This window comes from Mesoplodon densirostris, chromosome 14 (assembly GCF_025265405.1).
Source record: "Mesoplodon densirostris isolate mMesDen1 chromosome 14, mMesDen1 primary haplotype, whole genome shotgun sequence".
Classification (NCBI taxonomy): domain Eukaryota; kingdom Metazoa; phylum Chordata; class Mammalia; order Artiodactyla; family Ziphiidae; genus Mesoplodon; species Mesoplodon densirostris.
In genome coordinates, this window is record NC_082674.1 from 83,618,738 (window position 1) to 83,690,826 (window position 72,089).

Genomic DNA, 72,089 nt, shown 5'->3' on the forward strand with positions numbered 1-72,089 from the left:
AGAGACTAATGGCAGGGATATTTAGTAGGAGACAATGATAATGTGTTGTCAGTGAAAAGGTAATTAAAAATAATGATATGAGCTGGAGGGGATAAGATTCACCTTGCAATGTGGGAAAAATAAATAGGACTTGGGAGGTAGAGGGAAATGAGGTGACACATGATTCTTAGGTTAACTGTGATAGGAAGAATTTTAGTTCTTAGAAAAATTTAAAATAAGTTAAAAATGTTAAATGAGGACATATATCAGTTGAGAGGATGAGGACATTTGTGAAATTGTTTAGTTTTAAAGTCATTCAATTTAATTCACTGAAGAGCCAGTGTTTATATTAAAGTTTAAATGTAGAACAGTGTATGCAGTGTCAGGTGAGGCCACTGACATTATTCCAGTGATAGTGTATAAAGGGAGCTAAAATAGAACTTATATGAGTATATATATGAACTCCCTTTTATCTTCATTGATCTTCTAAGAGTAACTTCCTTTTCATCTAATATTAACAAATACTTTTTATCTTGAAATAACTAAAACAATGAAGGTAGTCATTTTTTGTGTGTCCAATATCACTGTAATATAGTTTTATCTTTTGACATGATGCTCATTCTCCATTGTTTAAAAGCATCATTTATTGAGTACTTACTATTTCCAGACATTTGCTCTATGGTATGCATGCAATGTCTTATTTTAAATATGAGAAAAGTGTTGGGGAGTGGGTCATAATACTCTCCTAAATGTACACAGCAGAATTCTGAATCTACATTAGGTTATGTGGCTGAACTGAGTTCTAACAACTCTTAAGTGGCAGAGTCAGATTTATACATCCTGTATGGCTTAAGGGAATACAGTCAGCCCTTTGTATCCATGGGTCTGCACTGATGGATTCAACTAACCAAGGACAGAAAATATTTGGAAAAATGTTCCAGAAAGTTCCAAAAAGCAAACTTGAATTTGCCACACTCTAGCAACTATTTGTGTAGTGTTTGCATCATATTATGTATTGCAAGTCTAGAGATGATTAAAGTGTATGGGATGTTGTATATAAGTAGGTTATAAGCAAATAGCATATTTGGATTTTGGTATGAGGTCGGGAGGGAGATCCTGGACCAACCCCCAGATACCAAGGGATGACTTTATATACATAAGAAACAGACAGCACTGCTTCATTATTCATTGATTCTTTGGACTTTCTTTAACATCATTCAAATGCAATGACAGGCAAAATGTGGCTCCCTCAATGTCCCTGCTTTTAGTTATTGTAGTTATTAAGTATACAAAGAATAGACTGCTTTCTCTCTTAGCCATGGAGTGGCTTGCCATCTCACTCTGAATATTCCCTATTCTTTTTCTTTTATATATAAATTTATTTATTTATTTAATTTTGGCTGTGTTGGGTCTTTGTTGCTGTGCGGACTTTCTCCAGTCAAGGCGAGCGGGGGCTACTCTTCAGTGCGGTGCAATGGCTTCTCTTTGTTGCGGAACACAGGTTTTAGGTGCACAGGTTTCAGTAGTTGTGGCTCGCGGGTTCTAGAGTACAGGCTCAGTAGTTGGGGTGCATGGGCTTAGTTGCTCCATGGCATGAATATTCTCTATTCTTATTTCTATGTTGAATCTATGATCTCTGCTGACCTTGTGGCAATGTGGAAGGTTTCTTGTACTAATTTTGGAGGAAATTATTAAACTCCCTCTTTGACCAAAGGCCCAGGAGTCTATACCAAAGTTTGTATTTTAGTAACCTGGACAATACAAAGATGTGGGGGCCAAATTTAGACACAGGCTACATATTGCTGAAAAAAGTGGAATCCAAAACTTACCTTGATGACAACTGGTGAAAAAACTGGAGGAAGGTTTGAGAGATTCTAGATGGGAGCTTAAGTAGATTTCAATGGCCACTTTAAAGATTATTATATAGCATTGAAGCCCAAGCTGATGTTAGAGAGCATAAATGATTAACAGAACAATTCAACACTCTTTTATGATTGTCTGCAGCAGTCCTTCAAATAGAATGAGGGAAAAGGAAACAAACGTTGGCAAGTTACCAAAGTATCAGAGTGGCTATATGAGTACAAGTGAACACCAACCATTGAAGTGCATGGGAAAGGCACTAGTGAGGTACTGCTGATATAACAGACTGGGAAATGTCTCTGTTTAATGGAAGAGGCAAATGAAGTTAGTGTGGGTTCATGTGGAGGAACTGGAAGCCAAAATATGGGTCAAGAGCAGCTTCAGTAAGAGCAGGGAAACCAGAACTAATGACACTGTCATAGGAAGAATTTCAGAATTACTATGAATGTCCATTTATATAAATGAGTGGCCATTCTTGTGGGTAACAGAGTGAAGTAAATATTAACATTATCAGAGTAGAGAAGTTTGAGGAGCTAAGACATTGTAATAATGTTAGGAAATTGAAAAGAAGGGAAATATTGATAACCAAAGTTAAAAGATTGTTGAAAAATTTGGAATGCAATGATAATAAAACAAAAGTATCATTCTCTTTGCTCCTCAATTATCCTTCTCAGTAATTTCCTCTAATAGAGTATTCAGCATTTTAAGCTCTAATTGTTTATGTGTCTGTTCCCACAAAAGAATGTGAGCTTTATAGGAATAGAAAATATATTTTATTTTCCTTCTGGTCTGGCAGTACCTAATACACCTTTGTGGGATGAATGGATAGATGGATGAATAGAAAGATGAAAGGATGAGTGGATGAATAAATTAGTAAGTGTATACTTTATGACAAAAGTATGGATCCTAAAGAAAAAAATACTGACATATAGGGGGGTATAATGGTGGAAAAATATCATTGGAAAGTCCAGTGAGTAGAATGTTTTCATTAATTCATGAGTTAGAAAAATGTGAAAATGAATATCTTCCATTGAGAAGAGGTTATTTTCCCAGGAAAAGGGGGCTAACTGAGGAAAGTTACAAGTTCAGAACAGTGTTGGTATAAAAGATAGAAAGTCATTATGGATGAAAACATTACCATATGATAAGGAATGTGGTTGAGCTATATTGAAACACCTTTGTGTGTGAACATAAGAGAAAGATGCAACTAATGTGCAAGAGAGTTTGTGTGGACAAGTGAAATGAAAGAGGCAGGCACCTGAGCAGTACACTTCAAAACTAAAGCACAGCAAATGGAGAAAAGTGTAGATACATTTAGTGTTTGTTTCATATCACAGATTGACAAACCTGCTCTAAAACAGGTCAGATAATAAGTATTTTAGGATTTGTGGGCCATACTCAGCTTTGCTGTTATAGTGTGAAAGCAGTCATAAACAATTCATAACTCAATAAGCAGGCTATGTTCCAATAAAACTTTATTTTGTGGATACCGGTATTTGAATTTCCTATCATTTTAATGTTAATGTTATTTTGATTTTTGTTCAACAGTTTATACATGTAAAAAAACACTTGTAACTTGTAAAAAATCAGAAAGAAAACAAGTGATGTAACATTGAATTTGACCCATGTGCCTTGACAGATATATGCATGTATATGTTTTGATATAATTTATTAACTCCTATATACTTCATACGTACACATCTCTCTGTAAAGATGCATTACAATTTGTAAGAAAAAGGTAACTTAGTAGTAATCTAAGAGTTTAATTATTAGATTGATTAAAAGGGAAAAATTCTGCCCTAATGGTTATAAATGACACTTATCCAGGGTTTTCCTAAGTGGCTGAATGAAAGGTGATCGTTCAGAGATGGCAGTGTAACTTCAACTGAACAATTAGAATAAAAGGGGAAATAAAATGTTCAAGCTTAAATATACTAGAGAACTAGTAAAATAATTTCAAATATGAGCCTCAAGATATTTATTTCCTTATCCTAAAATAAATTTCACGTAAATGTATGTTGACTTTGACTTATTTATTTTTTTGCAGTGGAATAGGATAAGATCTTTCTATAAATTCTATTAGAATACACCATCTATGTAAATAGTACTTATCAGTAACTGTAATTTTCTTTTTTTGTGTGTGGTGTGCAGGCTTCTCACTGCTGTAGCCTCTCCCGTTGCGGAGCACAGGCTGCGGACGCGCAGGCTCAGCAGCCATGGCTCACGGGCTCAGCCGCTCCTCGGCATGTGGGCTCTTCCTGGACCGGGACACTAACCCATGTCCCCTGCATCGGCAGGCGGACTCTCAACCACTGCGCCACCAGGGAAGCCCCAGTAACTGTATTTAAATATATAAATTGTTATATCCCCAACCTCCTCCCAATCAAAGTGAAATATCTTTGATAATTCTATAATTTATACACTCTAAAGTTTTAGGCTCTTGGGTTATGCACCATGTCCTCACAGAATGTCGCTGAGAGACAGAAATTTCAATAGGTCATGGGTCTGAAAAAACATAGACTCGGGCTTCCCTGGTGTCACAGTGGTTGGGAGTCTGCCTGCACATGTGTGGGACGGGGGTTGGTTCCCCGATCCGGGAAGATCCCACATGCCACAGAGTGGCTGCGCCTGTGAGCCATGGCCTCTGAGCCTGCGTGTCTGGAGCCTGTGCTCTGCAACAGGAGAGGCCACGACAGTGAGAGGCCCACGTACCACACACAAAAAAAAGTAAATAAATAAAACAAAACAAAACAAAAGAAACACATAGACTCAAATTCTGTGGTCTCAAATAAGGACTTGGACTTGTTGAGACAATAGGATGAAATAACACAAATTTAGGGCACAATTCAGAATAAGGTATTAATGCCAACTTATTTGAGATCAAACAAAAGCAACCACAACAACCAATGTGCTAGACATGAAGCAAAAGGCTTTTACACAATGATCCTAAAGATAAGTGTTATTACCCTCCATTTTACAGATAGTGAATAGCAGAGCTGGAATTTGAAACACACTTTGGAGCTATGTAATATGTCTAAAGCCCCTGAACTTCAGGTAAACAAGAGTGCTGGTTTCTGAAGGAGAAAGAAATCTGCATCATTGAAAGGGCAGTGCTAAATGGAGTTAGGATTATGGATTTGGGTATTTAAGTCAGTCAAACTCAGCCCCAAGTTTTAGTGGTGTGGGCTTAGGGAGAAGTTACTTAGTTTATCTCTATGTAATGGAGATAAAATTACCTGAGGTGAAAGGTGGTTATGAGCATTTATTTTAAAACTGTATAAAAAGCACCTAAAACATTGTCAAATGTTTTGTATGTTCTCAATAAAGGAAAGCTATTATTTGGCTTCAGATCAGACAAAACTAGGACCATAGGCTGCCTTACTGGCCAGGAGAAAAGAGCTTTGCAAATCACACCCTGTTATACCAGCAAAATTTTCTTTACCTGTTGTGTTTTACTCTAAATACCTCCCTTCAGAATCTAAATATAGCATGTTGTAATCTTACATGTTTTTGAATATATAGGTATTTGCTCCTGTAACTTACCTTGTTCATTGTTAGTGATGACCATGAATTGTGTAATCAACTTAATTGAAGTATGAAGATAGAAAAACCCACAGGTTGTACCTTTTTCCAGAATTCATTTTTTTAATTACATCACATCAGTCTTGAAAATAAGCTCTTAACTAGTGAACTTTAGGGCTGTAGGCAATTTATGTCTGTCAGGTAAGCATATCCCTTCTAATTCTTGCATCCCCATCTTATCAGCACACTTCATTTAGCCACATCTAGATGGTGAAAGAGGCTATTACTCCAGCCCTAGTGAACCACAATCCAAAAATGAATACTGTTTACCTTACAATAAAATCATCAATTGGTTACAATATAGGTTGTTTCTCTCAATACAGGAACGCCAGCCTGGGTTTAGCAAATGGGGGGTGTAGAGGAGGACAGAAGTACAGAAGAGTAGTATCACTCACAATGGCCAATGGCATGTGTGAGGCTGCGAAGAAAAGGTAAATCTGTGATTCGGGAAGATATTGGGATGAAACCCCAGGAGTAAAGGAAGAAAAGAGTTCCTGAATATCAGAGGGATTTAAGATTTGACAGATATTTGTGGAACACATCATTTTGGAGAAGTAGAGGAACAATTAGATTCAATAATCTAAGTTTTGTGAAAATGTAGATCAGAAGAAACTTATGCAGCTATGTCACGTGTTCCTTATTTTATCCTTCACTGTTTTCCATACATTTTTCTCTCTATTCTTTTTTCACCCTTACCTTACTTTCCTTATCACCTTTGATTATTTTATTCTTCCACTCTCTTTTTTATGAAATTTCTCTCTTTTTGCTAGGTCATTTGATTATAGCTAAAGATATATCCTGGGGGCTTTATTTCCAGTTCTATGGCTAGTTTATCTTATAACCTGGAACAAACTTCAACACGTCATAGACGTGCTTGAGTATCAGAGCTGAAAGGAAACTTCAAGATCATTTCCTCTAATATTTTCTCATTTTACCAAATGAGACAAGATGAAATTAAAGCTTAGAGAGGTGAAGAGAATTGCCAGGTGTCGAGATGTTTGTCAATAGCAAAACCAAACTTAAGTTAGACATCCCAACTCATTTCAGAACTCATAACACTCAGTCTTTCAGCTCCAAGTGACATGAAAACCAATGGGAAAGTATTTGTTTTTTTCTTTCTTTAAAGGAGTATGTTTTAGTATTAAAAATTAATACTAAATTAGTATAGGCAGACCCATGTGGGAAACCAATTCATAATCAAATATTTGTGTGTCAATAATATTATTAGATGAAAGGGGTTAAATACATTCAAATGCTAAATAAGTTCAGGTTACACCCTTATCAATACAATAAAGAAAACAACCAAATAATATAAATATAAATATAAATATAAATATAAATATAAATATATATATATATATATATATATATATATATATGCTGCCATAGTGTGAAACAGCTCACAGAGACATTAAATTTTAAAAATTAAATGTGATTAAAATGGGTGAGGGAATTTTCCAGTGTGAGAGTAGAAAGACATATGTTATTCACCTCTTCACCATCCAAATATAATAAAAGAAAAGGGGATGGATTTGTAAATGACAATAGTAACTAAGATTAGTGCTCAATCGTCTCCTAGGCATTGGGAGAATTTTGACTAATCAAAATTAGAATAAAGCCCTAAATCAACATGTGAGTTATGTTTTGTCCAAATAACCCCTGTGTGTCTCCAACAGAAAAAAGTGGGTTCTTCACTAATAATGGGGTCATCCTTCCACTCCCAGCATGGGAACACTCTTCCCAGGCTGAGAACCCCTCTTCTCTCTTTTCATCAATCATCACAATCCACTTGTTTTTCACTGCAGTTTCAGGACTACAGTTATTAAAAAGGTAATTTTACAAATGTGTAAAAAGGATAGAGGGAAGCCCTTTAAACTTGATGGTACAAAGTTAAGCACAATCATAATTAAGAAAGAATCCTTTCTCTCATGGACACCTCAATTTAAAAAAAAAAGATAAGCTTTTCAATCAGAACTTAATATTAAAGTGGAATTGTTACACATAACAAAAAAGGTAAAGAGGTTAATTATAGTAATTCTGTACATTAGCAGAGCCAAGATACATATCCAATGATAAGTAAACAGAAAGATTGAAAATCACAACATGGAGGTATTGAAAAGAGCCTGTATCTTAAAGATAAAACAAAGGATTTAACATGTAAAGGTATAGTATGTGTGGGTGGGTGTGTGCCTGTGCTCTCAAAAGAAAATTCAGAGAGATTAATGTGATATGAATATTTTATTAAGTGAGAAACAAACTTGTCATGAACAGGGATTCTTCAAACGCCAAACTGGTATGAAGTTCATAGGCATGATCTTATGGGATAGCTTATAACTTAAAAATGAAGAAGTTGTTATCTTTTGGGTGGGGGGATGACTTAAGTTTCACTTATGATTATCAGAAGAATTTACAAGAGTAACCTAAGTTTTGCTTATGTTTATGAAATAAACTAGACTAAATTTTGCCTAACGTGGCTTAAATGGTTCTGCATGGGGGATCTTCAGGATTGGTCTCTATTTTATTCTATTTTAATAGTGTTACATATGTGCAACATACATAAAGAAAACTATAAAAAGGTAAACTGTGACAAAGCGAAAGAGAGGCATGGACATATATACAGTACCAAACGTAAGGTAGATATATAGTGGGTAGCAGCCGCATAGCACAGGGAGATCAGCTCGGTGCTTTGTGACCGCCTGGAGGGGTGGGATAGGGCGGGTGGGAGGGAGGGAGATGCAAGAGGGAAGGGGTGTGGGAACAGATGTGTATGTATGACTGATTCACTTTGTTATAAAGCAGAAACTAATAAAAAAAGTCCAAAAAAACCACATATCTATGGATCATAAAGTATTTTTAAAATGTGAACAAACTCCTCTAAAAACCACTCATATAAAAAAATAAATATTACCAAATGATCTAGTCAGTGTTTATATATACCTACTCATTTACCCCCTTATATTAGTTTTTATTCCTTCTCAGATTTCTGTGATTTTCTATCTAGGATTATTTACTTATTTTTCTTTCTAAAGAAATCATTAGAATACTTCTTTCAGTGTTGCTTGTCTGGCCATAAATTCTCTCTCTCTTTTTTGTCTACAAATAGTTTTAATTCATATTTACTTTTGAGGACATTTTTTTCTGTATTATAGGTTTTCAAATTGCAGTTATTCTTTTTTCTGGACTTTAAGGCTACCATTTCATTTTCTTCACATTTAAAAATTTTCTAGTGAGATGTCAGTTGTAAGTCAAAGTGTTTCTTTTAAAGGCAATGGCTTTTTTACTCAGAGAGCATTGAACATAGTCCCTTTGATATCAGTTTTTGGTAGTTTTTTTAGTGTGCTTAGGTATGTTTGTGTATGTAGTAGGTGGTATTGTATGCCACCCAGATTTTCCCACCAGGACTGAAGCACTCATTCTCCCAGGTTCTGAGACTGTTGACAATCAGTTAGATTCATTTGAGTCTATCTTTAAGACTCTCTTTAGAAGACATGAACCTTATTCAAGGTCACACTCCCTTCCTAAGGGCTACTCACATTCAATGCCTGGTTGATGTATGCACACAAAGTCCTTGCCCCCATCCTCCAATTCAGAACAACTCTAAAAGTCAACCCTGACTCTAGAGATACACATGGGATTAGTTGAAGGCTTTAAAATTCCATTGCAGCTCAACTTTTCCTTCTGACCAGTTTTGCTTACTCCAGTCTGCAACAGATGATCCCTAGAGCATTCCCTAATAAACGTTCTGTATGCAAATAGCCTTTCTGAGATGCATGGAAGCTCAAATAAAATATTGAATGACAGAAACCAGACACACAGGTATGAAAATCAGATGCTTCCATTTAAAAAAAATTAAGAAAATCTATAGCTGTAGAAATAAAGAAACTAAGTTTTAGGAGGATAGAGAATTAAAATGAAAGAGAGGCATAAGAAGGGCTAATGGAGTGTTGGCAGAAGTATATTTATTGATTTGTATGTTGGTTATGAGGGTGTTTGTGTTGTAATTATGAATTGAACTACACATATTTTTTGCTCTTTTATGTATTTCCATTTAATCAGAACATTTATTAAAGACAAAGGTAAAGATAAAAAGCAACAAGTCATATAAATGCAGAAATTGGCTCACTTATATATAGAAAGTTAATTAATGACAGATCAGGCATTTTAGACGAATAGGTTTAGGAAGACTCATTTAGTGAATTTTACTGGTTGTCCCACTTCACTCCATACACCAAATTTAATTTAAGATTGATTAAAGATTTAAATATCAAATGAAACAGAACATAAGGTTGATAGACTTGATCATCAAAAAAATCAAAATGGGAATAAATTCAAAAGAAAAGATATTATATTAAATCCTCACTATGTGGATGTTCCTTTTTTCCTGCTTTCTTACTACATTGTTTTACACTAATTTTTAACTTATGCTATATTTCGTTTTAGCCATTTTTATGCTACATCTAAGTTTTATTTTTTAACATCTTTATTGGAGTATAATAATTTTAGCCATTTTTAAAAGAGAGAGATTAGTACATTAGAAATGGATATAACAATTCTGATATATTTGCTGTGAAGAGGGACAGAGAGGCAGAGCTGCCATTGAAAAGAAATATTGGTACAAACAGGTTCCATTGTTTCTGTTGTTATTTTTTATAGAAGCTATTCTATCATGTTTGAGTGACATTAGAAATGATCTAGTAGAAAGGGGCATAGGAGAGAAAGTTGTCATTTCAACTGAAGAAACAGAGTAGGTGAGAGATGATGAGTTTCAGAGGATATTGAGAAGATAATTTACTTACCCAAGGTTTCCAGCTAGTAAGTGGCAAAATCAAGATAATAGCTTTCCCTTTTCTGGAGGTCTGCTTTAGGTGGCTGCATCTATCTCCACTATCTGCTTACTTCTGGCTTAAAAATTAATAGTAGTAGTTACCTCTTTAGCCTTTCTATTACTCTGTAATATCAAGAGATTTTAAGTAGCATTTTCCATCACAGGGCTCTAAGCCTTTGGATGCTTTCAGATCTCTGTGCCATGTAGCTCTGTATTCTTGAATCAAATTAGATGTACCTTCTGTGCTAATGACTATAGTTATGTCCTCAACCATAATTAGAGAATGAGTAATACAGTAGTTAAGATTTGGGCCTTTCCAGTCAGACTTACCTGAGTCTGAATCTGATCCTGTCACTTCCTATATGATCATAAGCAAGTTAATTTTCAAAAGCCTCACTTTCTTTACCTGTAAAGTGAAAGCAACAACTCATAAAGTGCTGTGAGAACTAATAAGCACCTGTCTCGTGAGATGTTTTGAAGAAATACCATTATGCATGTAGTGCTTCAAACAGTGGTACATACTAAGCTCATAATAAATCTTAGTAATTATTTCATAAAGCTCTAGTTTTCCACTGAGCTTAATGAGAATAAGATATCTGTCAGTCCTGGGTTTTAGTTAAAATGAAGAATAAACATTTGTGTCACCTTGGCCAATCCACTTACTATCTCTAGACACCAATTCTTGACTGTCAAAAGAGGAGATGGGTCTGCAAGATCAGAGTATTTTGAAATTTAGTAAAGGCACGCCTGGACATTTAAACAGAATATTTACTAACTCAATGAGATTACTTTTAATGATTGGATAACAAATAATATAGTTTATTGGCCCTAGACTTGTCTCTTTACCATGTAAATCTAGCAAGAAAACCTATGGGTTTTGACAAGTTTAAATTATAAACATATGGTTGAACTTTTTTTAGCCTTCTCCTTAATTTTCATTGCTGGCATTACTTTAGTTTCGGCTGAAAGCTATTGGAAACTCTCCCCAAATGGAGAGGGGAAGGATAGGTACTTTGTAAATAATTTCAACTGATTTATTGTATCCCAATCATGTTCAGGGACCTCTTCACATGTCAGTGAACACATCATTAAGTATTCCTCTGTCCATTTTCCTTTTTTTATTCCTATTTTTTTTCTTGTGGCAAAATACAAATAAAATCTGCTATTGTAAACATTTTAAACTGTACAGTTCAGTGGTATTAAGTACATTCATAATGTAGAGCAACCATTACCATCCTCCATCCCCAGAACTCTTTATTTATTTATTTTTTAAAACATCTTTATTGGAGTATAATTGCTTTACAATGGTGTGTTAGTTTCTGCTTTATAACAAAGTGAATCAGTTATACATATACATATGTCCCCATTTATCTTCCCTCTTGCACCTCCCTCCTTCCCACCCTCCCTATCCCACCCCTCTAGGTGGTCACAAAGCACTGAACTGAACTGATCTCCCTGTGCTATGTGGCTGTTTCCCTCTAGCTATGTATTTTATGTTTGGTAGTGTATATATGTCCATGCCACACTCTCACTTTGTCCCAGGTTACCCTTCCCCCTCCCCGTATCCTCAAGTCGATTCTCTAGTAGGTCTGTGTCTTTATTCCGGTCTTGCCCCTAGGTTCTTCATGATCACTTTTTTTTTTTTTTTAAGATTCCATATATATGTGTTAGCATACTGTATTTGTTTTTCTCTTCCCAGAACTCTTTTTATTTTGCAAAACATAAGCTCTGTACCCATTAAACAGTAACTTCCCATGACACCCCTCCCCAAGCACTTTATAACCACAATTCTAATTTCTTTCCAATTAAAAAAAAACTCACTTTTTTTCCCCATGCACAGCATCTGGTAACCACTATTCTACTCTCTGTTATTATGATTTTTTCTTATTTTTTAAAGGTAATACTTATAAGTAAGATTATGCACAATTAGTCTTTCTGTATCTGGATTATTTAACTTAGCATAATGTCTTCCAGGTTCTTTCATGTTGTCACAAATTGAAAGGTTTCCTTTTTTATAAAGGGCTGAATACTCTACCAGTGTGTGTGTGTGTGTGTGTGTGTGTGTGTGTGTGTGTGTGTGTATCTCACATATTCTTTATCCATTTATCCATCATCAGACACAATGTCCTTCATAATGACTTTATCAATTTACATTCCACCAACAGTGTACAAGGATTTGCTTTTCTGTTACATCCTCACCAACACCTGTTCATCTTTTGTTTTTCATAATAGCCATCCCAACAGGTGTGAAGTGATATTTCAGTGTTGTTTTGAATGCATTTCATTTGCGATTAGTGAGGTTGAACATGTTTTCATATACCTGTTGGCCATTTGCATGTATTTTTAGGGAAAAAATGTTTATTCTGTTACTTTGTCCATTTTTTTAATTGGGATTTTTGTTTTGTTTTATTTTGCTGTTGAGTTGTAAGAGTTGAGACATATTTTGGATATTAATTCCTTAAGAGATAAAAGTTTTGCAAATATTTTGTCCCATTCCAAAGGCTGCCTTTCATTATGTTGATTGTTTCCTTGGCTATGCAAAACCATTTTAATTTGATGTACTTGCACTTATATATATTTGTTTTTGTTGTCTATGATTTTAGTGCCACCTCCAAAAAGCATTATCAAAACCAATGTCAAGGAACTTTTCCTCTGTGTTTCTTCTAGGGGGTTTATAGCTTCTGGCCTTATGCTTAAGTCTTTGGTGTATTTTATAAATATATATTTTATACATATAAAACAACAATATAAATCATGAAGTGGTTTTCCCAAATGTTTCAATGCTTCTTTGTTATCATCATCTGTTATGTTTTTGAATCATTATCCATTTCCTATGGGCAGAATTTAGAAGGAAGAAATGAAAGAGACTTAGTGGCAATGTTCATGGGTTCCTCATCTCTGTGCCAAGTTCATCTCCTCCTGGAATTTGTTTTCATGAATAAGGCCAAGGTAGGAATATCCTGTGAACCAGGAAAAGGGTACTCAACTAGAGTAAAGAAAAGAATGTGCTATATGAGTCAAAGTAGTAAGTATCTATATGGGTTTGTGTAAATGGGCTCAAGAGCAGGAATATGGCCCAAGGCCTAGAAGAGACCTGAGAGAGTTAGGGTGAAGCAGTTGTCTTGGAAAGTCTGCTTTTGTTTTAATATCTTGGTTTCTGGCATGGTACACACCATAGGTCATAATTCATCTCAATACTTTTAGGAACAATGCCTTTGGGATGCATATTGGAAGGTAGAGTGTCTGTCAGTAGGTTTCTAATCCACATTGTTTTATATATTTTCATGGAACATGATTTCATAAGCATAAAGTCCATTCTTTCCTGAGCTGTTTCTTTAAGAGTTAAGGGTTCCATCTCTAAACTTTTGATGGGAAAAAAAGCATTTTGTGTGCCAAAGCACTGAATCAAAGAATGAAAAAGAGGATGGATAAATGTTTTCCCAATAATCTTGTGATAAATCATGCATCTGAAATGCTTTATGATTTTGTTATGGAATTGATTAACTACTAAATGGATTGAGAGGTGCCTTATATTGCTCTTTCTATTTCCTTACTTTGCACATACATAAAGGTCCCATTATAATTGATGGGAATTTACTCAATGTTGACATGAATGTGTTTTGTTATTATTTATTTATTTATTTATTTATTTATTTATGGCTGCGTTGGGTCTTTGTTGTTGCATGTGGGCTTTCTCTAGTTGCAGCGAGCAGGGGTTCCTCTTCCTTGCGGTGTGCAGCCTTCTCATTGTAGTGGCTTCTTTTGTTGTGGAGCATGGGCTCTAGGCGCACAAGCTTCAGTAGTTGTGGCTCACAGGCTTTAGAGTGCAGGCTCAGCAGTTGTGGCTTACAGGCTTAGTTGCTCCTTGGCATGTGAGATCGTCCCAGACCAGGGGTCAAACCCATGTCCCCTGCATTGGCAGGCAGATTCTTAACCACTGTGGCACCAGGGAAGTCCTATGAATGTGTTTTTAATGAAAACTGTTGATATAGTTTTGTCAGTACTTACAATTATTTTTCCCCTTAGTCACTGGGAGGGAAAATAAAAGGTCATTATGTTAGGCAGAAATCCTAGGACCCTTTCTCCTACAAGATATTTTTGCCTTTGGATACTTTTCTCTGTCATTTTTGACATGCTAACAACCCAAGGACTGCTACAAAGTTGAGAGAAGTGAGATTATACTAATAAGCATGGAAATTGATTTCTGTCAGTCACCTCAAGACTGTTTTCAGAAGGAAAATAATTATTTTTTTTAAATTGGAAATCCATCTTAATTACTACGTAGGTCCATGGAACTTTATTCCTTCTTAAAAATGCAGAGGAAATATGCTTAATATGAACTGAGTGAAACATAATGAATTGAAAGCAGAAATGCATTTCCTATTTCCCTGCAGGTTTCACTATGACGACAGTAAAGTGTAAAAGATATAAACCAATGAGGATTGAGAAAAAGAGTTTAGGAAATATGACAACACAGTCCTAGAAGGTGAAAATGGACAGTGGAGGATTATTAACTGAATTATCTGATAAAGGGAGGCTTACATTGAGCAGACCAGAATGAGACTCTACAGAAAAGAATGACAATGAGAAGCAAGGTTAACCAGATAGACTTTGAAAAATTTTGAGTTTGATGGCGTAGGCTTCACAGGAAAATGATAGTGAGGCTTCAAGTTAAAACAAGAGAGATTAGTTACAATCCTGACATTAGAGTTGTGATGACCATGGGGATCTCCTTTATCCATTTGCCTCACCCTCAGTCTCATAGACATGGAAGTAATCACTTCCAGCTTGTCCAAAGATACTGTTTTCTAAAATTATTTTATTTGAGAGCCTCTGGATTTCTGGATACAGTGGCAGGGGATGGAGAACATAGAAAACTAAGGTGAAAAAAATAAAAACATAAATAAACTGGTAGCTGAAAGCTGAATGGTTACTTTTTCAGACATCTGCATCACCCTACAGTAATTCTATATCCTCCCCAAGCTGGATTTTCTTTTTTCAAGACATTGAGTTTCTTCAAAACCTGTCTTAAAAAAATAATATCTGATATGTGGTATAATTCTTCAAAAAATCTACCTCTCCACCAAATCACCTTATGTTCAAGTCCTCTACTCAGCATGTCCCATCCTTTAACTTGAGCTTGTGGTCAGGTTTCCAGTGTCTTATTATTAAAAATAGAGTCAATGATTACAAGAATGATGATTACCAGATGTTTAAAAGAGCTTACATGAGTGGGAGGGACATTAAAAAAATGAAGTTGAATAAAACAAACAATACAGGAAGCAGGTGAAAAAAATACATATATGTAGGTATGTATAGATAGATAGATATAGACACAAATATATACACAAGCTTCAAAATCATAAAATAAGATATCACATTACAAAAAGGAGAACACTACTAAAATATCTGAGGCAAAAAAAAATCATATGTAGTTTTAAAATAAGATTTAAAGTACCCAAACAATAGTAATGGGGTTTGAATATAAATTAGAATAAAAATGACAAAGAAATGAACAAGAGGATCAATCCAAGGAGGACAGACTATCAGAGATGATAAGAATATTAGAAAAATAATTGGAGGAAGCAGATGTAGAGAATTTCAAAGAAATAATAATACTATATGATAAAGTACATAATAAAAATAAATTTTCCTAAACTGAATTATATGTATTTTCTAAACAGTATACTAACAAGTCGCAAATACATTTAATGATAAAAAGCCCACAGCAAATCAAATCTTCATAAAATTGCAAAGTGTAAAGAATAAAGAGAAAGACCCAAAAGCATGCAGATGGTCAAGAGAAAAATTATATACAAAAGAAGTGAGCATAAAAAGAACTTTATTTTCCTTAGTAATCACCCAAGATTTGGGAATTGGAATAATGACTTCAAAATCTGAGGGCAGTTTATTGCATCCAAGAATTCAATATACTGGCAATGATGAAAAATATAATACAGATTAAGTAATACATTTTAAAGCCTTTGGAGAATAAGTATTTGTGTACAATATGATAGTACAACACAAGTTTCCCAGGACTAAATAGAGCAGGAAGAGAGAGGGACAGAAAGAGAGGTTTCCAGAAATATAAAGGAAGTGATAGGAGTCTTTGTTCCTATGCGGCACAATTGGGAAGAAATATAATATTAATATGTCTATAGCAGATATATTTGTAAAGATTATATAAGAGAAACAAGTTATCAATAAAAATATTTGCAGAATTATTATCATATAAATAAAAACTACTTGTATAAAAATTGGACAAAATTAGCTGAAAGATGGTGCATTGGAAGCTACGTGGAGATCCTGGAAAACTCAGTTTTCAACAACCATGAATGTCAGTAGCTGAACACTTATATGAACAAAAAAAAATCAATTATAAAAATTATTTAGAAATATAAAGACAAAACATTGGAGAACTTAAGTAAGAACTGAATATGGGGCCTCTGGATATCAGAAGAGTTGTCTGGGGGCAGTTGAAGAGAGGACTGTTGTATTTTGTAGTATATATCTTAGTGTTATTTGTAAATAATGTGTAAAAAGGATAACTGATAAAAACTAAAAAGTAATAAAAATATTGAAAGCACTCTTGAGGTTATATTTGGGTTTGAAACCAGCAAATAATTCATGGATAGGTCTCTAGCAAATATACTGCTCTCCAGTATGAATCATGTATTTCTAGCTTTGTTTGAAGTCGTCAGTGATCATGAATAAATGACTATGTATATTAATTACTTTAATATATTTAAATATCCCTATAGCTTACTGGTTGGAATCAGAACTCTAACATACTACCATGTTGCTGAGGGTCTACCCTTATCTGAAGAATATGAAGAGTACCTCTCTGACTTATTCAGACATGAAACTTGACTATTGTTTCTGGTACTATGTGATTTTGCTCTAACTTTTTGCTCCTGGAGACAGTGTCTCCTGTCAAGCTTGAAGGTCAGGGTGGGTTGATGATGCTCCCTTCATTTGGAGAAGTGAAATCAGCTAAGTAGCTATGTATTTTAAAAATCTATGTATGCATTACATTACTCTGTAAACTAGGAAACTGTTCAAAATTGTTATTCTGTAGCAATAGTTTATCAGCGTGAATCATCAGGATAAAATTTATGCACATTTATTTATTTCAGTTTACCCTTGATCTCAAAACAGAAAAAATGTGGCTTCACCCCTCCCCTTGTTTCTTCCAGAAAGCATAAAGATGTAGCCATAAGTTCTGAAAACTGTATTCCACTGAGTTATACACTGCTGTGGAAGGCAACAGAAAGGGAGATGACACCAATTTTATCAGTCCCCTTAGAAAGGACTGGATAGACTTGGTTTAAAAAAACTAAATTGTAGGGCTTCCCTGTTGGCGCAGTGGTTGAGAGTCCGCCTGCCAATGCAGGGGACACGGGTTCATGCCCCGGTCTGGGAAAATCCCACATGCTGTGGAATGGCTGGTCCCGTGAGCCATGGACACTGAGCCTGGGCGTCCAGAGCCTGTGCTCCACAACGGGAGAGGCCACAAAGGTGAAAGGCCTGCGTACTGCAAAAAAAATAAATAAATAAAAATAAAAATAATAATAATAATAATAATAATAATAAAGGCTTCTGAGCTACTCTGTTCTGTTATCAGTCAGTAACTATGAGAAAGGGCCTGTGTGACAAAGGTTATGAAGCAGAATTTAAAAGCCCTATTTGGTATGTTAAGGAGCACTTACTCAAATTTTTATAAAAGAGACAAATTAATTGCCAGTGTTGGTGTGGGTGGTAATGTGTAAAGCTGTTGATGTTGATTATCTCAATCTTCAATACAGCCCTGTGAGTTAGAGAGTACTAATTCTCTAACTCATGATGAGAGTTCCCTTTTTCTCATTGAAAGATGAAAAACAGCAATGTTTTCTTAAATTGTCCAGAGCCCTAAAGTTAGCAAATAACACAACCATGATTTGGACCTAGCCAATGTGGCTCCAGAGTCTGCTCTTTTAAAAACTGTATTTGGGGCTTCCCTGGTGGCGCAGTGGTTGAGAGTCCGCCTGCCGATGCAGGGGATACGGGTTCGTGCCCCAGTCTGGGAAGATCCCACATGCCGCGGAGCAGCTGGGCCCGTGAGCCATGGCCGCTGAGCCTGCGCTTCCGGAGCCTGTGCTTCGCAATGGGGGAGGCCACAACAGTGAGAGGCCCGCGTACCACAAAAAAAAATAAATAAATAAAAATAAAAAATAAAAACTGTATTTGAATTCTTTTCTGGATAAATGGAAGTGTTTAGATAAGAGATCAAGAGAAAGCTACCACCCCCCCAAAAAAAAAGATGCTGATTAAAATAACACTTAGCATTATGAGAAGGTGAATTTGGAAGCGTTAGCTCAGAATTCACTGGGCACCATCATGAAAATGCCAGTGCTGCTTGAATAGGGCACACGTAGGTTCCAGAGCTATGAAACTCTCATTGAGAAAGAGTAATGAGAGGTATGGGAGGACTTGGAGAAGACAGGAGCAGCAGGTGTATTTAACAGACCGTCTGGCTCTCTGTCTAGTGAGCAGGATTTGGGTTCTTAACATCATTTAGGTGGTTAATAAGGAAGCAAGTTGCTAGTAGTAACAACCAATTTCTCTGCATTTAATTTTACACAAATAAAACCCAAGCACACACAGTGCTGCATTTCAGTAGAGTTGCAGTGCATCTTTCTGTCTCTTTAACTCATTTGTAATTGAACCATCTCTGGGAGAGCAAAGTGTATTTGTCAAGATTGTAGGTTAAGCTGAGGTAAAAAGGGGAAAACAAACTTAGTGCTTGAATACAGCAAAAATGTATTTCTTCCACACATACACACCCAACTGTGGATTTTTCTCATCATAGTTACTCTAGAATCTAGGAAATCAGAGGCTTTATCTTAAAGTATATTTCCAAAATTATTGAAAGAGGAGGAAAGAATTTGGAGAATTGCATACTAGCTTCTAAAGCTTCCACTTAAGGGTAAGATACACCACCACTTCTATTGGCCAAAGCAGTCATGTAGTCAGTCATGCTTACCTTAAAAGAGAGCAGAGAAATGAACTCTTATAATACCTGGAAATACATGTCAATGAACATAAGTGACTGTGACACACAGAAGAAGTATGACACAAAATCCTAGGAAATTTTATGGTCTTTCCTCAAGCAACCAGCTGTAGGAAATGGGTCAGAAATTAAGAGTAGTATAATGATGCTTTCCTTCAGAAATAACATGCTGTAACGTACTGAGGATCTTCAGTCACTCAATTCAAATGAATGATAAAGGTTTTTGCCCTGGAATAATAAGAATTCTTATTTTTTTAAACTTTTTTAGTTCTTTTTTTTTTTTTTACTTTGTTCAGACAGTAAAGAATATTAATCATTTGATTCACCAGTTTTTATTGAACTATCTGACAGTGGCCCTTTGATGGAAGAAAGCAGGAGTGAGAAGAAATCAAACTTACAACATCTGCCAGAACCAGTGATCTACAGGGCCCTAAAATCTGAGCAACCTTTTTGATAGCTCAGTCAGGCATGTGCAGGAACAGTTTAGGGCAGTGAGCTGTTCAGGTATTGATATATTAGAGTTGGCACCTATGGAGTGATACCTGAGGTGAGAAATAAGATGCAATTTCAAATACATAAATAAGTTCTGCCTGCAAGGTTTTTTCTCAGAGAAGAACATAAAAAATAACCTTATGAAGCAATATTCCTTTCCCTTGTTAAATTGCTTTAGTTATCCAAAAATAGTCATAATATTTTCTTTTTATAAAATAGCTTAAAATTTTAACTCAGGTCTCTTTTAATTACTTCAATAAATAATGATTGGATTAGAGCATGTAAATAAATTAAATATTCCATTTTTACTTAATTGAAGTAAGTATAATATACAATTAGGAAGAAATTATTATGATTCTTTAGGACAATCATTCAAATGGATAGAAAATTTTAGTAAGTTAAGATATTGTTATTCTTCAAGTTAAAAAATCCCTGATGGGGCCTCCCTGGTGGCGCAAGTGGTTGAGAGTCCGCCTGCCGATGCAGGGGATACGGGTTCGTGCCCCGGTCTGGGAGGATCCCATATGCCGCGGAGCGGCTGGGCCCGTGAGCCATGGCCGCTGAGCCTGCGCGTCCGGAGCCTGCGCGTCCGGAGCCTGTGCTCCGCAACGGGGGAGGCCACAACAGTGAGAGGCCCGCATACCGCAAAAAAAAAAAAAAAAAAAAAAAAAAAAATCCCTGATGTCTACAAGCAAGGAGTTTGAAGCAAGTCACATCATATATATTTTTCTGCATATTTTTTGGAGACATTCTTAGTATAAACTGAAATAAAATTACTTTGGTTATATAGACAATAAATCTGAATTTATGCAGCTCAAATACATAACCATCCAATTCGACAAGGAAAATATCTTTCAAAAATCTTAAATATATCCTTTTATTTTAAAGAAGGAAAGTATTGAGTTTTGGTCTTAAAGAAGTAACCAAAAAAATTAAAAACAAGCTTAAGTGATTATTCCTTAAACATACATTTCCCAGATTCAGATTTAGGCGACCTGAGTTTGAATCCCAAATCTGCGACTTACTTTCTATGCTCTTTTGTCAAGTTGCTTAATACTTCAGAGACTCACATTGAACACAGTATTTTGTTAATACCTAACATATTATTTATACTAACTTATACTATGAGCTGAGACCACAGCCCTAGATGAGAGAAACCCTAGAGTACCCTATCATTGTTATGGATAATATACTTGTATTTGACACCATAGAAAGTATTTAGTGCCATATGAAATACCCAATTGCAAAGTCATAGGGGAAAACTATAGTAAAAATGAAGAAACTAAAATTTCTAGATGCACTGTAGGCTCTATTTATCAGTAGCTGGTTTTAAATATTGATTTCATTAGTGACAGACAAACATGATTTTTTTTTAAATGGTGGTTTCCAAGAATGAATAAAGAGGCCCTCCCACTTTTTTCTTTTGTAACCAGAGGTTGACCACACACACACACACACACACACACACACATGCACTCTGAAACTACCACTTTTTCATTTGTTGGTTAGCAGTATATTGATTTCTAGCTGTATTGACCTTGTATTAGAAAACCTAGGAAACTTGATTTTGAGAACACTGCCAAAGAAACTACTTTGTTCATTTTCTAATTTGTTCAGAGTGTCCAGACTAGAGGAGGATTAACAGTCTTTGTATCTGACATGCAATGAGTAACTTTTAATTTCATGGGAAATGCCATGAAATTATAGCCACGCTTAAACTGAGACTGAGGATCATGAGGCTATCTTCTTTATTTCAAAATAAATTTGAGGTTACTGTGGAAGATAAATTTCATTTTATTCACGTGAGGGCCTTGGTTACCTTTTAGTAGTATAATATATGCCTTCATCTTTCACCTTGAGTCTGAGCAAATGTAAAATTAGTGATCTACGTGCATCTCTCTCACAGAGAATACATTGTTCATTGATAGTGTTTTCTTCTGTTTCTGAGCACAGAAATATACTTCTGCCCCAGCTTCAAATTGGGTGTAGTCATATGCCTTTCTTCAACCAATGAATGTGAATGGAAATGTGAGTGTGTTACGTCCAGCATTTAGTGGAAAGGCCGCTGGGATTAAGGAAGTATGTGCTGATGTGGAGGTGGGCTGCTGTACCTTCCCCTGAAGGGCAGCCTCCCTGGATGCACAGTGGTGAAAGCATGAACAAAAAATAAGCTGTTGGTTTTTGAGTCACCATAATTTTGAAGGTGACTGTTTCCATGTACAGGAAAACTAAGCCTGACTTATGTAATCACTTTCTCCAGCAGCTTCCAGAGTTATGCTCCCCCTACCTATCAGGCTTTCTTCAAAAAAGGTGATCAATGACTCATCCTTTCCTTAAGCCTTTCAAACTAAGTGGATCTGGTTGTTCTTTTTCCTTGTATATTCCACTGTTCTAAAAGAGCTGGTTCATAAAAACATAAACAAACAAACAAACAAACAAAAACAGGATTATTGTTAAAAACACAGAATGGGAGTTTAATTTAATATCATTTTGCCAGAAAATTACTTAACTGAAGCCTCAGATTTCCTTAGTTAGAATTCGGTTTGTAATTCATAATATGGATCTACCATGCTCTTTCCCTAAATTTTGGTGTATATTCTCCTCAATGTATTGATAAGTCCTATTAGGTATCACCACATACCAAATGATTTTATGGGTGATTTCTACAGCATTCTATGAGATGGTGTTGCTAATCTCTCATCTCTGTCTCCAGCATTTGTAACATTACTATCCATTTCTATCGCTTTTCAGTTTACAAAAAGCAGAGGTTCTACATTTGCTCCTCTAATGATAAATTATTCAACAATTTATTGAATTCTTAATAAGTGTCAGACCTGGGATTAGGCTTCAATTTGAGAAGGGATTTGGGGTTACTGTGCTGATTTTAAAAAGATGTAGCTCTTCCCCTCAATAGTTTGCAACCTAGTAGGAAAGCAAAGCTATAAAACCTCCTTCTTAGAAAACAAAACAACAGTAATTGATATATGCTAATGTGTCCAACCAATAATGTTGCTAAATGAGGAACAGCATGGAATGGTGTTTCTCTGAACAGACAATTAAATCTTCAATGCAGTAGATAAATGACTTACCCTCTCTTGGAGTCTCAGTTTTCCATATTTGTAAAATGAAGAGATTGAACCAAATAATATCCAAGGTTCCCACAAACTCTGGGAAACTGTAATTCAGAATTAGAAAATGCATTCAGGTAATGACATTTCTGTCTTTAGAGTTTGTTCAAACTATCCACGGGATGCTGTTTTCCAGTCTCAATTTCTCCATTGTGACATGCAGAATATCCTCGTTTTAACTCTAAGTCTGCATTGATTCAGCATTTGGTTTTGCACATTGAAGGTAAATTTATTTTCACTCAGAGAATTTGGATGTGGAGAAACTTATGTAAAGTGACTTATTATGCTTAGCGGCACAGGAGATAGCATAAAGTCTACACAATAAAGTCTACACAGATGATGAAGAAGTGATTCACAGAATACAATGGAGTGTGAAAAATTAAAGAAAGAAAGCTCTTTGATCTTAAAATCAAAGAGCCCAAGATATAAATCACCAAAATGCTACTCTTTCTCACTGATAGCTCTGGACTGCTCCTGAGAATTAGCCTTTTTCATCCTGTTTTAATGATTTATAATTAAAATATTTCAACCAAAAAAGACCACCTCTAATAGATGGTCTGAAGTTCTTTTTAAAATTCATTAATAATTTTTGCCTGAATCATCCTATCTTCCCATACTAAGTATGTTACTTTGTTCCCAATTCTCTAACTCACATTTTAAATGCCCAAATATTCAGTTGAAGGGATATTTATATTGAATTTTAGCAAAACAGAAAAGATTATACACAGATTCTTAGTTTTTGGAACTTGCCAGAAAATATATTTGTTAGCCATGGGTTCTGTTAGAGTTTAATGAGTGAATTATTTGATTTGTTATTTCATCTGTGGAAATATTTAATTTTTGAATAGCTCTTTTACGGTTTGCTGGGTAAATCATGATGGATTTTTAAAAGCTAATAAAGCAAATAGAATGTGATTAAACATTTTTTAATGAATCAATAAAAGGTAAGAAGGAGAAAAAACAACAAGTAAACAATAAAAAATATAATGTAAAAATGAGCAAAAGAAAATAGTTGGGGAATTTAATTAAAATATAATAATAGCAAACAATTATATAGTGCCAATTATATTCCAGACAGTACTGGAAAGTATTTACAAATACTAACTCATTTAATTTTTACAAAAGCCCCATGAGAGAATTGCTGGTATAAATCTAAATTAACAAATAATTAGGAGGTACAGAACATTTTAATGACTTGCCCGGGGTTGTGCATATCTAATGACAGATTCAGAATTCAAACAGAGAGGTCTGCCTCCAGTGTTCATTTTCATTACCACTATATTGTGACTGTATTTATTAAGTAGTAATATAAATGGACTAAAATTGCAGCACTGTTGACAATAGCCAAGACATAGAAATGACTTAAATGTCCATCAGCAGAGGCATGGATAAAGAAAATGTGGTACATATATACAATGGAACATTAGTCATTAAAAAGAATGAAATAATGCCATCTGCAGCAACATGGGTGGACCTAGTGATTGACAGACTGAGTGAAGTCAGACAGAGAAAGTGCAATATCATTTGATATCATTTATAGGCAGAAACTAAAAAAAAAAAAGAAAGATACAAATGAAGTTATTTACAAAACAGAAACAGAATCACAGACTTAGAGAATGAATTTATGGTTACCAGAGGGAAGGTTGGGGGGAAGGGGCAGTTAGGGAGTTTGGGATTGACATATACACACTACTATATCTAAAATGGATAACCAACAAGGACCTATTGTATAGCACAGGGAATTCTGCTCAATATTATATAATAACCTAAATGGGAAAATAATTTGAAAACGAATATATACATGTAAATAAAATAAAATAAAATCTTAATTTAAAAGACAAAAAGAGCAGACTATATTCTAAAATTTAAATTGAATTTTATGCTGTCAACTGGAAGTCACCTAAGATAGAAAGACAGAGGGCCTCCCTGGTGGCGCAAGTGGTTGAGAGTCCGCCTGCCGATGCAGGGGATACGGGTTCGTGCCCCGGTCTGGGAGGATCCCATATGCCGCGGAGTGGCTGGGCCCGTGAGCCATGGCCGCTGAGCCTGCGCATCCGGAGCCTGTGCTCCGCAACGGGGGAGGCCACAACAGTGAGAGGCCCGCATACCGCAAAAAAAAAAAAAAAAAAAAAAAAAAAAAAAAAAAGAAAGACAGAGATAGAAATGATAACATATAAGAAAGGAAACAGAAAAAAAATATATCAGGCAAGTACTAACATAAATGAAGTTGGTGTGGGTGTACTAATAGTTCTTAGTGGCAAATAACATAGACTTTAAACTAACTAAACAATAAAGATGAAGATAATTACATCAATATGTTAAAAACTTCAATTTGACAGGTTGATTAAAAAACAGTAAACAAATCTTAACTTTATACTCCTGAAAATATAATCTTGAAATATCTTGAACACAAACTGACAGAACATAAAGGAGGAAGTAACAAATCTTTTACTTCATTTTGTATTTAGTAAATTCTCCAAGTAAAAATACAAAGAGAGATTTAGAAGAATAAAAATATTCACTCCACTAACTTGATCTAGTGGATGGATGTGAAAATTACACCAACTGAAGAATACATGAAACTTCTTAAATCTACAATGTCCTGAACTGTAACCAAGTCTCACAAATTTCAAAAGTTTGGAACTCTACAAATCAGGACTTCAACCACAATGAAATTAGTAATTATAGAAGTCATGGTTAAAAATTTTAAAAAATAATAAACTTCTTATAAATTAAAAAATCATAATGCATATGAAAAATATTTTAAATATTTAACATTTAAAGGATAAGAAAAATGCTATATATAAAACTTAGAAATAATACTGAGGTAGCAATAAAATAAAACATACAGCCTTAAGTATTTATATTCAAAATGATGAGATCTAAAATGATTGAATGAAGCAACAAATTTTAAATGTTAAAAAAGGAGATAGTTTAGAATTATTTCAAAAAGCAAAAGAAGGATAATGTTTATAGAAGCTATTAAAATAGAAATCAAACAGGGAATGAACACAGTCAAGAATCTCCTTTTTAAAAAAAATAATAACATTGATCGCAGTTGGCTAGATTAATTTAGACAAATAATATTAGCAATTAAAAAGAAGAACCAAGCAAACTATCAAAACTTTATCCTAATTCATTTGAAAACTTAGATAAAATGAATACATACTGAGAAGAATAAAAGTTGCTACTACTGACATAATAAAAAATGCACTCAGAAAAAGAAAATATTTCTACAGAGTAACTATCAAAACTGGTTGATTGATAGTTAAATACATATTATGATGCTCATAAAAATGACACTAAAATCAAGCATGTACAAGGAAAAATAAATTTATGTATATGGAAGTAAAATTTATCAAATTGTATGTAGCAATATATAAAAGAGATAATGCATCATTTTTTTTTATTTCTGTAAGGCATATGTGATAAACATAAAATAAAAATAATTACTTTAAATTATTTATTAAAATATTTCTAATACCAATGTTAGCTCCTCGGGTTTAATTCCTCTGGCGGCATGAATAAAATGAACTGCTCTAGATGAGGCATGCAGGGAGCTACTATTGCAATAAATTTCCTATTTCTTATGATAGGTGAGGAGTACATTAATGTTTTTTTTTCATTGCTATATATCAATCTAGTCATAGGCATTTACTACTCAATTGTGTAAAGCTAATTGGGAACAACATTGGAAGAGTCATGGACTGAGAGTCAGGAAACCAGATTAACAGACTGTGACCTTAATAGCTATGAGAATGTACTTCAATCATTCAGCAAGTTTTTCTAGGACAGAAACATATTTTATTTTGGAGTTACCAAAGGAAATTATGATATTGGGTGGAGAGGTTATCAAGAGAGAAAGAGGAATCCATTTCAGGGTACCTAAAATATTTTTGCTGCTTTTGTGAAAAGGAAAATTTAAGATCTTTTTCTGCATTGTTGCTTTATAACTGCTGTTTTTACTATGGGGAGTGAGGTGACATTGTAAAAATGTCATTTCATCCTTTCACTAGCCAGATTCAAAATATTTCCTTAACTCCCATTGTTAAAGGATAAGGTCCTCACACTCCTGAATTGAATGAAGTCTTGATAATGTTGTTCTAAGCCATTTTTCAGGTCTCTCCCTTTAATCTCCTCTATGAATCCTGCTCCTTTCAGATTGACTTAGTGTTTCTCTAATGATTATTTTATTTTCCTTCCTCCTAGTATTTTGCTGATACATTTGCAACACAGAGGCATTTTGCTCATCTCCATGCATTGAAACACCACAAATTCCTCAGGATCCAACTGAAATCACTGTTTGGATTGCAGGGATCCTCTCACTGAAACTTTTCTGGAATGTATTTCTACCTTTTCTAAACTACTGGATAGTGGCAAGGCATGCATACAAGGTAATCAAGTGGACTTCGTGAAATGGGGAAAAAAACTTCTATTATAGTTAGAATCCAACAAAACCAGAAACATCTAATGTGTGCATTAATTACAGTGGCATAAGTATGCAATTTATAAACATACTAATTTGTGAGTATGTTTTTAAATTATAGGGTACTAAGATTAATGTATAAGACTCAAGACTTATCCTTATCACTATTTTTTAACTAAGGTGTATCTTATTTCAAAAGTAGTAATGTTAGAGCCTACTTTACAGGGTTAATGTGAAGAGTAAATGAATAATATAATATAAATTTTAGGTATATGTAAAATTATTAAAAGAGTGTCTGACCTATAGTTCTCTGTGTGCTAGTTACTTTTAGCTATGCCATTTTTAAAAAAAAAATAAAGGTCTATTTTAATAGAAAACAGTCCACCTCCACTTCAGTTATTAATTCTTATAGCCAAGCCTTTACTCCCTAAAATATATATATATGTCAAATAAATAGTGAGAAGACAAAGTAAAACAAAATAAAACAAAGCATTTGCCTGACTTTCCAATGTCCATACTCATTTCTTATTCCTCCTTCTTATTTATGTTCTTTATTATTCACAGGATCACAAAATTTTATGTGTTTTTGTTCACAGCTGTATCACCAATGCCTATGATAGAGCCTAGCACATTAAAAAATACTAAAGAAATATTTGTTTAATCTATGAGATAAATAACAGCAACAAAATATTATTTTTCATATATATTATTTTTCTATATATATATATATTTAATTTTTAGGGAAGAGGTAAAATGGATGTTGGGTATGAAACTGGTCATATGGCAACACAATGATCGCCAATATAATAAGTAAAAATAGGATTTTAGTAATATTGGGCAAGGGAACTAAAATCTCAGTCATCATTGTAGGAAGTCAGTATTTGTAAGCAGATGGGTCACTTTATATTAATACAAGTCCATTGTTTAAAGATGATGGTTTATTTTACTACAGGGATTAAAAATGTAAACATTTAGGAAATGATGGTCATGGGGCACAGCCTTGGAGATAGATGCAGGGACAAAACTTGTCGCTTTTCGTTACAGGTTCATTGTATTATTTAACTTTTAAAATATTGACATATTTTACTTATAACATAATTTACTTATAAGAGAATCATTTTACTGATTATCCCTTCATACCTCTAAACTACCTCTCCTTACACAAAGTAGGATTTTATGGTAAATATCACTGATATCATAAATGAGCTTAGGGAAGATTGAAAACTCTCAAAGCTTTTAAACACCATTATTAAAGAACAAATTGTGACTTTTAATTTATTAAATTTCTTTTTTATGGCCAGAGAAGATACCTAGAATCAAATTTAAATTTGATTCTAGGTATTTTATATCATTGTTGATATTACAAAAATAACCTTTTATCACATCATTTAGAGGCAGTGATAAATACTGTAACAATACCGATAGTCATATTAATTTTATAAACAACATCTTAGTTGATTCTCTTGGATTTTCTGAGGATGACTATGTAGTCATCAACAAGTAATTCAAACCTTCTAAAAAATCTTAATTACCATTAGCAGTACTTCCAAAATAAAGCTAAATAATATTAATGACAGTGTATACTTACCCTTGACTTTTTTGGTAATGCTTCTTATCCTACTCCAATGAAAATAACTTTTTTTTTTACCCAAAATAAGTATTTTCTTTTATGGAAAGATACACATCCACCCCATACCAACACCTTAACCATCTCCAAAGCCATCACTATTGAGTTCCTACATTATTTTTTATTAGAAATGAACATGAAAACTTTAGATAGCATTTGTCAGCTATTGAGTGGTGTATTTTTGCTTAAAAAATCCTAGGAATAATTTTTTCCATTTATTTTTTAGTAATTAAAATAGCGTGAAAGTTCTGTTCCTTGAAATTTTGAAATGAAATTTAGCCCAGTTCTTTTCTTGGCTAAAGTTTTCTTTTTTGGAAGGTGTTTCTCTGAAAGTTTCCTCACAAACCTTTTTTTGGAGTGTCAGGAGGTATTTATCTCCAACTAGTCAAATTTGAGCAGCAACCTTAAAACTAAGTGCAACTTATTCTTTCATCTCCTCTATACCTTCCTTCTGTGCATGCTTCCCTAACTGACTTGGATGGTAGATGGAGAAAAATAGCCTGGTCTCATTGTCACTCCCTTTTTTCTCTGCACTTAGACTTATTGGAAACAGACCCCACTCTAAATAACATATTTTTGTTCTGGCCTGGCCCCACACCTGCTTCTGATACCCCAGATTAAGATATGGATGAGGACCCTTCAAAATTATCCCATTCACCTCTAGAATGATGTATTGTTCTGCAATTAAGTACGATCCAAGTCGAATTATGACGTTCTTCACTCAACAAATAGGGATTCAGGTTCCACTGTGTGCCAAGCAGTCAGTGAGCTGAACTCGACAAGCTGGCCCTGCCTACCTGGAATTTAAAGATGCCTTTGACTCTTATATTATGTTTTATTGTATGTGCTAGGTAGTATTTTTCAGAGTGGATGATATGCAACTGTGATCATTTTTAATGTACTACAGGTAATTTATTTATTTTATTTTATTTATTTATTACCCATTTCCGTGGGCTTCAAAGAAGGGTTAATTCAAAGGACCTCCTTCCTGAAGTCTCTATTCACCTTATTTCTGAACGTTATCTTGCACTGATCTCCATGGAGTATGCCTTTTATACCTAACAGGTTATGTGGCCACTCCTCCCTCCTAACTGATTTGTAAGTTCATCTGGATCTTCGTTCATTTTTTCTCTGAGTCTTTTGGTTTGCAATTGACCCAGTTTTGTTCTTCTTGTCCAGATTCCTCAGATAGTCTTCATGCATGAGGTTTGTATATTACTGACAGATTTGGGTGTTTTGGGGGCAGAAGATCAGACAGCTGTCATGAAATTCATTTAATGCAAGATTCCCAGGCTTACAGAGCTCTGGGCACAGAAGCCTCCACTTTTACTTTGTATTTTGCTCCATGCACTAATCTCTGGAATAAACTATGACATGTATAATTACTCAATAAAAATTCCAGACACTGTATGACTTAGAGAGTTTGTGTCTTCATTGAGGCTTTTGAAAGATAAATTCAGAACAAGAAAAATGTGTGACTCACCATTTATTCCATGTATTCTTTTTGCTCTGAATTATATTAAGCATTGTGATTATTCCATATTATAATATCCACATTTTATGCTTATATATTTAATACACTGTGTTTTATATCTTACACTAAATGATATCAAATATGTTTATGTTCGGTATTCTTGAAATCTCACAGTGGACTTTGAACCAAAGATGTATCGATTTAACAGTGAATGACTGAATGTGGAAAAAAATCCCATTATATTTTGATTTCTTGCATTTTGTGTATAGAAGAGACACCCATTATTTTAAGATAATTCATGTGATTTTCATGTTAATTAAAAGAGTAAAGGTAACCGTGGACATGGTTGTTTTAAAGAGAGACCATGCTTTCAGCTGTCTGTGATTACCTAGGCCCAGAATGCATCACAGTCTGGCTACCTTTGAATGCCTAGCACTAGGACACTCCACTGCAGATCAAAGTCAGAGGGTCTAAATTTTTAAATCAACTTGCTAAGTATGCAGCCTAATGAACTCTGTTGTTGTTTCATGCCTATGAATTTTTTACTGCTCCTTCACTGTGACCACATTCTGCTCTTTCTTGATTTATTAATTTCTATCTATCCTAATTTCTTTCACCAAATCACCTTAATTGACTACCATGCCACTATGGGAAAAATATGTACTTACCTTTCCAAAAGTTCTCCTTCCTAGTGTTGATTTTATGCTGATATTATGGTTAGGAAAATATATGTTTAATTTGTGTATATATTTAAATGAGCATGCCTATTTTATTTACTCAGAAGAACACTATCATTATAACATATTGTTAAGTTTGTTTTACCTGTGAAGATTTCAAAATGTATTTTTTAACTCATTTATCAAATGTGAGTGTTTTTTAATTTCCTCACATGTTTTGGTATTTTTTCTATCTGTTTAGTCTAGCTATACAATAAATTAACGTTAAAAGTCAGAAGAAAAAGGAAAGAGTTCATCCGGAAAAGGACAAATAATAAGGCAACCCCTCCCCTGCCAGTGTATATTAAAGCTCTGTGCTTCTACTGAAAGGGTTTCCACTTCGTGCCCTTTTCTAGGTCTTCATTTATCATTTTCTTAGAGTGCATTTCTCTTTGTCCTTGTTTTCCTGTTGGAATTTTGATTTTACAATGCTATTTCTCTTTAATCTCATAGCCAATTAGCCAACAAAAAGTGAGGTGGAAGAAATAAACATTTAGCTGGATTTTAAATTATAAAAAGAAATTCTTTTTATAATGGTAAAGTACCCCACTGACACCTGTTAAATCAACTTAAGAGTAATTTATTAAATTGTTACTCCATTTCTAACTCTGGGCTGAGTAGTCTATGGAATACCAAAAATACACAGAAAACAAACAAATAAACAAACAAACAAAAACTCCTGCTCCAGAATAGTTTGTGTTCTTGTTATGAAATTATGACCTATATACAGTGCATGTTTAAAGAACAATGTTAAAATGTTTAATAAATTGCCAATATTCTTGTAGAGATACCTGTGAATGAGAACTATCAATGTGGAAATGTCTGGAAAAGGTAAAACTTAACAAATCACCAAATGCTAATATTTTCTCCCATGAGAAAATCAAGTTCAATGAATAATATTTTATTAAACTTAAATTATGATTACAAATAAGAGGGACAGTAATTTTAGATGTATTATAGTGTGAAAAGTTTGCATATAAGAATTAATGAAATATGATGTGTTAATATTTGTGTTGTAACATTTGTCAACATGTCTTTTTTGGTATATTAATGAATCAATTTAGCCCATGGTCTTACAGTTCAAGTGGAATATTAACAGCTCTAAAACACTCCACTTTGATGTCTTTTTACCTGCCTCATTCCCATATATGATCTATGCAATCACAATTGCTCAGCCTTCAAATACATCCAATGTTACCATATTTCCCAGCTTCTAACACTGCCACACTAGACCAAACTCTCCCCATCTTCTCTGGGATGCAGCAATGGCACTCTAATTGTTCTCAGTTTTCAGAAATGCTAACCTAAAAACTATCTACCAGGAAATAACCAAAGTGACCTTCTCAAAACCTAATGTCATGTTGCTTCCTTACGTGAAACCCTGCAGCTTTCTCATTGTTCATAATAAACCCTAAACTATTTACCTCAATCCATTCTACAGGAGCAGTACAATATATAGTATCAATACTGATAGTTATATTAACTTAATAAACAGTGTAAAATGTCTCCTTCTCTGATTTCATCTGATGCCTCTCTTCTCCTCCTCACTTTTTATTCCACAGCCACATTGAGGTGCATGTTTTTCCTTGAGTATCCTGACCTCTTAAAGCCTTGACATCTTTAAAATCTCACAACTGCTGTTCTTTCTGTCTAGAGACATCTGTCACCAAGGAAGTTCAATGGTTAAGAATATGGATGGTGAAGTCTGACATCCTGGCTAAAGGCCCAGCTTTGACACCTGCTAGGTACATGACAATGGAGAAGTAGTCACCTCATCCCTGACACTCTCAGTCTATCTGAAAACGGAGGATAATGTTTGCACCTATTTCTGAGAGTTATGACGAGGATTAAAAATTTACTTGTGTAAGGCGCTTTGAAAGTAGAAAAAGTAACTATATAGAATAAGTCATTGTTATTTTGTTAATTGCCAGATCTCTTCTTAGATATCACTCTATTAGTTATTCTCTGTATATCTTTTACAAAATAGAGACCTCCAATTCTTGCATTTCATTATCTTGTTTTGTTTTTTTTTCTCATAGCATTACAAGTACCAAAAATTATAGTATTTTATTTCTTGTTTCCTTATTTATTATCTGTCTTACCCTTCAACGTGTAAGTTGCATGAGCACAAAGACTTTGCCATTCTTGCTCACTACTTCATCCTTGGTTAAGGGAACACTGGCACACAGAAGTACATGGTAAACATTTGTGAAACAAAAGGGAGAAGTTGGAAGTTCTAAAATACAGCTTTAAAAATTTGATGATTCCCAATAGCTATCTATTTTACATTTGGTAGTGTATATATGTCCTTGCCACTCTTTCACCTCATCCCAGCTTACACTTTCCCCTCCCTGTGTCCTCAAGTCCATTCTCTATGTCTGTGTCTTTATTCCTGTCCTGCCCCTAGGTTCTTCAGAACCTTTTTTTTTTCTTTTTAGATTACATATATAAGTGTTAGCATACAGTATTAATTTTCCTCTTTCTGACTTACTTCACTCTATATGACAGACATCTACCTCACTACAAATAACTCAATTTCATTTATTTTTATGGCTGAGTAATATTCCATTGTGTATATGTGTTACATCTTCTTTATCCATTCATCTGTTGATGGAAACTTAGGTTGCTTCCATGTCCTGGCTATTGTAAATAGAGCTGTGGAGTTGCAAGAGGGAGGAGATATGGGGATATTTGTATATGTATAGCTGATTCACTTTGTTATAAAGTAGAAAGTAACACATGACTGTAAAGCAATTATACTCCAATAAAGATGTTAAAATAAAAAGAAAGAGATAGAACACTGCAATATAATTTTACCTTATTCAGATTCTTAAAAAAGATAGCCCTTGCATTTTTGTTGATTAAAGCTCTTTCTAGTGAAAAAACAAACAAACAAAAATTGATTTTAGTTTCCTAGCCAATATGCCACCAAGTGCTGACTTTCTGAGGTGCACAAAGAATCACAAAATCCTATAATCTAGGTAATATTTTCCCTGATCTGATCAAATCTCATTTCTCCTGAAGAGAAGGTGACTCAGTGAAGAATCCTTGTTTACATGGTGTGATATGAAACATCCTAAAAGTTCCACCTTAACCATGTTACCTCCAGGCTTGAAACTTTGCTTGAGATACCGTCTCCTAAAATCTCTATGATACCAATGTCTTAAGGCAGGTATTGCTTGTGGGCAGAGCCCAAGCATGCTTAGGAAGCAGAATCTTTGGAGCTGGGACTCCAAGTACTATAAGCATAATATTTGAAATGAGTAAGGAACATATAAATATTATATAAGTGTAGATTCCAAAGAAAAACATGGATTCATCTGGATCTTTCAAATACAAAAAAAAAAAAAAAAATTCAAACTAAAGTTGATTGGTGATGGTACTTCAAACAGTTGAATGCTTAAGCACCTCTCCCTGTGCATAATAATGTCAAACCTGTACCTGACTGCTTTGATAATAATTTATTGTTTTAATCCAACTTCTTCACAAACAAAATTTTTCAGTAGTCATTAATTATAAAAGAAAAACAAAAAACCTAACCACTGAATATGGATTTTGCATTATGCATTCTATTCATGTTCCCTGCCATCACTTGCTATGCTGTACATGTTCTTCTAGACTCTCAGCTGTGTATTAGAACATGCAGAATATTTGGAATTGAATCTCTAGTTTGTCAAATGTAATTTAGAGTTTGTTTGTGGGGTCTCCTTTCAGGAGTCTAATTAGAGATGGTTCTGAAAAATAAAATAAGATGCAGCTAAAGACAAGAATGAATGGTGGCTAAGCACAATTGCCACTACTCATGGAGCTTGCTGATGTTTGAGGTGTTATCCTGTCATGAATTTTTATTTTTTATTTTTAATGTGCTCTTAATTAGAAAGATTTCCTCATCTTGTGATTGCCTGTTTGGATAGTACGTCATTCACCCAAAATACGGAAAATATTAATGTAACCTCAAAGTTGGAGTGTCTGATTTATCTATGGCTGGGTAACCCAGTCATTGACCTAGGGAAGGTAACGTTATTCAGTGACTACAAGAGCTCATTGACCTGGCACAGTCATAGGCTGTCTCTCTCGCCCTGCTCAAATAGACTGAATATGTTTATTTGGTTGTAACAGAAATAAGATGAGTGTGTGTGAATGGGCTTGTGGATATTGGAGGACATTAAGGCAGTTGACAGTGGATGTAAGAAGAGTTAAGAGACTGTAGAATATCATAGGTTCTCTTCATTAAACGTTCATGGTTCTAAATAAGTGTGTCAGAGAGTAAACAGTGAGCACCCCAATTGTCCAGAGCATATAAGTCCTCAGAAGATTGATACTCTCTCCTTTCACCTGAGAATTACCCAGTCCTCAGGAAAAAAAATATGTCAACTGCTCTCTTGAGCTTCTAAGAACCTCTTCTTATGTACTCGCCTAGTAAGAACCCTTGCCTTGACCAGTTGAGCTATTACTTAGAAATCAGAGCCAATGAGACCAATACCTGAATTGTTTGATTCTAATGAACATTTCTCTCCCACCTGAATGTGAAGGCTTCCCCTATCCTAAATTCTTATTTGAATTCCTCATTCTACTCAACTGTCTTCAAAGCCTGTCATGAAAAAAGATAAAGTGTGAGGAGAAGGCATTGTCAATTTCAGTCATAGAATGGGTGAGAGGAAAATAAGAGGCAGCATTGCACTAATTAATTATGCCATCCAAATATTTAAAAAGTTATTGGCCCAACAAAACTGCAAGTGAGAAATAAAAGAAGTTGGGACAAACTTCACAAAATTAGCTTGCATCTAACTATGAAAAAAATGGACAAACACCGAATAGCTGGGGAAAATTTACCTGAATCATTGTAAATCAACTATCGTTCCATAAAAAAAGAAAAAAAAATAGAGATTAACATACTAAGTGAAGTAAGCCAGAAAAAGACAAATATATGATATCGCTTATATGTGGAATCTAATAAAAAGGATACAAATGAACTTATTTACAAAACAGAAATAGACTCACAGATATAGGAAACAAACTTATGGTTCCCAAAGGGGAAGGGAGAGAGGGATAAATTAGGAGTTTGGGATTAAAATATATATATTCTACTGTATATAAAATTGATAACCGACAAGAACCTACTATATAACACAGGGAACTATACTCAATAACTTGTAATATCCTATAAGGGAAGAGATTGTATATATATACATATATATGTATAACTGAGTCACTGTACACCTGAAACTAGCACAACATTGTAAAACAACTATATTTCAAAATATTGTTTGAATAAAAAGTAAATAAATAAAAATAAATAATTAAATAAATAAAAAGAGTAATCATGAGAGGAGGAGAATACAAACACAGGGTATTTAAAATGCATTTGAAATTAAGAGATCTGCAACTTAATACAGGAAAGAATGAAGGGATTCTGTTAATCATCTAAGATGCTCATAATTGCCTAACCTGCTCATAATTGATTTAAGTGGTGGTCCTAAAACAGTGATGCTCAGTTGAGGCAGGCATAATCATGACCTCCATATTTACTCAAGATCACAGTGAAAGTGAGCCACTCTTTATCAGGCAGTTGTATCCTATCCTGATGTTAAGGTAAGAAATTGAGAAAATATTAAGAATCACTGAACTGGATACAGAGGTTTCTTCTGAATTCCAAATTAGCTAAAGAAATAGTGGGCCATTGGGTGAGGAACAAATTTTTAAATCATTAACTCAGTACATTTTACTAGTCAGTTACAGCTGTAGATTTGATTCTCATTGCTTCAGTGAGGACAGTAGTACCTGAACACATGATGATTAAATGAATCCTGGGGTTATTTCTTTATAAACAGATTTTAGGAATCAAGACATTACTTGAGGAAAAACTGTCAATATTTTTATATAAGATCTGTGACTTGTAGTCAACCTCAAGTTGATTTTATTGCTTTCTTCTCCTGCATCTTTTACCCTTTCTTCTTTATTGGTTATTTTCTGTTTTTCCTTAAAGATAACCAAAACATCCTTACCCACCCCCATATCCCTACCTTGGCCACAAACAAAACTGAGAAATAGAACTGCTGGTTTATGAGAACAGAAACCTACTTTGCAATTTTATTCTAAACTTACCTATACAATCCAGCCACCAGACTAGCCAGCCTCAATAGATTAAACTGAGCAATGAACAAAGACAAGAAATATCATTTTGGATGTATAAGGTAAGGTGACAATAAGTTGACAAAGGAGGGAAAAGGATAAAAGCTTTAAGAGAAATTGTTTTTTCTCAAATTAAATGAGGTGAATCTAGAAATAATTTCTTAGTCTTACATTGCACTTGGTGACAAGAAACAGTTAATGCTTACTCTAGGAATAAACACCTAATAGAAGGTGTGTCCTTGTCTGGAAGTGATAAATAACTATCTTAAAGTATGTGATTGAATTATCTTTGTCCTGCATTTCAATAGGGTTCCCATGGTGCCCAGTTTTGTTTTGTTTTTTTTTAATTTCACTCTATTTTCAGTTTCCCTTTCTCAACTGTCCATCGTAACCAGTTTTCTCATGTCTCTTTTCTATCTGCTCTCCTTGGCATTTCCACATGCATATAAAAAAAACTGACCTTCCATATGATAGTCTTCTTTTATTTTTTTGGTTGTGTTGGATCTTTGTTGCTGCACACAGGCTTTTCTCTGTTTGCGGTGAGCGGGATCTAGTCTTCACTGAAGCACGGTTTTCTTATTATGGTGGCTTCTCTTGTTACGGAGCATGGGCTCTAGGTGTGCGGTATTCAGTAGTTGTGGCACACAGGCTGAGTAACTGTGGCTCACAGGCAGGCTCTAGAGCACAGGCTCAGTAGTTGTGGCACACGGACTTAGTTGCTCCCCACATGTGAGATCATCCTGGACCAGGGCTCAAACCCATATCCCTGCATTAGCAGGTGGATTCTTAATCACTGTGCCACTAGGGAAGCCCTGCTTATCTTTCAATACCTACTATTAATAAGAGTAAAGACTAAACTGCTCTAAGTGAACTCAACAATACAAGTGAGTTACAAAACAGTTTATTTCTTTCTTATAAACAATCCCAAGGCCAGTCCTGATCCTAATCATCATCCAGAGATGAGTTTTCATTCATTTATAAATTCTGCTATCCTCAGAAGTGTTATGTCTCAAGAAAAGAAAGCAAGAAAAGAAAAGATGGGCGAGGCCACATTCATAACTTTTAAGCTGATGATGAATCAGAAGTCACAAATATTAAGTCTGCTTTCATCCCATTGACCAGCATTTAGTCCAATATCCCAATCTAAATATAAGGGAGGTAAAGGAAATAGTGTATTTTCCTGAGAAGTCAGGTTTTGTACTACAATTCTATTGCTGTAGAGTAAGGATAGAACAGATGTTCTTGGTCAAACAACAGTCTTTACCACATGTTTATTTATGTAAAGGATCTTGTTTATATTAATGATTTCCTAAAACTCACTATGCACATATAGTAGGTATTTATTGCTGCATTTAAAAATTAACCCAAAACAAAATGACTTAACACAGCAAAACATTAATATATTCTGAGCATCAGGAATCCAGGACCTGGGTGGTTCTGGTTCAGGCTTTTCATGAGGTTACAGTCAGGCTGCTGCCTTGACCTGGAACATCTCTAAAGCATTTACTTAGGCGGCATATGCATTTTTTTTTTTTTTTGAGGTACGAGGGCCTCTCACTGTTGTGGCCTCTCCTGTTGCGGAGCACAGGCTCCGGACGTGCAGGATCATCAGCCATGGCTCACGGGCCCAGCCACTCCGTGGCATGTGGGATCTTCCCGGACCGGGGCACGAACCCGTGTCTCCTGCATCAGCAGGCAAACTCTCAACCACTGCACCACCAGGGAAGCCTGGCATATGCTTTTAAGATGCATACTCACATGGCAGTTGGATGGAGTCCTCAGCTCCTCACTGGCTGTTAGCTAGAAGTCTCAGAGGCTCTCCACACAGGCCTTTTCACAGAGCTCACAGAACTGCCTGAGTGTCCTCGGAATATGGCCACTCCTTCCTCACAGTAAGAGAAAGAGAGACAGGAGGAATAGGGAGGGGGAGGAAAGGAGGGAGAAAGGAGGAAAAAGAAGAAGAGGAGGAGAAGGAGGAAGAATATTAGGATGAGAAGAAGAAGGAGGGGATGGAGGGGAGGAAGAAAAGAGAAACTCCAAGATGAAAGCTGTAGAATTTTATCACCTAATTTCAGAAGAGACATGTGTTCACTTCTGCCACAGGCAGACAAATCCTCTGTGGTTGGATACGAGGTGACCTAAGACTAGACAAGATTGTGAAAAGTAGAATATGGCATTATTGGGGGTCATCTGAGTGGCTGGCTACTACAATTCTCAATGCTATGGTCTTTCTCTGGGCAGTCTAGAATAAGAGATTCATGAAATAGTGAATATAAGATACTCAAGTTATATTAAAATTACTAGAAAGTCAGAAAATTGACATTCAGATAATTTTTTTAAATGGAGAAGGAACCAGAATATTGGATCAATTTACCACATAGATACGGGAACCATCACTGTCCTTTTTACCAGTGAAATACTTATTCTTCAATAATGCCTCCCATTTATTGATTCCACTCCTGCAAGAAATGCTAAATGTTGTCTCTTTAGTCTTCTTTGGGGTCAGTGACTGAGATATAATACATTAAATTGTCCTAAGTTCTTAATGTGTTCCTTTCTTAGGAAAACAATTATTTTTATTTGAAGGGGCTATTTTTGAAGAGTTCTTTAAAATCTTAAACCAAAACTCATACAAATGATAGGTCAAGTGACTTTACTGTATTTTAATTTTTTTGTTTATAATTTATTCTATTTCAGTAGTGGAAGGTTCCTTTTGTACCCCTCATTTCATACTAGTTTGCCTAGATTAATATTGGCTTTGTCACATTAGAGGGTCATGAGCTTTCATTGGAACATAAATTATAATTTATTTAATCAGGACAGTAAGAGGTAGTATTGTTTCTAAGAGAGAAAACAGAACTGGAAATCAGCATAGTTGGGTTCTACTCTTAACAGTACTGGAAACCGATGCTGATACTAGGGATAAAGTTTTATTTATGTATTTATTTCTTTCTTTGTTTATAAACTTATTTAACTTTTTGTCTATCAGCATCCTCAGCTATAACTAAGGACTTTAGTATAGCTACCACTTGGGATAAATTTTAGACCTAAATCTCAGTCAATGGGTATGGTTTTTGGCCACTGAATTTAAATTTCATAAGTGTCGAAATATGCCGAAAGATAGATTTATATTATATGGATTAACGCATTACAAAACGTCAACAGACTAAGTCATATATAAATTATTTCTTAGTCCAAGATTATGCAAAACCTACACTCTCTACATCTCAGCATCTTCAGTTGCAAAGTAAGTGTTGATCTTCTCTGACCAGCCTGATACGTGGATTTACAAGGAACTAATAAAATTGATTCTGAATAGAGTACAAATTCTGAATGATTAACAGTAAATTGAAAATAACCCATGCCCAGAGGGACCAAACCACTGATTACTCTAAATAAGAGTCAGAGGAAAGTATTGCCTGTTTCCTATTTTGTTGAGTTTACAGGGCTTTGTTAACATTGCAGTATAGTTGAAGAAACTTGAAAAAATACACAAAAGATTTTTCCTGCTTAAACTAGCTTCCCAAAACTTGATATTAAACTTGACCTTAAAATAGGAGAGATTAAAATCAGAATGAATTTACCTTACTGTTTTGCTTCCCAAGGATATTTCTCATCCTGTATCTTTTCTTTGCACTCAGCTCTTCTCCTTCTGCCCCAGTTTTCATTTACACCTAAAATGGCTGCATTTTCTTCTAGACATTTTTTTTTTTTTTTTTTTTTTTTTTTTTGCGGTACGCGGGCCTCTCACTGTTGTGGCCTCTCCGGTTGTGGAGCATAGGCTCCGGATGGACAGGCTCAGCCACCATGGCTCACGGGTCCAGCTGCTCCACGGCATGTGGGATCCTCCCAGACCAGGACACGAACCTGTGTCCCCTGCATCAGCAAGCGGACTCTCAACCACTGAGCCACCATGGAAGCCCTGCCTTTTCTTGTAAATCACTGTACTCTATAACGATCTTTCTAAAACTCTGTGTTCCATCTACCTCTCCACTATATTTGAATTTGTAATTTCAAGCCACTGACTTCTACCTTCTTCATCTTGGTAACTATTCTGTATTTTTTTCATTCCTTCTGTTGCAATTTATTTACACTTGTAATTTCATTATGAGTTGTTAAGGTTCTTCAGGACACTTGCTTATATTAAAGATGTTTTATCTAATTATGCTGTGTGACACAGCTTGTCCATTTAGACTCAAGTGCTCTTATGGTACTTACCACTTTATCCTCTACTAGGGAACAGGTATTGTTTCAAGATTGTATTTAGGAGACTTTACAAATTATTCTAAGAAGAGTGATGGACAGGAGAATCAGGAGACCTGGGTTATATTCCAAGTTTTTCCATCACAGTTTTTTTTTTTTTCCTTCAAATTCACTTCAACAATACTTAACTGAATACATATAATGAGCCAGGTTCTATGCTTAGAGCTCAGGATACAAAGATAAATAACTGTTCCCTGAACTAATGACAAACAAGTGAAAAAGCATTGCAGCACAATGCAAAAGAACAATGATGGAGTCAAGTACTAAGTCCTACATTTACACACAAAAGGACCAGACTTATTCTGTCTGCAGAGAGAAAAACCCGTAAAAACTAGGACACAGATGACCTGAGAATTGTAGATGAGCAGCAATTTCCCAAGCAAAAGGGAAGAAGGAGTTAGATAAGATAGGGAGGGCAACAGGTGAATAGAAGTAGGAGAGCAAGTTGTAATTTCTTGTCAAGATGAAAAAATGATACAGGTTGCTGGCTCCTCCTCCCACAGTCAACTCCAATGAAACTAAAGAAGGAAAAGAGGGGCTTCCCTGGTGGCGCAGTGGTTGGGAGTCCGCCTGCCGATGCAGGGGACATGGGTTCGTGCCCTGGTCTGGGAGGATCCCGCATGTCACGGAGCGCCTGGGCCCGTGAGCCATGGCTGCTGAGCCTGCGTGTCCGGAGCCTGTGCTCCACAACGAGAGAGACCACAACAGTGAGAGGCCCGTGTACCACAAAAAAAAAAAAAAAAAAGAAGGAAAAGAGAATCTTAGGTTTGAGAAACTATACAGGTTAAAATAAAAAGGCTGATGGCTATCCTGACTTAGTGTATGTTCTGGAGGTGAGGTGGGGAGACATGGCTGCAGCTAGTATATGGAGGAAAGGGTAGAAGGGAGTCTGGAGGAAAGTGTTTAAGATCAACCCTTACAACTCCTGGAGTTGCCTTAGAAGAGCCCATGCAGGCTATTCTTTCACACAAAAATCATTAGGATAGTCTTTGGATTGGGTGGAATTAGGGTCTTACGAAAGCCTTATCGAAGAGAGGAATTAATGTCAGCCATTCAGGATGACTTCTCCACTTTCTTCCTTCCAAACACACAGCTCTTGTCAAGAAAGCCTTCAGATTTTCTCAGATAGATCATGATTTACTTAGCACCTTCAAATTTGCTATTTCCTGATAGTTTAAAGGTGAGCCCTTTCCCAGAGGTTTTCTTCCTTATATGCCTAGTCTTCTCTGCCCTGGAGTTCATCTCCTTCCCCAATTTCATTCCTCTAGAGGGACTCAGACTGATGTCTAATTTTCTGCCATTCTCTACCACACATTAGAAGACATAAGAATGGATACAGACATGTTAACTCATTTGCCTTACTATACAACGTTAGACAATAGCAGTGCTGGGCAATGAATCAGGGAATCTGATTCCAAGGCCTATATTATCATATGTGTATTACATGTATTAATGTATACAATCTTCTGTATATGAAGAAAGTGGGCACATGTAAAGATCTTACATGTATACATTAAAGCAAAGTCCCAGAGAAATGACCACTGGAGTTGTGTATTTACCACTTGGGCATATTTGAATATCCAGTGTTTATTTCTGGCCAGGGGTCTGTAGGAGATTCTCCCTGCAACCCAGGAGAACAAGTGAGTGGCTACAGTAGGGATGATACTTGTCTTCTTTGTTTTGATATAAATTTTGGGGAAAATCAGCCATATATTATATTAAAATCAGCCATATATTATATATATATTAAATTCTCAGGGAAAGTATATATGAGGAAAGAATTAATCCTTCTAAAGAGTCCATACACACAAGCCTATTCCAGGTGCATCAAGGAATCACAAGTTTGAATGTAACAAAGTGCATACTTACCAACTTCACTTTTACATAAATTAGGGAATTTCAGGTAAGATGCTGACATTAAGCATGGGGTCCTCAGAATGAAACATAGCCTGGCTCTAAAAAGAGAAGGTTATTTGGAACATAAGACAGACAAACCACTATCTAATTCCACAATAAGGCAGTCTTGGTAAACACGAAATCATCTAAAATACCAAATCCCTACTGACTCAGGCAGAGGGCACATAGGGTCTATAAAGAAAGATGGAGGAAGAGAGATTTGGAGGTTTTACATAGAAAACTACTTGAGGTAGTGGGATGCAGAAAGCATTCTAGGGGAACCTTGTCACTGAACCTTTGGATGTGAAGGTGGTCATTTTGGTGTAGACTTGGTCCAAGCCCAGGCCAATCAAATTTTTCCTGGCCAGTTGCCAAGAGACTGTGCCAGGTTCATGGAGAGCACAAGGCTCTCATAACATTAAAGTCTTGAGTCAAAGGAAGCAGTTGAACATGTAGAAAGAATCTAGACAAATGGAAATATAATACAAATGCAGATTCTCTCAAAGTAAAGAGGAAAGGATGCCCCACTTCCACCATTGACTTGAGAGTAACAATTTTTAAAGAAAAACAGCTGTAGCTGTGGGGTGATATGTCTGATATAAAAATATGAAGGCACAGTGACTGCTTGCTTGATTCACAATTTTTCTGTGACCCAGATCATTCCACCACCATAAATCTGATGTGTAGGGTGCAGCAACTCACAACCTGTGCTTCAGGCATCACTTACTGTATTTAGTAATTAGTGCCATTAGTTCATTTTTTTTCTGAGAAATCAAAGCAGATTCAGAGGTTTTCTCACTTCAGTGCTGTAGGTGTTGCTGGAGGTATGTAAGGTGTTTGTGCACGGTGTGGCCAAAAAAAAAAAAATGTAACCCCTCTAAATGTGACCCCTTTCTTTTCCACCACCCCATCTCCTAGTTTTTGTTCAAGTTTTTTTCTGAGCTGCCTGTACTGAGCCACTCTTAAAACTAAACCCAAGGGATGGAAGATACTTGGCAAATTATGGCTACTCGTTCATCTTTTTTCTCACTGTCCTTGCAAAAGTGTCATCCTCCCATTAAAGAATGGATGTTATGGAGGCCAAAGGTCAGCATTATTGTCCTTAAGAAGGCCTTTCAAACCAAGTTGCTTTTGTGAGGATTTCTCAAGAACAAGGGCTGGTTTTGTTATAGGGATTGTGCTTTTTTTTGGAAAAAATGAGGTCATTGAACTGGGAAGTTTCTCAGCATTCAGCTCCATTCAATCCAGCAGTTATTGGACTTTTTCTGTTATATGTCAAATACCATGATAGCTATTTAGAGACTAAAAACATAAAAGAGCATAGCTACTCCCTTTGAATTAGTAAATATCTTCTAGTAGGAGAAAGAGTGATACAAATAATTGTAATATAAGCATAATCCTTATAATCCTTATAATATAATCATTATAATATAATACAGTATAGTATACAAGCTTATAATAATATAAGCATATTGGATATAATAAATTCTGTAGTATAGAAAAGACATGGGGACACTGAAGAAAATAGGCTTTTTTATTTGAGAAAATCTGACAAGGATTTTAAGAAAGATGAAAGAAAGGGAAGACTGTGGTAAGGAGAGAAATGATGTGAGGTAAAGAAAACTACAAGTGAGGTGAAAACTGTAAATAGAAACACAGAGGATTGTAAGTGCATATGTGAGGAACAGAGAATAGCCCAACTGCTGATTTCTGGAAGAAAATAAAGGGAAATGACTGTGGGCCACCTGGTGCCTAAGGAAACCTTGTTTTCTACACTCTGTAAACCCTCCTGTTTATCCATGTTCTGTGGCCTTGTTCTCAAGTGTTTGGAAAGGAGTTTCTTTGAGGACCACGGTTCCAGTCTGTGTTTTAGTCTAGCTTCTATGAGTTGGTAGCTCTCTAGTGAAATGGCCCTTGCTAAGGGATATTCCTAGAGTCTTTTCTTATCTGAGGCTCAGGGCATTATGTCAGGATTATGGTGGATGGTGAAGAACAAAACAATTTTGTCTTTCCAGGAGCAAGACAATTTTCTTGATGATCCTGTTGTTCAGCAGTGTTTACTTAGAAAGAAGTACTGAGGTAGATCTTCCATCTAAACTTAAGTTTTCACTTGTGCACAAACTTTTATATTGAGCAGTTATCCATCCAACAAATATTTAACTCCTTCTCTGTACCAGAATGTGTTTTAGCAACAATAGTATGGACAAGAATAAGAGAGACAAATCTACCCCCTTGGAACTTACATTGTATATATCTTCAAAAATATTGACTGGTTATGGATTTTAGCATGAGTTCACTGAAATGTTACTTTTATGTAACCTCTGTCTATAAACTCTCTGAAGCTTAGAATCCTGAATTATAAAGTGTATTTAAGAAAACCTACTTAAAACATGAAGTTTTACTGAGTTGTATATTCATTATAAACACAAAATATTTTTCATACTATAGAGTAAGATAAAATTAATATGAGTAAGTATAAGAGTAAATTGTAATTAATAACAAGATTATTTTTTTCATTTTTTTTATTTTTAAGCTTTATTCTATCAAACAAACACACGACAGAAAGCATATAAGCATTGCATCTTATGGTAAGCCAGTTTACAACAAAACTGAACAAGGCAATTGTGTTTACAGATAAAGTTTTCAGCAAAATGTATATGCAATACAGTTAATTGAACCACAGTGTCCATATATTTTAGCTATATAGGAAAGTTGAAAATAAAATTATTTGCTACTCAGAAAGAAATAACAGGTTTAAAAATTTGAATAGAAATCAGAAATATAGGCATTTGCAAAAAGGTCTTCTTAATATTGATACACATCTACATTTATAGTCCCACTTAATTATTAAAAAAAAATCACAAATAAAAGACATCACCAAGAATAGAGAACCATAGTGCCAATAGCATTTCTTATCCTGACCAGTCATGAAGAAGCCATGCAAAATGTATTTTAAATTCAGAAAGGTAATTATTTTAAATAAAGGGAAAAAATGAAGAACTGTGATGTAGAATCTCATGCATCTATCTTATATAGCACAGAGTGGGTTCTGAATTATTAATGTGGTTAGAATCCAAGTGGTATTTCACGTGGTTCAGTTCTTGGCCTTAAGGCAATGGCAGAGGGGATAAAGATATTTAAGAAAAAAAATAAGGAGAATAAATTTAATATACTTGGAACCTAATTAAATATGATGACTTCAGGGAGAAAGAAAATTTCAGGATGGTTGTGAGTCACTGGTCTGATGGTAGCATCACTGACATGTGTAGCGAATACAGGAAGAAAAGCAGGTAGGGTTCAACAGAATAATTTCAACTCAAGCTTCTTTGAGTGTTAGATGCTCTTTTAATATCTATTGTTACATAACACATGATCCTAAATCTCAGCAGCTTAAAACAACAAGTTTTTTTTAATTCACACATTTTGTATCAGTATCAGGGATCTGGAAATGGCTTCAGAGGGTGGTTCTGGCTCAGTTTCTTATGAGGTTGCAGTGAAACTTTGGGCAGGTCTGTACTTATATGAGGGAGGATCAGTTCAAAGCTAATTCAAATGGCTGTTGCCTGAAGGCTTCTGTTCCTCATGAAGGCCTCTTGATAGGGCTGGTCATGACATGGTTTCCTCTAGATCAAATTATCAGAGAAAGAAAGGAGAGAGAAGTCAAGAGAGAGCCCACAGTCTTTTCTATAACTTCCTTTCGAAATGACATGGCACCACTTGTGCCATATGCTATTTGTCAATCACAAAGATCAATTCCAGTATGAAGTTCAAAGCTACTGCACAAGAGTGAATATTTCAAAAGGTAAGGATCATCTTAGAGGTTATCTATCAGAATCCGTGAACAGGTGAGGTACTGAAAAGAGGTGGCCAGGGTTAGAGATGGAGATTTGGATATTTTTAGCATATGGATAGTAGTTGAAGCTCTGGGAGTGAATGAGAGGTTTAAGTCAGAGATATTGCAGACCAATTATCTTCAAAGAAGTACATGTCGGCCCCACTCTCCATCATGAGTGGGCCAGATGGGTAAGAGTGGGATGACAACACATAATTTTCCAAAATATTTATTGTCATTTCAAAAAGACACTTCCAGAGACTCTGTATAAACTTATCCCACCTACATATGTTTCCTTTTGAGAATCTCTGCTACATTCACTGATTTGTTTATTCAAAAAACATTTACTAAGAACCTAATAATATCATGCATTTGCAAAAGTTAGTGTATAAGAGAGACTTAATCTTTGTCATTATGGAAGAGAAGAATCATAAATAAAATGTCTCAGATGAAGAGTATTTGGATGAAAGTAGAGATAATAACCCTTGAAAGAGAATGAAAAGTTTCCAGAAAATGAGAAAAGTAGATTCCATAAATCAAATGAGTAGAGAATTTTATGATGAAAGAAATAGGTAATAAAGTTTAGGGTAAAACAAATAATAACAAATAATAAATAAATAGAAAATAATAACAATTTAACAAAAATAGTTAACAAACTAATATGAGAAATAGCTTAAATGTCTATTTATAATGGAGATTATAAAGGACAACTATTTTTAACATTCTTGATGGTTTGTCATTTCATACTTGTAACTGTTTAGCATTGGTTCACTTTCCAGGATAAATATCATCTTCAATAAAGCCAAGCCTAGGTAGAATTTTAAAACAAGGAGTCAATTTTAAGCATCCACCTTTTCCTGTTAGAAGTGAGCTTCCTTATTTTTTAAATCTTATCCACTCCTTTAGAAAAAAATATTTATTAAATTTGACCCCCAGGAAAATAACCTGAATACAATGCCTCTATTGGAAGAATATTCTTCCAAGAAATAACATTCTCTTAATTTAAACAGATGCATTCAGTAGTGATTTATTATTTAGTTTCTTCCATATTCCACACTGATCTATCAGGAAATCTTGCCAGCTTTACTTTTATACTCAGATTTTTACTTCTCAGAATCACCACCAAACACATGCTCTTGCAAGCCTCCCTCAGCTCTCACCTGAATTATTACAAAAGTTTCTAACTTTTCACCCTGGCTCCCTTCAGCTTCCAGGCTAATGGTGATTATTCTTAGAAGCAAACCTAGAGTGAGCCTAAGTGTAATTAAATTCATGGTCATTCTTTTTCTTAAGTTCAGCCCCTTTTATTAGGGCTAGATTCAGTTTAATTTTTTTCTCCTACACTCAGGTTTTGATTATCTTACAGTAACAGCATGTTTTAGCTCCAGAGAAGAAAATTATTCTCTCTGTGTACATAAGTGGCATGTTGACTTATCCTTCATAGAAGTGAACTGTATTTTACTTCCAGCAGATATAGAGACTAACACCTTCTGATTTATACAAACAAGCTATAACAAATACATAAAACACAGATATTGACCTCTATTAATCAATATATTTTAATGTAAAAAATATAGAACGGTGCTGATTTTACTTCTTAATTCCTTTTACCAGTCATAGTTCCTTCCTGTCATTAGCCATATTTATTCCCATTGATGACAGTTTGGTTTAATTCAAGCAGCCTATAATACTTTAAATAAGAACCTATTTTAAAATATTTTACTAATATTTTTTCAGGCTGAAATGTTATAAATGTCTTAGAGGCAATAGAAATTGTTGTGGCTAATACACAAAATAAAACATTTAGTCTACAGCTCTCTCAATTAAAAAACATAATAATTCAATTGCTTTACACACCAAGAATAACAGTAGTATTTTCTAGCGTCTTTATGTCAATATCCAGAACTTATCTTCTCAGTTTTTTAAGTAGATTTTGTGAAGTTATCCTAGTACTCAAGTCTTGGAAGTGGTAACTGAAATTTCACCATAATGGATACATTAACACTGTTATGTGAAAATGTTATCACACATTTTCCAGTGTGACATTCATTAGTATGAAGTAAATTTCCTTCAGGTTTGACCAGAAGGAAATTTACTTTGCACTAATGAATCCTGGTTCAGAGCCAAGCCCATGCAGGAATCCAGGGTCCCAGAGGGCAGTCTAAGGTCATGCCTAACTTCTCTCTCAGCCCATGGGCCATATCCCCTACTCTGTCCCTCTCCCACCTCAGCTTTCTTTTCTATTATACTGACTGTACCACTTCTCCACTGTGAAATCTATGCCAATGTATCTGTACAGAAATTCCTCAAGATGTCCATGGAAGTTGGGCCACACTTTCTTTTGTTGACCTACATATGAGCTTCATTATCTACTCTTAGTCACCCTGTGTTCCAGTCATACTGTACCTCTTCACTGTTTCTCAGCTACTCAGTGTGTGTTTCCAAGTCCTTGTTGATACATTTCTATTTGCCTGAAATGCCTTTCCATGCCTCAAAATCTCTTCAATCTTTTTTTTTGTTTTTTCAGTTTTAAAATCAATGTTTATTAATGTAAACTTCAAACTAAGCTACCTTAAATCTGTTTTTTTTTTTTTTTTTGGGTGGGGAACAAGGGGGAAGGAATCAATAAATAAAATATAGAACAGTTGAAACAAGAAAAATAAATCATCTTTTTCCATCATCTAAACATATACTGAAATGTTAACAGAGGAGGTTGATTTTATCTTTTTATTTTTCCCCTTCCATGTAGGGTTATTTTTTACACAGTTATTATGATATAGTGCATATTTTATATTTGTTTTCTTGTAACATTAGATTGGGTATTTTTCTGTGTTTTCACAGGACTTTGTAAACATTGTTTTATGATTTTATTTCCTCCAATGATTGGCTAAACCAAGTTTACAGTCAGCTCCAAACACTAAGTGTTCTCCCATTTCCCTGTAAGTTATCATCTTCCCATGGAGAGGCTGCCTCATGCTCCCTTGACATCCTTTAAAGGGGGAGAAATTGCACCAAATTATCTGTGTCCTACAGTTATTGGCTCTGGTCCTTACTGTGAGGCAGGGCAACAGGCAAGAGTTTGGAAGCAGCCTCCCTCCAATATTAGGCAAACTGAGTTATTTTTTTTAAAAAATTTCTCTTTTTTGAGATAATTTAAAATTTACAAATAAATTACAAACGGAGCAAAAAGAGTTTCTATACACACTTCTGCCAATTTCCTTTATTTAATAACTTGCATTGCCATAAAATGTTTATTTACCTTATTAATCTTTGTAAAATGTGTTAAATAACATAACCATTTTGCCCACTAGTGTGTTTTTGTTTTCTTTTCTGTTGCAAAGTCTAATTCAGGATTACACGTGGATTTAATTGTCCTATCTCTGTAGTCTCCCCTGATCTCTGAGTCCCTCAATCTTTCTTGTTTTTCAAGATATGTTTTCATGCTTTTTCTTTCATATTTTTCATGTCATTTATGAGGCATCAGTTAATATGTAGACTGTCCTTAAACTTGAGGTTGTCTAATGTTCTCTCATTATTAGATCGAGGCTGTGCATTCATGGAAAGAATACAACGAATTGATATATCTTCAGTGTGTCATTTCAGGGGGACATGATGTTGGTATGGTTTACTGGTGATGTTAGTCTCAAGCACTTGACTGACGTGATGTCCCACAGGCTTCTCCATTGTGAATTTACTTTTTTATTTTTGAAATTACTAAATATCTGAGGTAACATACTTTGAGATTACGTAAATATTGTTTCTGCTTAAATTTTCACCTGCTTATTTCTGCATTCATCCATGAATCTTGCCCAGAAAATTATTACTGTGATATACTAAATGGTGATTTTTCTAATTTTTCTCATTATTTATACATTTATTATTTGAATTCTTTTACAAGAAAGACATCTCCTCATCCCTTATTATTTATTTATTTATTTGTATAAGTATGAACTTCAGGTATTTGTTTGTATTATTATTATTTTCTGAGTACTTCCTTACACTCTGACATTGCAAGATGTCGGACTTGTCTTTCTTTCCCTCGCCCAAGCCCCAGAATCAGCTAGTTCACTAAAGAGCTGTATTGGGATAACAAGTGTGTTCTCTCCTTGTATTAGTGAATGGTATTAGAAACTGAGATGTGCTGGGTGTGCTCATCACTAACAAATATCACTGCTTCTGGTACTTCTCAGTTGATAGCACTAAGAAAAAAAGAGATATGTATACATATACATGAACGCACACACTAATAATGCATATAGACACCTTTATGTAGTTCTTTATCTTTGTGTGTATGTGTGTGCTATAATGAATATATTTTGACATCTTTGACTCCAGCTTGGCACCACAGGCTGTATTCTAACCTCTATCCTTTCCTTAATTATAACATTTCTCCAGCACTGAGAGACCTGACTCTCATTATTTACAATTTATTTATTTATTTATTCAAGCTTAGTATGTAAATAAAGTAGTTTCAGGATTCCTAACCTAGATCCCTGTGAGAAATCAATGGACCACCTAAGTACAGTGTTTGTGTTCAGTTCCTTTTGTTTTTTTGCCTTACACTAGTCTTCCTTTATCATATTTGCAACTTAAATGGCACATCCTCTGTGAGACTTTCTCCCAGGCCCATTACTATTAAAAAGCACCACTAATGACTCTTCTCTTTGTGCCTCCATGGACATTGGCCACAATTCAGTGAGGTTCTGCCTATCCTAGGAATGTAGACCTAAAGGAGACATATCACTAGTCTCAAGGAGTGTATTGCCTCAAAGCTGGTTGTTGCCTGTCTTTTGCTTATAATGTTGGATCATGTAATCACAGCATGTTGCCTGGTATTAGAATGGGTTTAGCAAATATTATTTCAGTGAATGAATAAATGAATGAATATTCTATGGAAGCAGAAAAGAAAGGGGTCTGGAAAGATATGGGGACTGAAGATGCAGAATTGTTTGCTGGTTAGGAGGCCCAGCTTTGGAGTTGCACATACTCAGGTTTGAATTTCAACTCTGCCATGTATTGCTGGCTATATGAATTTAGGCTGCATAAGAGTATTAGAAAGAATTACAGGCAGAGGCTGATACTAACAAGACCACACAGATGCAATCAAATTGCAAAATGTTTTTTTTTGGAAAATATTGGTGCTAGCAAAAAAATCTCATTGATATATGGCAGATTAAGATATTTGCATCATTTAAAGATAGAAACACAATATTTAAGAAAAAAAAAACCTAGCTACCTACATATGGACATTTAGTTTTAGTTCATTTGACATTATTACATTTAAGTATTGGTTTTGAGATTTTTTATTTTCCTTAAAGGAATAAAGTTGACTTCTTTAAATCCCCTCTACCACCCCAGCCAACACACCAACCTCAAAGTGGTTTTAGTTTCTTACTGGCTGTGTCTGATGTGAAAATTACACTTGTGAAGTATCAAAGAGCAGGGTCCCTTCAAAAGCACAAATCATTGTGCACCCTTTCATTTGTATTCCTTTCCCTCTCCCTTCCTTTTGGGCATAAACTTGCAATCCCTTTTCTGTATAGGTAAGAGAGTTAATGGTTCAGCTGCAGATATTTTCAACTTTTAATTATTCATTTGAGTAGACATTAATAAAATGTTTCTTAAGGTATTCTTTTGAATATTAAGATGACTGACATTTCCAGAGCAAATTATATTTATTTTTCCCCCAAACAAGTATGACATTTGCTGAGGACACACTTTGCTGAAATAATCATACAAAGACTGTAGGTCATTTTCTCAATATAGATTCATTTACTCAGATCTCCGTTTTCCCCAACTATCCTCATTGTTGTGTCATAAACCTTGACTTGCTAGACACAATCAGAAAGGCAAGAGGAGATAGATTCTTCATTAGTATCTATGCCAAAGCAAAAAAAAAAAAATGCGGTAAGGAAATAATTGAAGCGTATGAGTGTTGTACTGCCCTACAAAATCAATCATCTCTCTCACCATGACACAAGGAACAGCCTGAATCCATTTTACTTAAAGAAATCTTTAAGGATTTATGATGAGGTACTAATTTATAACTTCTGACTTTCATCATCACATAGTATCCTGCATAATTTAAGGAGAATTATTTACAGAGAGACTATATACAAAGGTGTGGACAAGTATAAGAGGACCACTTGGTGTAGTACAGAGACTTATGGCTAATAGCACCAAAGCTTTTATAAAGCTAAGTCCCAAAAGGATTAGGACAGTGGGTCTCAAAGTATGAACCATGGACCAGCAGCATTAACATCACCTGGGAACCTGTTAGACATGAAAATTCTCAGGCTGCACCCCTGAATCTGAAACTCTGAGGCTGGGCCCCATCAATCCATGTTTTAATAGGTGATTCTGATACATGCTAATATTTGAGAAACAATGGACTAGAGGAAACAGAGGTACCTGGTGCTCAGACAAGGAAAGAATCAGGTTGAACAGCTTGACTTGAGAGGATCACTAATTTTCAGCTGCAGAAGATAGCTCAAATTAGTCTGAATATAAGTACAGATTTGGGCCAGGTGAGATTTAAACCTCTTGTACAAGTATAACCATTAGTAGCAACTCTTTCACTCTCAGGTATGTCCTCATTTGCAAGAAAAATTGTGTGGTCATCCCAAGCTAAGTTGTGTCATAACAAGAAAGTTAGGGGAATAAAGCCTTTCTGTCCTCCCACTCTTTCATCTTTTGGCAGGATACTCAGTGCCCCAAACCTTTTGAAATCCCAGTGGCATATAAACTCTGTGGCTATAATTCACACAGGTCAATTTGAATAGACATAAAGCAAGGTAGAGGAGAGTGAAAGATGGAGTAACAAGTGGATGCTGTTGGTCATACCAGGTGTTTGTTTTCTTTATTGATTTTAGAGAAAATAATGTGTTCATTTATTTCTTAACTTTTTAAATTTGTTCTACTATTGAGACCTCAATAGATGCCCCTCATTTTCACAAGCTAGCTAATTAATCATGTCTGAAGTTTCCACTGAGTTCACTTTGTCCTTCCACTTATGAAATTGAGAAAATGAGTCAGGATCAAGATAATAAAATGATCCCCCTACCCAAATGTACTTATTTTACATTAAGTGTGGCCCACTTTAACTCTGGTCTTAAAACCTACCTAGGAAATTTCATATTGTTTCGTGAAAGGAGGCATGAGATTATAACCTCTGTATTACAGATGTCCAAATTTGTTCATGGACTTGAGATAGAAACTGAAATATTTTGATTTGATTAAGTTCTTTAGATAATTTAGATACATTTATTCTTTCATATATAGACTGGATATCAGCTACAACTCCCTTCTCCCTCAGAAATATGGGTGAACTTGGCCAAAACTCCATTTTCTATCCTTATGTCAATCCAGATTATTGTCCACACTTTCTCTACCTCCCCATGATTTGCTCTCTCCTCCTCTTTAATTTATGCATCTTCCTTTTTTGCTGTCTCCCTCAATTTAGCTGATAATAACCTTAGGTGCAGAACTCTGCCTTTTTTTTTTTTTCTTTTTACTACTATTATTGTTTTTTAAACTTTTACTCAATATTGAGAGGCTAGTACATCACACACCCCTTTTCCCATAACATATGTAGCCCTGTTACAGTACATTCTATTTTATTTTATGGGACATAGTACTATTTGAAATTTTATTGTTCATTTACTCAATTATTTTTCAATATTTTTTACCAAACACAAGTTCATGTGCCCAACCCACAGTGAGGCCAAACAATACCAAAATGTAGGAGCTTAGAGCAGAGAAAGGTTTATTGTAGGGCCATGCAAGGAAAACGGGTAGCTCATGCCCCCCCCAAAATGCTGAAGAGTTTCAGCAAGACATTTTTAAAGGTACAGTGAGGGAGGGGCATGATTGGTTGTTACAAACTTCTTGGTGTAGGAATACTTTGTTCTTGCAGCTGTTCACGTAGGTCAGGTCACGATGTTCTTGTAAACTTCTAACAAGACAAATGGTATTCACTGTTGTGCAACTTTTTAATCTGTATATGAATGGGAAAGTGTTATACCCTTAAAGGTCAGAGTGTTGAGAATGGGCTATCCTGTGTATTTCAAGTATAAGCCTATTCTTAACTTGAAGCAAAAGCAACAGAATGCAAAGTTAAAGTGAAAGAAACATCTAATATGGAGTCAGATTAGTTATTCTTATTACATATTTATTTATATCATTGTATCAGAAGCTATGAGAGCAGTCTTATTCTGTTTTGTTTATTACTGTAGACCCTGTACCAGGCACATGGTAAATGTGCAAAAAATATTAGCTGGTTGAGCAGCCAACTGAATAAGTGCAAGCATGAATTAAAAATTGAATAACGGTACATACTTTTCACCTCTGCTCTTTTCTCCACTGATTTTCCTATCACTTTTTTAAAACTCCTACTCTTCTCCCCATATCTCATCTTTGCCCTCTTCCTCTCTCCCCTCACCTCTTTCTCTTCCTCATTCTTTTCCTTCTCTACAGAAATAGCTTCTATATTCATATACCCTTAGAATACTAGCCTCCACAAAAATGCACTTACACAATTTTTCTAATTTGTTTTCTTAAAAAAGGTGTTCCTCTAAATAGAATTATCATAAATACAATTTTCCCTATCAATTATGCAATGCATATTTATTGAGATTTATGTCAGTGCTGTAGTAAATAAGGGGCTACCAGTAGGAGCATAGCGATTTAATTATTATTCATGTGGAGCCTTAACATGGTGGGAAAGAGATATTAATTTAGTGATCAATTATTCTTTTGTATCATTATTACAAACAAAGATTAGTGCTATGAAGAAAAGTGATAAGGAACCATGAAAGCATATTACAGTGGAACCAGATATAGTCTGGAAATTCAAAGAAGGCTTCCTTCACAGTAAACTTGAATTTAGAAATGAAGCAATAGGAGAAGTTTATTAAGCAAAGGTGGTGAAAGCATGCTTAAAGTAGAGAGAACAGCATGTGCCAAGGCCCTGCTGTAAGCGGAAAAGTGGCAATTGTAAAAATTGAAAGATTGGTGATGGCTGGAGTACTATGAGTAAGAGAGATGGACAAAAACAAGATCATGCAAAATATTGAGATCAAATTACATATTTTAACCTTATCATTAGAGCAATAGAATACTATACAGGGGTCTAAAAATGGACTTTTAAACCAAAATATTGCTTCAGCTGCAACCCAGTGTGGGAAACAGACTGGAAGGAATTATAAATAGGTGGGTAGAGATCAGTTAAGAAACAATTACAGTTGTCCAGGTGAAGGATGATGCCAGCTGATGATTAGAGGTAAAGAGAAGGGAATATATTACAGCAATAATTACCATGGAAAATAAGCATGACTAAATGAGAATTTTTTTTTCGGGGGGGAGGTGGTACGTGGGCCTCTCACTGTTGTGGCCTCTCCCGTTGAGGAACACAGGCTCCGGACTTGCAGGCTCAGCGACCATGGCTCACGGGCCGAGCTGCCCCACGGCATGTGGGATCTTCCTGGACTAGGGCACGAACCCGTGACCCCTGCATCAGCAGGTGGACTCTCAACCACTGCACCACCAAGGAAGCCCGATAATTTTATGTCTAAATGGCTGTTTCTTCTGAACTGTGGAATCCAGAGAACATAGAGAGTTGTTTAGAGCAGGTACCCTGAAAGGAGAGTAACCTTCAGCTGAGGGACATACCACTTCAAGGGTGGCGCCACAGCCCTAGTTGTCCATGAATGGTTCTAGTTCTTGTCTTTTTACCCCAGCATAATGTAATGCAATATTTAAAATATGAAAAAAGGCGTATTTCTGTGTCTTAAGCCTGTCTGTCTTCTGATGGGAGCCACACCATATGTTTTACTCCTTCTCAGGCTTTTCTCTGATTTTGCTATAGGGTTGTACTAGACTCAGAAAAACAGTTGAGAAGAATTTTCACTCAGTTGAATAATTTGCATAATATAGGAATTATCTCTTCCTAGAAATTTGTGACACATTATTGGTAGAACAATCTGGGAACTCTTTTTTTGCTTTTTGTTTTCGCTAAACAGATTCACCTTCTTTAGATGCCTATATGGTGAAAATGGACATTTGGAAAACCCTCCCACCTTAGTTACCAAGCACTCTTCAGTTTTTTGTTTGCTTTTTTGTTTTAATGTTCATCTCATCTATGTATTCAAAAGAGTTTTTCTTTAAGTTATATATTCTTCATACTCTTTCTTTTCTAACTCTTATCTTTTCTAACTGTATATGATCTTTGTAATAGTGATCATTATGGTTTTCTCTTTTTTATCTGATCAAACTGTCAGAAGCTTTTCTATTTAGTCATTTTAAAAGAAATACTTGTAGCTGTATTTTCTCTTTATTTTACAAATGCTGTTTAAAATTAATATCTACCACTATCCTTATTTTTTCTAGTATTTTTTTTCATTTTTATTGTATTTTTCTGTTTTAAATTTGATGATTATATCAATAAGCACTTAAGATAAAATTGTATCAAAATACCAATTTAGCTGTATTCCATGTTTTGTTATATAATATTTTCATTTTTTTCTTTTTAAATTAAATATCTGTTACAATATTTATTATTTAAGCCAAAACTTATTTAGAAGGGCCTAATTTAATCCTCAAATAAAAGAATTTCTAAATTATCTTTGGTTTCTGATAATTTAATTGAATTATACTTGTTCCTTGAAATTTATTGAGCTGGAGTGCCACATCCTATTAAAAAAAAAAAAAGAAACACACATTTTGGGCTTCCATGGTGGCACAGTGGTTGAGAGTCTGCCTGCTGATGCAGGGGACACAGGTCTGTGCCCTGGTCTGGTAAGATCTCACATGCCATGGAGTGGCTAGGCCCGTGAGCCACGGCCACTAAGCCTGCACATATGGAGCTTGTGCTCCACAACGGGAGAAGCCACAACAGTGAGAGGTCCACGTACTGCAAAAAAAAAAAAAAAAAAAAAAAAAAATTATGCATAAAAGAAAAAATAACTCTAGTTTGGGGTTATTGTGTTCTAAAATGACCGTTACATCAAGTTCATTATTCTGTTTTTCAAAACTTCTATTTATTCTTATTATCTTTAGTCTATCTATTCTAACATGCTTATTTTCTTTTTGCAAAAATATCTTTTCTACTCCGATGAGGGTTTTGGTGATTGTTTCCTTGAGATTTGTCCTTACAATTACATATATTTTTGCTTTATATATTTTGAATCTATACAATTGGCTATATAACTGTTTAGAAGCATTACGTTTTCTTGATGAATTGATTCTTTATCATTATGTATTCACCAATTTCATCCTTAATAGATCTTTATTGTCAAAATATCTATTAGTCTATTATCAATAAATCAACACCATCCTTTTTGTTTTTTTTAGTTAATAAACATGTGGTATTCTTTCTTCTATGGTTCAACCTGCCTATATCTTATATTTTAAGTTTAGCTATTTTAAAAAGAATAAAATAAAATTAGAATACAAGGACCTGAGGTATTGATTTTAAGAGATATAGATCCTAATAAAAATATATTTTTTAATATATTTACTGAAATAAAAGCAGTATTTTGTAGTTCCCCAGGATAGAACTGACGTTTTTATATTGGAAATTTCTCTCTACACAAATAATACAGTGTTGAGTCCAAAGCCTATAACACAGAGACTTTTAAATACAGAGTTTTATGAGATGTTTATTTTATTTTCTCCATTCTGATACAGATTAATTTTCTTATTGTTTCCCTCCATTTTTATTGAGGCTGCAAATCTTTCATGGATTCTTTCTGAATGCCGAAGTCTTATTTGCTACTTTCCAAGGCCTTCCTTCTCTGAATGCTGGCATTATTAAAAGCCTTGAAGTCAATGTGCAAAAGCATTGCCCCCACTGCCCATCCCACCTCAGATCTCACTTCTGTTCTGATTCTATTTTCCTCCTCTTCTCTGGTCCTTGTAGATTTTCGTATAACTGTTTTGGTGTAGCTCTTTCAGCATATCTTGATGTTTAATGTAAAAGGATTTTATAGAATGTGTTTCACTATATTGGCAAATACATTATTTTATGAGACAAAAAAATTTTAACTATCTCTATCTTTCTCTCTATTATATATCTATACATATTTATCTTCTAAATAAGTTATAAATAGTCTATTTATCTCTTCATATATTTATATTTACTTATCTTCCAATAAATGTAGGCAATTTTGACAAATATGGACATTTAAAAAATGGAATATATTCTCTAACTTTGAGGCTATAGTCTACTTGTCTAGGCAGTTCATGTAGGTGAAAATATACATGACAATAAAAGCTTTGCTTAGGCTTTTATAAACTAAGTGCCAAATGAATGGTTCACATAGCTCAGTGCTAAGAGAGTTCATTATCAGCATTTTCTTCAATCAAACAGGTACTTAATTTTTATATCCTTTGGGTTCAGTGTTTGTAGTTTTTCCTTATTGTCAGCACAACATGTAGGCAGCTTCAGTAAACTTTAGTTTAAAAAAAAAACAAAAACTAGAAACATATCATCAATGTCATTCCACAGGCAGCTGGATCATATGTGAAAGGTGTTTAAAGTTGCAGCTTTATGTTTGCGTGAGCATTAAATTCCACACAAGTTCAAGTCAATGAATTTCTTTAGGTAGAAAAATAAATTAAAATCCCATCACCTAGAAAACCTAAAAATAAAGGAATCTGAAGTAATAGTTATGTTTAATAATTAACAAGCTATTTGACATTTTCAGTAGAATTTGACGTTGCTTTTCTCTAATATATATTAACAAATATGAAGCAAAAAATAGTGGATAATAAACAGTGAATAAACAGCAAAAGCAAATTGGAAAGTGTCTTATCTTAAATAAAGTTATGAATTTGTTAATTCATATATCTGTTTCTGAAATAGATTATGCTGGTTAGTTTTATGTGTCCACTTGACTGAACCATGGCATGCTTAAATATTTGGTCAGTCATCATTCTGGGTGTGTGAGGGTGTTTCTGGATGGGATATACATTTAAATTGATAGAATGAGTTAAGTAGATTGTCCTCCTCGATATGACTGGGCCTCATCGAATCAGTTGAAAGCCTCAATAGAAGAAAAATGCTGCCCCACCCTCAGGTAAGATAAAATTTTTCTTACCTTTGTACTCAAATTGAAATATAGGCTTTCCTGCTTCTCAAGCCTTTGGACTCAGATTAGAACTATACCATCAGCTCTGCTGGGTCTCTAATTTACTTATTCACCCTATAGATCTTGGGATTTGTCAAACTCCATAATCATGTGAACCAGTTCCTTGTAATAAATCTCTTTATGCATACACACACACACGCACACACACACATACACAGAGAGAGAGACACACACACACACACACCTCTTATTAGTTCTTCTTATCGGAGAATCCTGACTAATATACAGATTTAAAATTCAATATTAAACACACTATTTCTCCCCCAGAACACAAACTCTAATAGATAATTTACTGTATAACCTTTTAGGATCTACCAAATTATTCAACTGTCCATAGAGACTAGAGATATGTAGCTATACTTTTGGTAAGTCCTTTATGTTTACTCTCCTGCAAAATTGTTTTTCTTACAAGTTATGGATACTCCAGCAATTTTCCGTCATTTTCTTATCCTGATTATTTTTAATTTTCTCTAATATATTTTCAAAATAAGACTTTAGTTTAGACATAGCAATTTTCTTGTACTTTTCATCATGCAATTTATTAATCTTCAGACATGGGCTTTGCACAGTTAATTCAGTGCATGAAATTTATTTTCATTTCTCAACTTACCCGTCTGTCTCTCAGTCCCAAACTAGGGACACTTGATTCCTCACTCTGAACCTGCCAAATTTTGTTTCATTCCAGTGTCCATTCATAGTTCCCATATGTAAAACACTAAGAGATAGTTTGGGTATATCTATTTACCATCTCTAATTTCTTTCACACATAGACAATTCTCTTATTCTACCTAAGGTTATATTGTTAAAAGGAAACATAACTATTCAGGCTCCTGTTCTTCAAGTAAGAGAAATACATTAATTTAAACCCAAAAGAAACCATATTTCTCCTAGAGTTTTGTTCATTTGGGTGGCTATAACAAAATACCAGACAGGCCAATTTATAAATAGTAGAAATGTACTACTCACAGTTCTGGAGGTTGGGAATCTGAGATTAGGGTCCTAAGTCAGGTAAGGATCTTCTTCTGGATCACAGACTTCTCCTTGTATCCTCACATAGTAGAAGGAGCTAGGGAGCTCTATGAGGTCTCCTTTTTAAAAGTATGAATCACATTCATGAGGGCTTCATCGTCTAGACTTAATGAACTCAAATTCCCCCTTACTGATACCATCACCTTTGGAGGTCAGGATCTCAACGTATGGATTTTTGGGGGACACAAACATTCAGATCATTGTACCTAGCTTCAGGAAAATTTGTTTCATTTTGTAATTCCCTATTCTTTTCATTGCTCTACAGTCAGTGGTTCTGTATCTGTTTGCTATTATGCAGCCTATGAAAGGAAGACAGGGCAGTCATAAGATGAAAGACATATGGCCCCATGTCCCTGATGTAGTCTTCTTTCTTTGTTCAGAAAATATCTAAAACATTTGCAGAACAAGAAAGACTCAATAAGCAACTGACTGCTGACCTCAGCATGGAATACAATTGTTTCTTTAAATTCTGTAAATGATCGGAACAAATTCATAACAGGAGTATGTCTATGATTTAATTGTTCCTAGTATCAGAAGGGGTGTAGAAGCTGAAACAGTTGAGATTAAAGATATCACTCCTGAAGATCAAAAATGAAAATAAGAAGTAGTTTAGAATGTGTTCCTTTATGTGGAAATGTTGATGGAGAACAAAGTTCTGTATAATAAAAGCCAGGTACTGTAAATGTACCCTAAAAGAAATTACATTTTTAAACATACTTTTATAAAAGTTACCTAAACATTTTTTCTGATTTAAAAAATGCATTCTTCTATTTTCTCATTAGACTTCTCAGTTTTTAGAAGTCAAAATTGAGTGTTATATTTCCTAAATCTTATTTTTATACTCTGAATAAAATGGTGTAAAGTAACACACACACACGCACACACACATACACACACACAAACTAAAGCGTTTTTACCTCCTTGGATAATTCTTACATCCTTGTTCTTTGTTTCTTACTGAATTATTTTCTCAGTAAGGGTCACTTTTCCTCAGCTAGAGCCACTTCTCAGGTACAGAATCCATCGTATTAAAGATATATTTCTCTCACATATTTAATACATTTCACTCACATATTTAATAGTAATGTTAATGGTTGTTTGCCCACACGCATGTGTGTCTATATGTGGGTTCTAAGCATTTTAAACAGGATTTGGTAACTACTATATGGGATTGAAAGGTTCCATATCATATATATATATATATATATATATATATATATATATATATATATATATATATATATATATATATATATATATATATATAATGATCCATCTTATTTATATTGTGTACATATATATATATATATCCATTTATATGCATTATATATATATGTATATATATATATATATATACACCTTAAATGCTTGTTCTTGATCAAAGAAACAAATGCATCCAAATTCTGAAAATGAGAAGTCCAGGGAATATGATTAATTGGATACAATCAAGAAAGAGAAAAAAGGAGCTATAGCACAAACTTGACCACAAAAATCCCAAGATACTATAATTATTTTTAAATTAGTTCAAATGAATTGAATATTTTAAACAGTGAAAAGCAAAATTAGGGTGCCTGCTATCCCTAAGAGTTTGAAGAGCCTAAGAAGAAAAATATCTTCAAAAAAGATCTAGACAAAATTACAGACTAAAAGTTTCAATAAATTTTAATTCAAAAGTACTTTATCTTTCCATTACAGTTTACCAGACAGTTTCATAAGGTATTTGACTTACTTTACAATCTTAGTATTTATATCAACGATTGTAATGGTCTGTATTAATCAAATCCTTTCCCACAAACTTAGGATTATCAAATGAGCATCATATTTGATAATTGCAGAATTAATAATTAATTAATTAGTTAATCTGATTAATTAGAAATTAATTTTCTAATTGGTTAATTAGCAAATTAATTGTTATCAAAATAGTTGGGCACATTTAGTTGGAATGGAAACAGATCTTAGCTAATGGAAGCATTCAGTGCACTGGTCAGAAGATGGGCTTTAAAGGCAGACTTTTGTTTTTATTTTTCCAATTCATTTTATTGAAATATAGTTAATTTACAATGTTGTGTTAATTACTACTGTACAGCAAAGTGATTCAGTTATATATATATATATATGCATTCTTTTTCATATGCTTTTCCATTATAGTTTATCACAGGATAGTGAATTGTTCCCTGTGCTATACAGTAGGACCTTGCTGTTTATCCATTCTATATGTAATAGTTTGCATCTGCTAATCCCAAACTCCCAATCCATCCCTCTCTAACACCACCTTCTCCTTGGCAACCACAAGTCTGTTCTCTTTGCAGAGTCAGACTGTTTTTAACCCTGGCTGTACAACTTACTTGCTGTGACTGAAATAAAGATTGAGAATATTTCTTAACCTCTATGAGGGTAGTTTCCTCATCTGTGAAATTTGATGATCAGACTACCCTTCATACATTTCTTGCTAAGCACAGTAATTCACAACTATTATGTGCTCAATACTATTATCATCCCTAGAAGCTGGCATTTGTTAGTGAAGTTATTTACATCCCTTTAACTTACTTTCTCTGTTGGTTAAATATCAAGTTAAAGGAGAGAAATTTCTGGTTGTGGTCTCTGTTAAATTAGATTCTAGTAAATAAAAATAGCATACACATCCACAAAGTCCTCCTTATGACAGTGTTGTTTTAACCTTTTCACCTACATGCTACACTAAATATATACATAGAATAATAAATAAACATTCTATTGTAAATCACTCTGCATACATAATTATTACAACAAAAAAATGGGGAAGAATTGAGACACAATATTGTAATGCATAGCTTAGTAGGCAAACAATATCAATCCTTACATACATAATTACTTTGCTACTAGAATCTTCTGGGTTCCTAAGAGAGAAACCTGAATTATAATAAAAATTAGCCAACATACTCAACAGGGTTAGTTGAGTTAGATCTGGGACCTGGTTAACTATGCTCTGCTCCTCTTATCATTTGCAATATTCTTCTGTCTTTGGCTCACTTTAGTTTGCTCCTTCTGGCTTTTTATTTCAACGTTAGAGTCTAGTTTCAAATTATGTTACTCATCCGGTCAGTGCCTTCAAGTGGGCTTCCCAACTTACTTAAGATAAAGTCCCAAATCCTCTGTGTGACCTGCAAGGAAGCCCCTTCATAATCTCTTCCCACCACTCTTCCTTTATCTTTCTGACCTTGTCTCCCATCACTCTTCTCTTTGTTCATCCCATCCACACAGGCCTCCTTGCTGAGCCCTGAATATATTCCAGACAAAGAGAATCACTGTTGTTATTTTTATCTATAATGTCTTTGATCCAAATCTCCACATGGCTTAGTCACACTTATAGAGATTATTTTACCTTATCATATAAAGGGTGAAAATTAGAATAATGCCCCTCTACAACGTAACCACATTTTAATTCCCAGAATCTGTGTGCTATCTAACATGACAAAGGGGACTTTGCAGGGTGATTATTTAAAGATTTGCAATGCAGAAACTATTCTGGGTTAACCAGGAGGGTCCAATATAATCAAGAGAAAGGCAAGAGGGTCAAAGTTGGAGAAAAGGTAGTGTGATAATGAAAGCAAAGGGAGATAATACTATTCAATACAGAGCCATAAACAAAGGAATGAGGAGAGCCACTAGACACTGGAAAAGTTAATGAAATGAATTGTCCCTCAGATCCTCCAAAAATAACACAGCTACCAACACCCATTTTAGGATTTCTGAATTCCAGACTGAAATAAAATATGTTTGTGTTGCTTTAAGACACAAAGTTTGTGACAATTTGTTACAACCTTAAAAGAATGAACATACCAAGTTTTCCTTGATAGCCACTTTTTGTGTAAGATTGAGCCATGTGACTGGTTCTGCCCAGTAGCCGGTAAGCAGAAGAGGTATGTATGATCTTGGAGCTAAAGCATCTAAAAGCTGGTGTAAGACACTCTCATCTCTCTTCCTGCAGCACAGAGACATCCACGGCTGTGAGCTCCTCTGCAGCCCACACAAGGTGGAGCGGCCATCAGCCTTTTGCCTCAGACTGTGTGGAGCAGAACACCTTACCCACTCTCACTGAACACGAAATGGAAGCAAGAAATAATCTCTGGTTGCGTTATCTCACTGAAGTTTCAGAGTTAATTAGTTACTGAAGCTTAGACTAGCACTACTCTGAATAATATGTATCTACTTCAGTTCTTTTGCCAACTGTCAAGTTCTCAGAAAGAGATTCCCTGACCACTTAAAGACACACACACACACACACACACACACACACACACACACACACTAAAAGATGTTCCACACCGCCAATCATTAGAGGTATGCAAATCAAAACCACAGTGAGATATCAATTTACATCTGCCAAAATGCCTATCATCAAAAAGAACATAAATAACAAACATTGATGAGGATTCATAGAAAAGGTAACCCTTCTACACTATTGTTGGGAGAGTAAATTGGTGCAGCCATTATTGAAAACTGTATGGCCGTTCCTTAAAAAACTAAAAGTTGAGTTGCCATATGGCTCACCAGTTCCATTCCTAGATATATATCTGAAGAAAACAAAGCGATTAATTTGACAAGAGATCTGCACCCCAATGTTCACTGTAACTTTATTTACATTAGCCAAGTTATGGAAGTAGCCTAAGTGTCCATCAACAGATGATTGGATAAAGAAGACATGGAAGAATATTACTCAGCCATAGAAAATAATGAAATTCTGTCATTTGCAGCAATATAGATGGATCTAGAGGATATTATGTTTAATGAAGTAAGTCAGCCAGAGAAAGACAAATACTCTGTTATCACTTATATGTGGAATCTAAAAAAATAAAAACAAAGGAATATATATATATAACAAAACAGAAACAGATTCACAGATAGAGAACAAACTAGTGGTTACCAGTGGGGAGGGGAAAGATAGGGGTATGGGATTAAGAGATACAAACTACAATGTGTAAAACAAATAAGCAACAAGAGTATATTATACAGCACAGAGAAGTATAGCCATTATTTTGTAAAAATTTAAATGGAGTACAGTCTATAAATAATTTGAATCACTATATTGGACACTTGATATGAATATTCTAAACCAACTTTACTTCTATAAAATTTGCTCTGACAATAAATTTCCCTCTTACCTTGGTTTATTTCTCATTTTTTTTTCCTTTTTCATTTTTTCTTCAATGTCAATCTTCACCATCTGCACTCTAGATTTTTCAGTTATTTATTTTTCCATCACCTGTCTCCTCCACATTATCATTGCCTTCGTATAGCCTAGAGGCTTAAGGGATTAGCAGAGGCTTGCTATGTCAGTTCAGACAGTGCTGAGATTTTTATTTGCTTATCACTGCTTTTTCCTAGCACCTGGAATAGTGCTTGCTATTTTTCACAGATAGATAAATAAGCTTATGCTGGTGCCTGTGCATTCCTTGACCCTTTTGTTCCTGATCAGACTTGTTTCAACTCACGTCCTGACTTCAATTTCGGCCCCAAGCTGCTCTAGCACTTCATTCCCGAAGCATTTATTCAATTATTCTTGTCTACCAATTCTACTTTGTAGAGTGTGCCAAGAACTCCCTCAATTTTTTTTTCTCCCATGAACTTTGATAGAACTAAAAACAGGAAGAATAAAACAAAGAACAAGAATATTTGGACAAAGAACAAACCACATGCAAGATATTGGGGTACAGAAAAAATGTAGTCCATCTTCAAGTATCTTGTGATCAAGAAGGGTGGTATGCAAACTGAATCAAAATCATAATCAATTATAATCAATGAGTAAATATTTTGTTACTTTTTACTAAAATACTTAGTCTAGGGTATATATGTTTAAACTGGGTATTTTGTCATTTATTCAGAAAATATTTACTGACTACTCACTGCGTAGCTGTCACTATAGTAAGTGTTTGAAATATAAAAGTGAGCTCAACCCACACTATCATAGCCCTTATATAGCTTAGTGGCCTAAGGAATTAGTAGAGGCTTCTGAAGAAAGGAAGACAGACATTCACATTTGGTTCAGAGGGTGCAGCAAAAGAAATTGCATGCTGGCTGTGATGAATTGCAGATGATCTGTAATGTCTGGGTTACAGGGTCAGGACATAAAGAAGACTAATGGAGGCCTTATATTAACAATATTTCAAAAGGGTTAGAATTTTTATGAAGAAAAATTGGATTCATAAAATAATTTAAACAGAAGGGTAATATGATTATGTAGGCAATTTGGAAAGATTGCTCTGTAAGAAATGTAGATAGATGGGAAGAGGACAAAACTATGCTCAGGATGTCCTATTAGAATACTGTTATAACAATCCTAAAGAGAAATTATAAGATTCTTTGAAATTATCCATAACTGTGGAATAAAGAATAGCTGAATGACTGAAAAGGTTTCAAATTAAAAAAAAAAAAGAGAAAAGATTGGTTAAGAAATAAAGTCAATCAAGACATTGGACACAAACCTGTTATTTTGAAATATCCTGATTGAAACTAGGCAGGTGGTAACCCTACTTTAATTGGTATTTTCTATGTGCCCTGATAATGATTTTCTCCCTCCTGGATCTCATACCATATGCTAAGCTTAAATTCTTCTATACTTTTTTTCCCCAAGACCTTCTTAAATAATATCTGTTAAAGTCTCCAAAGGATATTCAGTTTAAACTAAATCCAAATGTTTCATGCTAAAAGAAACTTAAAAACAACAACAACAACAACAAAAACTGAAAATCATAATTATGACAATGATGGATATCTGCTTTGATTTTAAATTTAGAAGATATTTACTTCCAATAATCAAGTAACATGCAAAGTTCTTAAGCCACTATCATTTATTTTGCTCAGTGACAACTTTTTGTTTGTATGTGCTGATCATGGACAGTTGAAATTATATCTGGAGAAGTGTCCAAAACTGTAAATTTTTGTTGAAATACACACAATGACCATATACAATCCCAAGAGCATCCCCAAAGCAATCTTCTGATAACTTTACTGTGCATTTGCTTAAAATGACAATTGTGTATAAGCTCAGTGTAGTTTAGTAAGCTGTATACAAACTCCATGGTTATTATAAACTCTTTCTAAAGCATTAGAAAGAGATTTGCCTGTAAACCAGCATGAGCAATTTCTGGTTCTTTCCATGTACACTATACTAATTCACATCTTTTTCATCTTATTTCTCCTGTGAAAGAAGAGACAGTGAAAGAAAAACTTGAGTAAAATCCCACCAAGGGGAAAATAAAAAACTGTCTCTCTCTCTCATATATAAAGAGCTCAGTCACCCCTAAGCCTGGTAACCCCCAGTTAAAAGAAAACCTCAATCCTGTTCAGACCATGCCAACAACAAGGAAGAACCAACATTCAAGGGAGGTATTCAAAGAAGGAGAGTAGATATTCAGAGAGACACTGCAACCTGAAATGTGATGCTTGTAACTCTTAATCATTGTCATACTAATGGCTTTGATTTAAGAAGTGCTCACCTGTGCTGGGCTTGCACTCAGGACTTTGTGTAGAGTGTCTGAAGCAGTCTTCACAATCGCCCTATATACGTGCACTTCTAAATTTACAAAGAGGAAAATGACGCTCTCACAAACTAAATCACAACCTAAGTCACATCACATCAGTGGGGAAGTAGAAGAGTAGGATGTGAATTCAGATCATTTTACTCCTTCAATCATTTCCATTCCTTTGTGTTTGGCCTACCCTGGGTTTTAACCCAATAATTATCCAGTGTGTTATTCCATCTCTTGCTCCTACAAAAGGCTTTGAGCTTTCCCAAGTAGTTTGAGAGTATCATTGCTTAAAGTTACTGACATAGCAAAGGATTAACATAAAAGCATGCAGCCTAGTTGGTTTGTCAGGTAGGATTCCAAGAAGAGACAAAACTGAACTGTGTTTGCTGGAAGTGGAATTGAGTATGAAACTAGTGGACATGGTAGTCATTCTCATAAGGGGTCAGGAAATGGACAAAAGCATGGAGGCGTGTGTTATTGGCACTCAACCCTAGGCCATATCTGCTACCATTTGTGTTCCTACTGATACTGTGCAGGACCGTGTGGGGCTACTGAACATAAAAGCCTTCCTGTGTCCCCAATTTCTTTGATTAGGAAACAGGTTTCATTCAGCCTCCATGGATTTCCCTGAGTTACAATGGACAGGTTCAAATAGTTGCTAAATAGGGAAGGGAGGGGATGCCAGACAAGGGAGGAACAGTGAAGAGAAACAATAGGGCAGCTTTGGGGCAAGGTCCTGGTTGCACATCAACAGACACACACAACAATATCTTTGAGCTGTTTTGTAGATACTGAACCTCCCTCTAGATGGGAGAAGTTAACAGTTAACAACAGTATGCTGCCCAGAAGCATGTAGACCCCAGACCTGTTGTAACAAGAAGGTTGATAATGCTGACTCCCACTTACCTCACCACAAACCAATAGAAAGCATGTCCAGGAGGTGATCACGCCCTCTTTGAATCATTACTGTAAAACTTCTCACTACCCCCTCCAGGGTGGGACACACAGTTTTGAGGGCACTAGCCTGCTGTGGCCCCCTTTGCCTGGCAAAGCCATAGTTATTCTTTTCTACTTCACCCACAACTCTGTCTCTGAGATTTAATTTGGTGTTGGGGTAGAGGCTGGATTCAGCTTCACTACCACATCCAAGACAGAAGAGCAACAACCAGTGTCACAGACCAGCACTTGAATACATAGTGTTGCATCCAGGGAGGATGGAGGAGGAGAGCCGGGCTCATATTATCTACGTCAGCTGGGGTCATGCCTTGTCTTTGACATGGTAAGAGAATTACTGCTAGTGAATAATCATTAAATATTTATACAATAATCTGGATAACACTGGGCCCTGACTGCAGTTGGGCACTTGTGGAAAAAATAACAGCATACAAATGAGTCCATTTGGGGGTACCAAGTGAGATCTAGCCAACAGCCATTGCAAAAGATAAGCCAAACAAAGAAAAATTTAGAAAGGAAAACTAGTGGCAGGAACAGGAACAGCAGGGATGAAGGAAGAGGAAAAATAAGCAGGAAACTTGAGGTAACCTCAGAGTTTTGTTTTGTTTGTTTTTCCAGTGGAAAATAAAATGTTATCTTGTGTCTTCATCAAAATTAAAACTGTTTGTCCCTCGACCACTACCATACCCACTCACTGGCTGGTTTACCCAGACTCTGTTTTTGTTCTCTTCCTGACTAGTGTGTGCAAGAAAATCATACAAGGCTAATAAGAACAACAAAGAAGATTAATAAACTGCAACATTTATCTTCACTATTTAATCAGAATACACTAGGATGTCCTTGTTAGAGGACCCGAGGAATTTCTATATTTTTGCAGCTGAACTTTGGTAACAGAATTATCCAAAGTAGAATCTTGTCTATTTAGTAACTGTGGGTCATTGGATAAAAGTAATTATATATTCTAACCTTACTTTCCTAACATATAAAAATCTGTTATGTTCAAACATAATTTGAAGGGACATTCTGAGGATTAGGGTAGATATATGTGGTAGTATTCAGCACAATGTTTTATTCATCACAAATAACACATACACACACACTAGAATCATAGCTTCTCCTTTTCATTCCCCTTCCCTACTTGAAAATAAAGACTGGGTGGTAAGATTTAGGTTAACAGTGGTCATAACATAGAAAGAAAATTTGACTTGGGGATTTTGTTTCTGGAACCTGTTTTGCTATTAAATAGGTCAAGAATAATGACAGATAATTCTCAATCGACAATTAAATTTAACACAGTTACATAAGATGCTAAGAGTAATATAACCTCTCCATATTTCAGTAACTGTCAAGGTCTTTCTTGGCACTAGTACTGGACTCTGGCATAGAGTAATTATACAACAGGACAGACATACCATCTCTGATCTCTGCATCCAAAGAAGGTACAGAATGTTGTGAAGTTAAAGATGAAAAAAAGACACATTCCCTCATCAAGTTATAATTGCCACCTATTTTCCAGATTTATACTAATTGTTAAAATATATAAAAACAAATAGAATTATACCATTATCTAACATACTACACAATATCCCATTGAACTGAGGAGCAATGACATTTATCTATTCATTCATTTATTTAACAAAAAAGTATTTAGCACCATCTATGAACACCATTCTGCCTACGTGTAGCCTCTTGTTCTATTAAGTTATAAAACTTTCTTAATAATAGCTTGAGATCTGCTTTTAGGTTACCAGTTGTACCCTCAAAATCAGATAAATTTTGTAAAACCAGTCCTTTCATCCAACCTTGCTTCACTTGAGTGATGATGAGGATTACATGAAACAGACACCATCAACTCGAACTTGGCTATCTACATCACCATGTAATTAGCCTTCAGATTTATAAAAATAAACTTCTCAAGTGCCCCATACCTTACTTAGCTACCGGAGTCCTTGGTTGCTGTCATACAAAGCACTGCAACAGGTTAATAAATGCCACAGAGAAACTGGAGTATATTCATTCAAATAGAAGAGAAGGTTGTTTGTAAATATATATTTCCAGCTAAGTCATGCCCACCCCCATCCTACACCCTCTCCATCATTCATATTAAAATTAAGAAGAGACAGTAATTTTAACCAGGCAGTGTGGTTTCCAGGGCATACTCCTTTCATT